Source organism: Amblyomma maculatum, chromosome 1, assembly GCF_055883805.1.
Source record: "Amblyomma maculatum isolate TAMU_Amacu chromosome 1, ASM5588380v1, whole genome shotgun sequence".
NCBI lineage: Eukaryota > Metazoa > Arthropoda > Arachnida > Ixodida > Ixodidae > Amblyomma > Amblyomma maculatum.
This window is the reverse complement of record NC_139344.1, coordinates 159,411,849-159,483,937: the sequence shown is the minus strand read 5'-3', so window position 1 is coordinate 159,483,937 and position 72,089 is coordinate 159,411,849. Positions and strand designations below refer to the sequence as shown.

General features: G+C 45.9%; 1 protein-coding gene and 1 pseudogene across 1 annotated transcript in view; one reads left to right on the top strand and one right to left on the bottom strand.

Annotated features, from left to right (window-relative positions):
• Positions 1-1,709, top strand: part of LOC146204739 (uncharacterized) — an 11,847-nt gene extending 10,138 nt beyond the window's left edge. The window contains exon 3 of the mRNA XM_084605037.1: positions 1,672-1,709. Within this exon, the coding sequence (XP_084461163.1) occupies positions 1,672-1,709 (38 nt within the window). The remainder of the gene's footprint in view (positions 1-1,671) is intronic.
• A 13,228-nt stretch (positions 1,710-14,937) lies between these two features.
• On the bottom strand, positions 14,938-29,707 carry LOC146204738 (tubulin beta-4B chain-like; annotated as a pseudogene).
• Positions 29,708-72,089: the final 42,382 nt, after the last annotated feature.

Sequence of the window (72,089 nt, the reverse complement as noted above, 5' to 3'; positions counted from 1 at the left end):
GTGGAATTATACCGCAAGTGGAAAAAGCAGATCAGGAAGGAAGATTTCTTTGATAACTCAAGAGGCAGTGCCTTACTTTTTGAAGCTAGATCAGGGTGCCTTAGGACACTCAGCTACAAAAAGAAATTTAACAATGGAGATGAAACAATTGACCATATTATACTCGAATGTGATGGTATCCATCCGGAAGTTGATGCAGGCGCAATCACTGTTCCTGAAGCTCTGCGGTTTAAGGATACCAGTGGCTGGGTGAATAAACCGGCGGTGGAAACTAGCAAAAAACGACTGGAAGATTGGTGGCTTAAAAGCAGAGAAGTGACATAATGTTAGCAATGTAGGAACAAAAATTTAATAAATAGAATGATGGTTTAGTTAACCATTCTAAATCAATAATTAGGATATATGGAGAAAAATGAGCATGATAGCTACTGCTACCACTCCGTTTCAAAAGGGACGCTCCTATATTCCATCATGTAATGCCATTATGGCTATGCGCAAAAAAGACAACACAAAAAACTGTGGCAATGACAGGACGAGCGCAAACTAACAACTAGTTTATTCAGAAGTTTAACCTCTAAATATAAAACATGTAAGTGCATGCGCAGCGGAAAAAACCACAACATGCCTGATAAACGCGAACCACCGTCATACCCTACAAAACAGAATTCAACAAGGCAGACTCGCTTTTGTATAAGGCGATAGACGTATCACTGACACAATTGTGCGCTTTGTTTATCAAAAACGACTCAAATATTTCGCGCGCCACTGCGTTTCTGCCACGGCCAAGTATGTTAATCTCATTTAGTCGCGGCCAGCACTTGCAATTTAAAAGTTAAGTTAAATTGGTTCACAGGAAGGGAAAGGCGCAGTAACTGTCACACTTGCTCTGTGGACACCCGAACCGCGCCGTAAGGGAAGGGAGGAAGGTGGGAATGAAAGTGGAAAGAGAGAAAGAGGAGCCGTAGTGGAGGGCTGCGGAGTAATTTCGACCACCTGGGGATCTTTAACGTGCGCTGACATCGCACAGCACACGGACGCCACTTCGTTTCGCCTCCATCGAAACGCAGCCGCCGCGGTCGGGTTCGAACCCGGGAACTCCGGCACAGTAGTCGGGCGTCTTACCACTATGTTCGGTTAAATTTGTAGTACATTCCTTATCCCCTAACGTGTGCACATGCTCCCCTGCTCGATCATTAACGCATCTCCCTGTTTGGCCAATGTAGGCCTTTCCACATGTTAGTGGAATTTCATAAACAATGCCTTTAGCGCATTTTACATAGGGCTTACCATGCTTCCTTGTGCAAATGCCCGGCCTACTTCTCTCTTTCGCCGTGAGCGAGCAGAGTCGGCCTAGCTTAACAGGTGCAGAAAACACCACAGGCACACCAAACCTGTTGGCCACCTTCTTCAAGTTGTGTGCCACTTTATGCACGTAAGGTACAACTACTGGTTTTCTACCCTCCTTTGGGGCCCTTTTGCGCACTTTTCCTTTCATTTTCTGCAGGAAAGTTTCACTCACTGCCGTCAAGGTCGTGCAGGGGTAGCCCGCATTGTCCAAACGGGACACTTGTGCCAAGAAACTATCGCCCATTTTGTGCGGACATGACCTCATGAGGGCAGACTCAAGACACATAGCAGCAACATCTCTTTTGACCGTCTTCGACTGTGCAGACCCGTACGGCATAAGATCTTTTGCAACTCTGAGATGATACATCCAACACAAATGCTTATCTGAAAAAATAATTTTCATGTCCAAAAACTGCAGACTGTTATGATCTGGTACCTCATGCGTAAAAGTTAGACCTCTACCGTGTAGTTTAAAAGCTTCTAAAATCTCATTCGTCACATCAAGGTAGTCAATGTTATCTTGTTATTTTAGAAGAATTAAAAAGTCATCCACATATCTAAAAACATTTAAAACCATAGTGCTGTCAAGGACATTTGTCAGGGTACGGTCAATAAAAGACAGAAAAATGTTACACAGTACCGGGGCAACACACGAACCTATACATATACCGCGAGTACCGGGGCAACACACGAACCTATACATATACCGCGACGTTGCAGGTAGAACCCATTGTCAAATGTAATGAACGTGCTATTAAGATAAAATTCAAGTAGAGTTATAAAATTATCTACCGTCATCCCTGTTGCGTTTTGAAAGGGAACATCCCCGTTCTCTTCCACACAAAATCTAACAGCTTCAAGTAGTTCAGCATGAGGTATGGAATAAAAGAGGTCCTGGACATCTACAGAAAACATGAATCCAACATTCTGGCTTTTCTCTAAATAGCCACTAACATCCTGTGAATTTCTAGTAGTAAATGGGTCAAACACATCTAGCTGCTGTAAATGTTTCTGCAGAAACAAACTGACCTGGTTCTGCCATAAGCCTTTCTCGCTCACAACTGTCCTAAAGGGCACATCCACTTTATGTGTCTTTGCCAAGAAAAATACCTGCAACGAGTTGCCGACACATTTGTTTATACCTTTCGCTATCTGCACCAGACCTAAATCATTGCACAACTTCACAGCCTTACTTTTAACTCTAGTTACACTCCTTTTAACTGACCTAAAGTTTTTGCTGATTGCCTGGTCTGCCTTTTCTTTAAACACACCTTCAGGTATAATGACAAATCCACCATCTTTATCAGCCTGCAATAAACGCAAGTCGTTATCTCTAAAAAATTTCTCATTATCTCTAAATCGCGTTTATCAGGCATGTTGTGGCTTTTTCCGCTGCGCATGCGCTTATATGTTTTATATTTAGAGGTTAAACTTCTGAATAAACTAGTTGTTAGTTTGCGGTCGTCCTGTCGTTGCCACTGTTTTTTGTGTTGTCTTTTTTGCGCATAGCCATAATGGCATTACATGATTCAAGCCAACTAGCCCGACAACAACTCTTGTTGAGGTTCATTACTATATTCCATCCTTCCATCCATCCGGCACGCAGACCTGCCGCATTGAAACCAATCAGCTTGTACGCCCCCCACGAGCAGTAGAGGGTCACAGTGGCGGATCGCGGATCACGGTATGCTAAATTTCTCTATTTACATGCGTTCGTTTGTGAAACAAATACCGCATCAATTTGCAATCTTCTCAGTGAGCTTGCATGGCGTGCAGCTTTCGTGGTCATCTAATGGCGCTGTTTTTCTTTTCGCATCATCAATTGCAGCCAGCAGCTCAGGCATAGAAAAGGGACTCGCAATTCCATCTGCGCCGGCAGCAGATCGTCCCTTACAAAAATGAGCATTGACAAAGAGTTGACAGACTGTGGAAAACTTGTGGAGTCAACAGCTTCCACACAGGTTGTTGACTGTGGTCAACAAGTGTAAACGAAATGGATATTTACCTTTAGTCAACAGCGTAGTTGCTGACTAACATTCGTGTAAGGTATGTTAACCATGTTTTGACCTAAGAAAGTAAATATAGTTGTTGACTGACATGTATGTAAATTTTGTTAACTATGGGTTGACTGGCTGAAGCATATACGGATGATCTTCAAAAATTCTCAGGGAGACCTTAGTTCATAGCTTGACTCCGTTAGCATTTTTTCTTGCTAGTGATTTTTCTCTTTCTTCCTTTAGTGCTTTCTGTCTGCTGATTAGTCTGCTTCCATTTATATTTCATTTTACCCTCCTGGCACGAAAAATAAAAAACGCGTGGCAAATGATAACAGATGTTTGGGTTTTCTCTCATTTTACTTACGCAAAAAAATAATAGAATCAGTTTCAATTCGATAGCCTGTTAACAAGTAAATTATCATTTATTCTGCTGAGAAAAAAATTGAGGTCCTGAGAAGACAGCTCTATATACTCATGCATACGCCGTCTAGCGCCGCGTAGCGGAGAAATTGTGATCACGTGATTGACATATACGATGCATGGTTTCCGATAGTTCTCATCACGACAAATCGTTTGGTACCACTCCCTTTTGTTTACGGCTGCCCGTTACAGAGTTATGTCCCGCTTAGTGAACGTCCCAAATCAAAATCGGATTCGTTTGAGGGGTTTCAGCGGTCGAGGATTCGGTCACTGATTTGATATGTTTACGTTTTAATTAGTAATTCGAAGTATTCAATGAGTAGGTTTTATTTAAATGTAATTTAATTTGTATACCACGAACCATAGGGTTATGCTTTCAAACCAAATTCGTTATACAATTGTTCCGCGTAATGTGGTTCGTGTGGTAGGAGTCAAGCTCCTGATCGAGGGAACGTGTCCACTGACGGTTGATACCTGTCGCCTAACGCCTAACGCGTCACGCGACACTTCCGGGTGTAAATCCCCCTTCCCATTTGACAACGGCAGTAATCCAGTAGTTGCTGGTATATTGGTGTGGCGGTGCAGTGCGTGGTTGTCTGACTCTGCAAAGAGACCTTTGTGGCTATGTTCAAGTAATGTCACACTATTCCAATAAATGATCTGGTCAGACATTTTTTAAAAATAACTGGTCAGACCTGCCTCACATAAATTCAATCATTTACATATGCGTCACTTGTTTAGTACTGTACAATAGCTGACGTAGGATGCTTTTACAGCAAGGTTACATTTTGTGTGCAGTCAACAACTATGATACAACTCACAACATCAACACACTCAGTCAACAACTTGAATGTTAATCGCAGAATTAGCGCTGTGTTGACAACCTGTGCTAAGTCAACAACTTCAATATAATAGAGGGTTTACAAATGTAAGTCTGGCAACCGTGAGCGGCACGCTGATCCCGCGCTGGCAGCCATATTTTGTTCGCTCCATCCGCTCGTTTTAAATCGCTTCGTGTCCGTCCGTAAGCGCCCGCCGTTCTGTCCACGCTTTGCACGTTGTAACCTAGTTTGCTGTGCTTGGACCTCTTTTCTGTCCCTGGTGGTGTCTGTTAGCGACGCATATTTTGACAGCCGAGGCGTAGCAGGGCCCACCGGCCGCGCTGCCGAGCGGTTACAAACTGCTCTACGAGTCGTGCATGGGCCCCTCGTCGATCCGCGCAGCGTCGTCCCTATCCAGGTACAGTATCCAGAGTTTTGTAATGTGCCGGATTTTTTTTTGTCTGTGTTCCTTTGCTATTTCCTTGAACGACTATGCGAGATGATCGCGAGTTTGTTTGTTTGGTTTGCGCTCATCCCACTGGTAGATACTTGTTGGTGAAAAGAGCGAGAATGCAATTTATTTTGAAGTGAAAGAATCGTACGTAATTTGACGTAAGTTGGAATGGCGCTAGCATTTTCCTGCCTATGCCGTCGACGCAGTAGTTGGCTGACCCTAAGCATTGGTGTATAAAAATATAAAACATTAAATAAAATAAAGAAGCAAATGGTAGAAATATAAAATAAATAAAAGCTAAAAATTTAAAACGTGAACAAAGAAAACATCGTGTGTGTGTGTGTGAAAGAGACGCTATCGCGTCATACCCTTAACGGCGGAGCTCAAGTGTCCCCCTAATTTTTATAACAGTATTATATAATATAAATCTGACTTTATGAACACAGCCAGTTGCACCATGCACAGACACTTCGCAGTAATGTGAGTTGACTTTTCAAATTTATTTTTGTTTCAGCCGAGTTCTTCCTCCAAGTTCCTCGAAGCTTCCCATGACAGCGCTTTCATATGAGGTTAAGGCTTCAAATGTCTACTATCTAACAGAGGGAATAAACAAGATATCGGCATATTTACAAAATCAACTGAATTTCAGATGGCTGTGAATTAGCGAACCATCGCGTGGCTCGACAAAACACACAAAAGTGAAGTGCACGCTTCGTTATTTTATCGGCCACGCTGGCAGGTATGAAGGCACAGAATGCAAACCTGAGCTGCGCGCTCTGGACGCGGACCGAACTTCGCATGCATTATCACGTGATAACATCTTTCGAAACGGGCTGGACATGAGCATATTACAACGCACTAGTGGGATGTCATCTTTTCCTGCTTTACTAGACGCCGCGGGTTTGGCAGCGGCTTTTGCAGCATGAAACACGCACCTCGGGCACACTAGACAGCCGTATTGCTCTCTACACCAAGCACTAATATTTCGTACAACTGTGAAAAGTAGTTTCGGTAATCATCCCCTTGTATTAAATCAAATACACAATGGTAAATGACCCCTACGTACAAAAGGTTTCAAAGAACGTATTTGAAATATAGCGTTCATTATGCATTTATTTCTCCTTCTCCCGTGTCCTCCATCGAATCATAAGCTTATTCTTCAAGTTAATAAGGCTCCATAGCACGCAAAACAACCTTGCTGTTTTAGGTGATAGCACGTTTTGTGAGCTAGCTCCCAGCCAGAGGGACGTGAATTGTATAATGCTTTACATGATGCAAGTGACACTTGTAAAGCCAATAAGGATTGCAAACGAGCGGTCGCATGCACGCGTATACATTGTTTCGTGCCCGTCTACGACGGTGCACTTGCCGCAGAAAGGTAAGCAGCAACATGCTGGCATCATTCCGAATAGAGCTTGGGGCAAGCAACGACTGCTGTGATGTTAAAAAATGAAACAATCGCTTGTGATCATTCCAATGCACCTTGCGGTGCAAGCATGGGTTCCACAAAGGCGCATGTTGACAGCGTACTCGATGGGAGGAGCGGGCGGACTGAACAAAATATGGCCGCCGCGCCCAGTTTGCCTCTTTCACTGGACGGCGCTAACTTTTGTAAAGCCTCTATTTGTCAGTCAACAACATCAGTACACCCAGTCAACAACTCGGAGTGCCACAATTTTATAGGTGTGGACTGGATATCAACAACATTTGTGTGTCCTTTTTGTGAGACATTTATTGATTGACTTTACGTAAGTAAACAAACAACCCCCTTTCCTGGATCACTGCCTTGTTGTGGCGGAGGGGCTTGCGAAACTCGATGAAGTCGTGAGCTCTGCTGTGTAGGGCCACCCAAGATAGACAGGTCACGGCAGAGTTCTGACACAATGTGATTCACTGGAGAAGGTAAGGGCAAAACACTCCAGTATTTCCTGCCAAGAAAACCCATTGGCCAGTCACATTAGCATTAATTATATGGCGCCGGAAGATGAGCCCCCCAGGTTGGAAGGCGTCCCACATGTTACTGGGGATGAACAAAGGGCGATTCCTAGTAGCTCCAGGACGAATGAAGCGGCTGGACTAAAGCCAAAAAGACGCTCAGTTGCGGATGTATCGGGAAGCGACCGGAAAGTACGATGTTGCAAGGAGATATATCGCAAAGCAACATGGAATGTAAGATCTATCACGCAAGGTAAACTGGATGTCGTCAAGCGAGAAATAGACAGATTGAACATTGATATCCTGGGTATCAGCGAGCTCAAGTGGACCGGAATGGGAGAATTTAACAGCCGCGACCATTATGTCTTTTATTGTGGGCCCGAATCCAAGAGAAGGAATGGGGTCGCTCTCATAGTAAACAGAAGAATGGGCAAAGCAGTGCTAGGGTAACACCCCGAAAACGACCGAATGATTTCACTTCGGATCCAAGGTCACCATTTCAACATAACAGTTATCCAAGTCTATGCACCGACCACTGCTGCTGAAGAAGCTGACGTTGAGAGATTTTATGCGGACCTACAATGCCTTTTAGACTGCACCCCATCATCAGACGTCGTTTTTCTCATAGGAGACTGGAATGCTAAGGTCGGGAGTGAAGAAATATCCGGAATTATAGGCAAGTTCGGTCTTGGCGAGTCAAATGAAGCTGGGCAGAGGCTAGTAGAGTTTTGTCAAGAAAACAACCTGACCATAGCGAATACTCATTTTCAACAGCACAAGAGGCGCCTGTACACATGGACTTCACCGGACGGTCTGTACAGGAATCATATCGATTATATTCTTTGCCGGCAGAGATGGAGAAGCGCTATACAAGCAGTAAAAACATGGCCTGGGGCCGATTGTGGCACCGATCATCAGCTTCTTGTTGCCAAAATTAAGCTTCGATTGAGGAAAACGCAGAAAACTAGAAGGCCTTTCAGGTATGATCTGGATCAGATTCCATTAGAATATGCTGTGGAAGTGAGGAATCGATTTCAAGAATTAGATCTAGAAGACAAAGAGCCTGAAGAGCTGTGGACGGATGTTCGTGATATAATACAAGAAGTTGCTACTAAGGTAGTTCCAAAGCAAAAGAAATGCAAGAAAGCAAACTGGTTATCTGAAGAGGCTTTGCAAATGGCTTTGGAAAGGAGGATGGCAAAAGTTATGGGGGAAAGAGAAAGATACAAGGTTCTCAATGCAGATTTTCGAAAATAGCAAGGAGAGATAAGAATGCCTTCCTGAACATACAGTGCCAAGCAGTTGAGGACAACAGCCAATTAAGGAACACAAGAGCTCTGTATAAGACAATCAAAGATATCAAAGGAAGCTTCTGTGCTAAGCTGGGCGTGATAAAGGACAAACGAGGCAAGAACCTCACTGAAGCCTCAGAGATAAAGAAGAGGTGGCAGGAATACACAGCAGAACTGTACATGAAGGACCCGGATGTGCAAACCCAACATAAGACGGTTGTGATTACTGATCTCGAGCCGGGCATCCTGAAGAGTGAAGTTGAATGGGCCTTAGCCAGCCTTGCTAAGAACAAAGCTAGCGGAATTGATGGTATTGCAGCTGAGTTGCTTCAAAACCTCAACCACGACGCTGTTAACACTCTGCATACATTATGTCAGAAGATTTGGACAACCCTGCAGTGGCCACAGGATTGGAGGAGGTCAGTTTACATCCCCATTCCAAAGGAAGGTAGTGCCAAAGAGTGTTCCAACTACCACACGATCGCGCTTATTTCGCAAGCTAGCAAGGTGATGTTGAAAATCCTCCAAGGTAGGCTGCAGCAGTATGTGGATCGGGAGCTTCCGGACGTGCAAGCTGGGTTTCGCAAGGGCAAAGAAACTAGAGACCAGATTGTCAACCTTCGGTGGATCATGGAAAAAACAAGAGAGTTCCAGAAACCCATCTACTTTTGCTTTATTGATTATGCGAAAGCGTTTGACTGCGTAGATCACAGCAGATTGTGGCAAGATCTCCAAGAGATGGGAGTTCCAATACACCTCATTTGTCTCCTCAAGAACCTGTATGAAGGGCAAAAGGCCACAGTCAGAACTGGGCATGGTCTTACTGATTGGTTTCCGATTGAGAAAGGAGTGAGACAAGGCTGCATACTGTCGCCCTGGCTATTTAACCTATATGCAGAGTGCATCATGGGGAAGGCCGGTCTGGACGAGTCTTCAGCTGGAGTAAAGATTGCTAGAAAATGTATCAACAACCTTAGATATGCGGATGATAGCACTTTAATGACAGAAAGTGAAGTGGAACTCAGGAGGCTTATGATGCGCATACTAGAAGAGAGTGAGAAGTTTGGGCTTAAACTGAACATTAAAAAGACAAAGATCATGGCGTCTTGCCCTATCAAGTCCTGGAGCATCAAGGGGCAAGAAGTGGAAGCTGTGACAGATTTTCTCTTCTTGGGCTCCAAGATTACCCCGGAAGGACTGCTTCTGGGAAAGAGATCCATGGTTAGCTTTGACCGCCTAGTAAAGTGCAGAGACATTAGTCTGCCAACCAAGATCCGTATAACTCGTGCTATGGTCTTTCCAGTTGTGATGTATGGATGCGAGAGTTGGACTGTGAAGAAGGCTGACCGCCGAAGAATTGGCGCGTTTAGATTGTGGTGCTGGCGGAGACTCTTGAGAGTTCCTTGGACTGCCAGAAGATCAAATCAGCCGATATTGCTGACCATAAACCCTGAGTGCTCATTGAAGGGTCAAATTCTAAAGTTAAAGCTCAGCTACTTTGGTCATGTGATGAGAACAGAGGAGTCGCTGGAGAAAGATTTGATGTTGGGAAAGGTTGAGGGTCGCCGGAGAAGGGGTAGGCAGCGAACGCGATGGTTAAATGACATCCTCGAGGCGCTGCAGATGAAGTTATGTGATGTTAGGAAGATAGTGAGAGACCGGAAAGCGTGGCGTGACATGGTCCATAGGGTCACGAAGAGTCGTACATGACTGAACGACTGAACTGAACTGAAGTAAACAACTGGAACACACACTGTACACACTCATTTTTGTAAGGGGTATATGCATATGCAGGTATACCTGCCAAGGTAAAATTAGCAGCTGAAGGAGTCAATGCATCGTACTTTGGGAAAACTTTTTGTGCTGCTCCATTGGTGAAATCGCCCGGCGACAAATTAGCTGCAAAGCGTGCTGTTGCTGCTGCGTCAGTAGATCGGCGACCATGTTCCATTGCACGAAACATTCGTCAGAGTGAGGCATCCGAAGATTTAGCGGAAAATTGTTCACACCATGCATGTCACTGGCGTTGCGAGAGATCGCGTTCATATCTCCAAGCTTTCGCAGTAAAATAATGCAGTCGTGTACGTGTCTGCACCGAAGTAGGGTCGCGCGTAGCAGCCAGCTCAGGTTGACGGCGGGCAGCCCACACGTTAAGCATGCCGATATCTGGTGCCGGTCGACTAACACCAATCCAGGTAGTAGTCGTAGCGCTATTTAGTGTTCTTTGTATGCGCTCAACAAGGAATGACGACGAATCTGAAGATATACTATCGAGACATGAGCGAAAGCTGTCCCAGTTGGTCCCAGAACATTTGGGGCGCAAAGAGCAAAGACGTGAGGTATGGAGACCGATTATAATAGGGTGGTGATCACTTCCCCAGCAGTCTGGCCCCATGTGCCAAGAAGGAGTATCCGCGCCCGACCAACACATCAAGTCTGGAGCATAGGCAGCGCTACGTATGTGACGCACAAACCATGTTGATGTCCCACATTGATTAAGCAGAACAAACAGGGCATCAGTGAGGGCGTCCCGCACACGCCTACCACGAGGGCTTGCTGTGGGATGCCCCCAATCCGGGTGAGGGGCGTTGAAGTCGCCTCCGACTAAAATTGGACACCTGGAGTATTGCCAACAGACATTTATAACCAGCCAAGATTAATACGGAAAGGGGCGTCTGCAGCTGGTCTAACGTAATATGAAACAATCACAACGGTTCGTTTCAGAAATTTCACAGCTACTGCTACTACCTCTTGATATGATGTGCAGCAGGTTTATAGAGAAAGGCGCATATGAGGAAAACGCGTATGTATACATATACCGCCGCCTTTCCCGGGGGAGCAGCAGTCTGCACGCGACGGTCGATCATTGAAAGAGACACGTAGCCACTGAAGCCCGGTATTGATGGCAATGCGTTTGTTTCCTATAGTAACATTGCCCACACCCGGAGCTTAAATCGTAGTCGGGTCTTGAGCTTGCCCACCTTCGTGGAAATGTTTCTACAATTCCACTGTAGCACCCAGACGACAGCTATTCGCCATTTTCGGGTACTAGTCCAAGCGCTGCAGTATCACGGACGTCAGGTTGGACAAATGGTTGACCATATAGCGGAGCAGCGATGTTGCAGGGTTATACGTGGGCGTTGGGGTACAATGGTAAGAGGCAGCAATTGGCGCTCTTGCGCGAGAGGAAGACGGCAGTGCTGCGCCATATAGATTTGGTGGTGAATTCCGCAGCTCGGCGACGTCGAACAAGCACTTCGCGGTGTTGTCGGAGCTTGTATACTTCTGCTAAGAGACGATTGATTTGCTCATCCACTAAAGCCATATCGCCCTCCGGTAGTTCAGTACTCTGCTGTATTGGCTGTTGTCGACGGCGTTCTTTGAAGACCGTATCGCTAGACTTTGTCTTAGCTGGAGGTGCATCGAAGCGGGCTCAGCAAGCTCTGGCAACTCGTCGTCATCCCGCTGGAGAGCTGCGAAGTGATTGGATGTCTGCACTGGGGTCATGTCTTCTATTGGCCAATGCTTTTTTGTTTCGAAGACGAGCCTTCTGTGTTGCCTTTTGCTTTGTCGGACAACTTGGAGATGTTATCTCGTGGTTGTCCGATTTACAGAGACCGCATCGGTACATAACTTTTCCATCAGACTCACCTTCATCGGCAGTATCAAAAGGGCAAGATTTGCACATGTGCCCATGCCCGAAACAGTTGCAGCAATAAACCACATTCGGTTTATACGGCCGAGGCCTTAAAATGCAACCGCGTAGTAGTACAGACCGGCTGGTAGTGTCGGAGGGCCTTGCAAGGTGACCATGCAAGAACGCCCCTTTCCTATGTGTCGGGCCTGGATGACCCGATGCGTGGGGCAGTGTCTATAAGAACGAAGCGTCTACGAAACGTATATTATTGTAGCGCAATTAAACCACGATAGTGAGGTGAATGTATTTAGAGACTCAAAAATATTCATCCTTGGACAGCCTTATGCATTGGCAACGAAAAGCTTCCGCAGTAATGCCACAGGTTTTAACCGCTTCCCCTCTGAAACTTCAGCTCGGATTCGTAAAGGTAAAAACGACAGTATACATTAAAACGGATTCCTGTTACATGCCATGTTTACAGAGTAAAATAAGAACTACAGAAGGAACGAGAATCAAGTGCTTGGGGGGAAATCAAGTGATTGATAAATTATGAAAATATTATTCCGTACCTATTCTCTAAATACGGCAAACTAAGGGATGCAGTCACATGAGAGCGCTAAAGAAAATCTGCACTAGCAGTGTTTTCAGCGAACGTAAGTGCATTTAGATCTCTTATTTTTATTTTGTTTTCTTAGCCTAACGAAAGCTCGCCTGTAGCGCACGATCTGCGCAATCATTGTCAGAACTAAAGCTCCTTACGTTTGAACTTGTTAACTGCGTGCAATGCGCTTTATTTCAGGAATTCATTTATCTTTTTATGATCAGCCTGCTGCACGTCGTAAGAAAATTGAGACAGGTCTCATCTAGTGCCGCTACCTGCCTTTTATGGCGCTTCCAGGAGGAGAAGTTACTTTTCAGACATAACGATACAGATAACGGACTAGGCCTCTAATACGGACACCACTTGCCTTCTTTGGAACTTTACGAAGAGTGCGAAGCCGAGATACTGGACCCTGCCAAATGCGTGACACACATTTCTTAAAAGGCTAGATTCGGCAACGACATTTTTTATTTCCCGTAGAAATATTCGCCCCCATGCAGACTTGTTGCTTAGACTGCGCTTAGACTTCGCTTTCACACGCAAGCGCTTGCACAGGCGGGCTCCGACTAGTAGTGTAATTATACTGTGTAAGATATGCTACCGGTGTGCCCACCGTATTCGGGCGAAAAATTAACGTCACCCGCATCCTTGTAGCGTTTTAAAAGTGGGCCACTTTTGGACGACCTAATGCTAGGTACTTGAGCTGAAATTTCGGTCTTTTATCTTTCCTTGAGTCCCACGGGACTCGACTCGCGATTGTCATGCGAACTAATGAATATGTTTTTCTAGCTCTTGTCATCGCATCGTCACCCGTCACGGCCCTTTTGTAAGCTTATCTATATTATTAATGTCGTTAAGTAAAAATCATTAAAAAGTTAAGCAATGGGCGTCTACGTAATGAACGAAAATACGGAGCATCTTTAGAAGGCCACAACAAGACTGTTAAGCTTACATATTTGCACTTTCTTTTCAGCAGCAACAAATACAACGCGGATCTGGCTTCTCATGCTTCAACGGCATGTTTATCGCGTCAAGCATGAAACTAGGCAACTGAAATTTCACAAAACGGTTACTTCGCCTCCTTCCAGCTGGCTGTGAGGCAGCGTCTGCTTGCCCGCTCACGTCGAGCCGTAGTCGACTGGAGAATTGCCAGCAGGTATGTGTATAGATCATCAATGTTTTCCCACATTTTGTTAGAGAACACTATTTAACATTTGTGAACAAAATTTATTCTGAGCAGTGAATCAAGGTAAAGTTAATGAATTCGCTGTGAACTGCAGTTTTCTGAAAATGTAGCAATCACGGCGCATTAAGGAGAAGCCTGAAAGCAGAAAAATCGAGGAGGACACAAGGAACGTTCCATGTGTCCTCGGCTTCTACGCTCCTCAATTTTTCTGCTTTCAGGCTTCTCCTTAATGCGCCGTGATTGCTACATTTTGAGAAAACTGCAGTTCATAGCACATTCATTAACTGTATCTTGATTCACTGGTCAGACTAAATTCTGTGGTACCGCAGAACACAATTAAAACCATAACTTAATATGTTACCCTCACTGCTAAAAAAGAGCTGTATAATGTGCATTATGACATATCCCTGGCGGCTTTATCATTCGCAAAGCCTCGCGCAAAAAAGCTTAAGTGGGCGCCCAACTCGAACGCAGTTTGATTTCTGTGCTCCAAGCAACCGCACTGCTGGCTCTCCTACCCTGAGTGTTCGTGTTTCTGCGCTAAGTATTTTCAACACACCCCATAGAGAGTAATCCGCACCGATGTGCCCTTTATGTCGGGGTTCCAAAAGTCTCGTAATGAGCCTTTTTGTTACCAGCTGCTCCTGCAAATTGCTTAAAATTGTGGCCGCGATCGTTCGAACACCTGCTACAGCAGTGCAGATTTGGAGCTAAATGTGCGATGTTTCTTAACATTGCATTAGCGTTGGTGTAGAGTAACTGGGGTAAATTCAAGCCTAGATACAGCAGTCGCCTAAGACCTACTAAGGTGTACTGGCACCTGGCTGAAGACATTGGATGCACAACTGAGATTTGCAGCGAGAGGCAAAAAATGTCCAAACTTGCACGGCATATCCGATAGTTCCCATAACCTGTGCGAACCACCACCAACCCTAAGGCAGCAATTTAATTTGTTTATCTGGAGCCTACCTCACGAGAATCACTGCAGGCACCCACTAACCGCCCCAAGTAAAGTCCAGTAGATAGTTCAGTACGTTTGGTAAGGTATAAAGGCGTAAAACAAAGTACTTTTGATAAACGGGGCGCTGTGGACAGAAAAACAACACTTAATTGAAGAGCAAAAAAGAAAAAGACAGGAACACAAATAAAGAGCGATAAATAAGACATTAAGCTCATTCGAAGAGCAGATAGCTAGACACTAATCCTTTCACAAGTAAAACAAGAATAAAAAACTGACTCTTTTTCGTTTAGGTCGCCTCGTTCACAATTGAAGTCTCCTGGTGCTGATAGTATTCGGATACCAGGTCGTTCACGTTTAGCTCTGCTTCTGAGAAGTCGATCTCCTCCATGCCCCCTCCAGTGTACCAGTCCAGAAAAGCTTTGCGGCAGAACATTGCTGCGCTAAAGAATTTAACGGCAAGCAGGCATGGTCACTTGTGTTAATACGACGTTCCAGAAAAAGGGCAAAATTAACTAACCAAACCATTGTTCTAGAGAGCATTCCTCAAATCTAAATATGCAAGTTACCGCTAAACTGTTCAGAGATTAGCTTAAGAAGCTCCTGAATGGTTGTACTGTTCCCAATGGACGTGGCCGACAGCTTCAGTCCGCGAGGCGGGATGTCACACACAGTAGTCTTGACGTCGTTGGGGATCCACTCGAGGAAATGACTCGACTGCTTGTTATGGATGTTGAATATCTGCTCATCGACCTCCCGCATACTCACTCGGCCTCTGAACACAGCGGCCACTGTCAGTTACCGGCCGTGGCGGGGGTCGCAAGCAGCCATCGTGTTTGTGGCGTCGAACATCTGCTGCGTCAACTCCCGCACAGTCAGCGACTTGTACTCCTCGCTGTCTCGGGAGGTGAGTGGAGCAGAGCCAGTCATAAAGAAGTGCAGTCGTCGGAAGAGCACCGTGTTCACGGCCAGTGTGTGGAGGTCAGCATTCAGCTGTCCAGGAAACCTGAGAGGGAAGACCAAATTCGTGCAGGTATGTTGAGCTGTTATCTTGTTGGACAGTTGCCATGACATGGCCAAAGGATATGCAGCAGCTAAAACGGCCATTGGAGATGTCTTGTACAACGCGTGAGGGACTTCTACAATTTCTTAATCTTAAAAAACAACAATCAGTGCCATTTCACGCAAGTGCAGGCAGCCGGGCTCAATAAAAAAAAGAAAAAGAAAATGAACTCACCAGATTTCAGAAGTGAAATAGTTTACACGTTTCGCACTAGATTTTTTTTTCTATATTATTACATTGGGCCAAGCTGCAGTGGAAGAGATACCAAAATATGAATACCTATTCTTTAAGTGCAACTGCTGCTATTGCTGCTCCTGTCGATCCATTTGTAAAAGCATGAAAAAATAGTGGATTATTCGTGTTGCCACACTGTTATATCTACCTTCGACGGTTACGCAATTTTTGTACATTTCGGAAGCATAGGGAAGTTGATTTTCCAAGACCTGCCGCTGGTCGTAGAAACTTTGCGAACTCCTGAGTATACCCTTGGCTAGAATAACGCGACAGTACTGACACTCACCTCCCGCCTCAACCCATTCGCCGGCAGCCTTCCATGGTGCACAACTCGACCACAAGGGCTCTTTTTTTTTTTTTTTCCATTTCCCTCAACTTGTATACACAAGCCGAGCGAACGCACTCCGATGGTCTAGCTAGCAGTAGCGTATCTGACTCGCGACCAAGGCCCGATTCGAATCTCATTCCCAACCCAGTATTATTTTCCTTAGGAAGCACTCGCAATGGTGGTTAAGCAAACTCATGACGTGTGACGCCATCACTGTTGTAACAATCCAGAAACTTCCTAATCTTTCAGAGTTTTTGTCTAGCGCACTGTAATCACTCCATCTTCTCCCCATCTGTACACCATACACTGATTGCCCAGCAAACAAATGTACTTTTTGCAAACCTTTCAGAAGCCAACTGTTTCCGCACGAAAACCTTTGAAGCGATATTGTTGGCAATTGCTCCCCTAACACTACAAGCCCCCCTCCCCCCCCCCCCCCCCCCACACACACACACAGAAATAGGGGATATAGTAGCTCTATCAATGCCCATCAGGCATACAATGGAGGCACTAAACGCGAAAAATATGCTTTTGATACAGGGGATACATTGTGAATATTTTATAACATTAATCAATAATTCTTCTCGATCTAATTCACACACATACTCTACCCCAATAGGCACAATTCTGCTTGAAAGCACATAAATCTCGGTACATAAAGATATATGTGTGTGGTTCCACATCTGCATTTACACTTTTTGCATTTCAAATGAAGCTATATTTCTATACAGTGAACTGTAAGAAAAATATAGAAACATTGAAAGAGAATAAAAAACACGACAAGTGAACTTAATTGAACACAGTAAGGTCTAATTGTTACAACTTAAAAAAAAAGCACTTTTGCGTTTCCCCTCCCTCTTTCAAGGAGTTTATTCTAAGCGCATCCTCCGGGGAGTTTTGTAATTTTTCCTTCCTAGACATCAGTCCCAGCCCGCGCCTTAACTTCTCAGTGCACCTCATAAAGTTAGTTTCCTCAAGAATGACTGTTAAACGTTTCTATTTTGCTTCAGTACATGCGCGATAGCGTGAGAGATTAGGCGCCGCTTGGCCCAACGTTTTCAAAATATGTCTAAAAACGTTGGCTTCGGCTCTAGGCCTATTGTTCGATTTTCGACGACTGTCATATGCTCGTAAATACTGCCGCTACTGATCTCCCAGTTCGAGTGCTGCTCAGGGTTTTTTCACACCTGCTTGGTTGTTTGTATACAGTTGCTGTGACAAATGCGATTGTTTTAGTCTTTCCTTTAACCTCCTCCCCCGAAAATTCGGCCTTGATGCTCTCGGCACCGCGAGTGGAAAATCACAGGCATGCATCTGACAAGTGGTATATAGATGACAGGTGGCATGGCCGGCCATTGATTAGCCGTCGGGTTTCGTGGCTTCGCTAAAGCAGAGGACATGGCAGAGTTTCCAGGGAGTACTAACTCGGACAGCTCCCTTAAATGGAACGGTGAGATAGGAATAGAACCCACTGGTACGCATCCATAGTGAGGCAACCACGCTTCTCCTATGCCAAGCAGGCACTTTCGTATGGCTTATTGTGCTAATGTTCACATGTGAAGTACATATAAAAATTAGAGTTTAAGGGAGTAGCAGACTGCATATATGCAAAACGAGGGTCTGCAAGTGCAGGCGCCGGGTGAACCATCAACTTAGTCGCGTCAGACCTTTGAAGGTGCATATTTACAGTCCCCCAAGTTTGGTGGGGAAGCCCAGGGTGCTTTCTATTTAGCCTTTGCTTTTAAGCATATTCGTGCCAGTATAGTGCTACCACGCGCTCTTCATCCATGCATATTATGCGGTTGTAAATAGGTGAAAATGTACGTCCTGCAGATAACCATCAAGACCACTGTTTGTAGTATTGAAGCATTTGAAGAAGTCGCTGAGAGCTGGACAGCGGAAGGGGTTCATTGAGTCGCTTCACTGTCCCAATCCACAGAACGCAGTAATGTGCGCCGCTTTAAAACATTCACCGAAGGTATGCGGTGACTCCTGACATCGTTGAAGAGACCATGTGGTTGTGATCTCCATACATGGGAGTCATGATCTTCAGGGTCCGGTAGCAGATGTAGAGTGCTTCGTTGTTGGTGCAGTAAGTCTCGTCGGTGTTTTCCAGCAGTTGGTCCACGGACAGAGGGGCAATGTAGGGCTCGACGACAGGGTCCGAAGCCTGGAGGTATATAGCAAAAGAAAGCCCATTGAGAACTGGGGGCGCTCACACCAGCGAAGAAAATTTTAAGGAAAAAAAAAAAAGAGACTAATTCCCTCACTCTATCAGTTTCAAAGAGGCGGAAATCGGGTATAACAGATAATGGTGGCACGTGAGCTATAGGCAAAGGCATGGAACTATTAATGTGCGCGTTTTTCCGAATAAAGTAAGTCGCGAGTTTGCGGCCGTCCTTGTGCTCTTTTTGTCCCTGTTTATTTTGCGCATTTCCATTCCTTAAAACAAAATCTCACACCACACCTTAGGAAAATGGACCACGCTTACGGTGCTCATGATGCGGTCGGGGTTCTCTTCGCGGATCTACAAGATGATCAAAGTGCCCATGTCAGATCTAACGCCACCACCCAGGGAGTGGGTGAGCTAGAAACCCTGCAGGCAGTCGCAGTTCTCGGCTTCCTTGCGAACGACGTCGAGCACCGAGTCTACCAATTCGGCACCCTCCGTATAGTGACCCTTGATCCAGTTGTTTCTCGCACCACTCTGCCCTGAAGGGGAAGTTTTGAGAGCCGAGCGCATACGTTAAAACATTCACAGTGAAATGCCTACAGAAGAATTTACCATTCGATGTAATGCTGCCAGGTTTAATAAAGGTGCCGATACTGCCTGAAGACCCTAGGAAATACAACCATTCAGAGAATGCACTTATAGTAATCGCAACATTTTTGTTCATCGTAATCTCATCAAGGTATTTTGAGCGGCGCCAACTGTGAACAGAGTCGAGCGCCCAAGAGCGAAATGAAGAATTTATAATTGAAGGAAAAGGAACTAAAGAAAAAAATACATCAGTCTATCTCGGCATTGGAGGAAAAGTGTACCCCGCTCAATGAAGCGTAATTTCTGTTTCAGCACATGTCGCCTCCGGTGACGCCTTTAAGGTGGTCAGAGTATGATAGCTCTTGCATAATGTTCTGTTATTAGATGCCACTGCACAGTTCACCCACATATCGTGTATTCGGGTCAGAGCAGGCTGGGGGCACAGTCAGCGTTCATTAGCGCCTTCGCTCTTGTTCCTAAGGAAGGAAAGTGCAGGTTATTAGGAGCACAAGTGTTTATTGCACAGAAAGCTGCATTATACAACAGTATACACTAATCCTTCTCAGTGAGGCCCATTAGCCTGCCTAAACACCCAAAAAACGGGGCCGCGGTGCCGGGCAAGGCGAAAACGACAAATTCGCTGCGGAGCTAAGAAAGCTGCCAGGCCGTGCACGGCCTCCAAAGCGTTAAAGTGCTCGGTACACAGTGCAAGGAGGATGAAGGATGCACGGAGCCCATCTTGATGACGACACAGGTCGTACGATGATGGTTCATCGCGCGTCGTCCCTCGCACTAGCCGGCACTGGCGGACACCCATGCTAACTTAGCTAGTCCCGACTAAGGGATGTAGGCGTTCTTTTTGGCCTGTACTTGAGTGAGTATACAAGGTGCACTCGTTTACAACCTGTGTTAGTGGTTTTTCGCGGTCCCCGGCAAAAAAACGTTGAACCCGCATTGGAATTTCGGCTAGAATGCTAATACCGTGCGAAAGTCGGCTTGCCTTAAGTTTCTGTGGATATGAGCCTGGTGCGCTGCAGTGCTGGCTGTACATGTGGCACCATCTAGGGGCCCCCTTGTCAAAAGTGAAGGCTTAATCGTGGCCTCTGCAATCAGATTAAGTGCATCGGCGCGTTTGATCGCAAAGGTCACAGGTTCAAACTTACTTGTGGCGCCGTCTGGGAGCCGCCGCATCAAATGGCAGACGTTTAACCCTACTTAAACCTAGTTGTAACGAGTGAAAGCATTTGCCGCGGTGGCTCATAGGTCGAGACGCTCGGCTCCTGAACCCGAGTATCCGGGGCTCTGTTGACCGGCGAACTTGGAAGATCCGCCGAGAAGACTAGCGTGTTGGAACCGCTGTACTGGACTTTCAGTTACACACGCGAGGCCTCGTGGTTGTGACTTTAAGAAGAAGCTCAACCAATCAGAGCGACGGCACAAGCGCTAAAGGCCCGACCACATGACAGCGTTTTTTCGGCGTCGCGTCAGCGTCGCGTCTATGAGCGTCGTCGCTCGGCGCGCGCCCGAGATGGTGACCAAACACATGATGGCGTACGAACTGGCGTCTGCAAGCCAAGGCATGGAGGTGTCCTCGAAGTTGGAACAATTGTCCCCGTCCGTAGCTAAAATTGTCCTGTTCAGAAATGACGGGAACTTACTGGGTAGGGTGAGGGAGGAAAGGGGAACAAAGGCACAGGCATGCTCACGGACAAAAGAGGAGCTGTTGCTTCTGAGGAAGCGAGTTGCGCCTGTGGCGGTGGGTGCTGCGGCTGCCCATGTATGACTTGTCATTGGTCCCCACTTGCGGATCATTTCCGGCGTCGACGCTTAGATCTGGCACTACCAGATACCTGCGTCTGTGGTTCCATCGCCTCCACCCCCCTCCTTATAAGTGCTTTGTCACTAAAATCTACGCACCTGCTGCAGCTATTATCGGTGGTCGGTCCCCACGTTCACTTCCCGCGCGTGGAGTTTCGCATAGAAAACCGCCAAGTACATCACGCGGTAGGTGGAAAAACCGGCACGCGAAGCTAACGCGGGAAGAACAGAAGGGAATTGACTGACAGCAGTTCTTGGAAAGGCGTCCCTCCACAGGGAGCCTGCAGCACGACTGCCGTCTTCTCCCTCTCTCAGTGACCCTACAGGATGTCTAACGGTCTAACGGCAAGAGGCCGCATGCTCGCGCCGCCAAGAAGCACATTCCCAACACAGTTTTGTGCTACGGAACTGTCTTCTTTCACTGCAGGCTGGTTTTTTGACGCAAAGTTGAAAGGCTCAAAACTATAACAGTTCGTTTATGTTCGCCTTCATGTTCTCCGATTCGCAAAAAGCATTTGGTGCTTACAACATAATCTATTTTCCTTTGTTTTAGTGACTGTTGGCTTCTACCTAGTGAAAGAAATGGCACGCCATTCTATGCAGTGAAACCGTTTTAGCGCACTCATGATTCTTTCCAGGGGTAATTAATACTGCCCGTCGAGTGAATTAACCGGATAATCTTACGGGCGCACGGACGTTAAAAGTATACGGCTATAAACTTTTAGAACGAGCTCTAGTGCAGGGCCCCTCTCTGAAGTGCCAGTACGTCCAATACGACCACGTATCTAAGAAAAGTTTCGCGGACGGAGACGGTGCTTCCATCGTTCTTTCTTTTGATTTGTAGTGAGATCAGGTCGGACACACTAGTGCTTCGAAAAAAGCCCCTATAGAAACGGGCGGGTCTGTAGCTGCTGTCGAAATCTGCATTCGTAACCGGGAATGCCCGTTACTTATGTGCGTTTATAAATGAAAGTTTAGCTGTGGTTTAGCTTGTGATTAAGCCTGGAGTTACGCGAGAACAATCTGCATGGCTACGCATTACGCTCGACTTGAAAGTAAATACATGGCTTTTGCACATTGTGGTTTACTCTATGGTTTCAGCTTTATTCATGCCATAGGCGAATCACTTCACGTATGAGCACCCGTTGCCTCTCGTCGTCACCATTCTCATTCGGGTTTAGAAGACTTCTAATTGTATGACATCGTCTCTACGTCGAACTCCGGGGCACACCGTCGTCACAACGTTCGAACGAACCTTCTGTCCTAGCAACTCGCTGTTGTCGTTCGTCTCTACCAACTACCGAATTATCTGTCTTCTTCTTCTTTCTCTTTTTTTTTCCTTCCTTTTTTTCTCTTTCTTGTTCTTCTTTTTATCTTCTTCTTTTTCTACTACTTCTTTTCCTTCTTCTTATCCTTCGCTCAAGATCAGTGCGACCACAGCCAAGTTGCGACCACCACGAAAGTACGATCACGACGAAGCGGCGAAGTATCTGGCGTAATGTAGCTCTCGCTACAAATTTAGCTGGTGGTTTAACTTTGGTTAACCCTGGAGGGGAGCGAAATCTTCTTGTACGTGGCTACGCTCATTGCCATGCTTGGAGAAAACACATTGGGTGTTTCTCCAAACGTAAAGCCCCTTCTTCATCGGTCTCTTCGGCACTCCGCCTTTTCAAGGCCTCATTCCAACGTGCCTTCTTAGCGTTTCGACGCGATACTTCAGCAGGGTGTTCGTCCTCCTACATCTCGCCCTGTGTTGTAACCTAGGCAGGAGCCCGGGGGCTCCTATTTATACACGTATCGCCCTTCTAGCGCCCTCTACTTCCACGTCACACTGACGTCGCCTCACGTGACTTTGAAGTTTACAGTGGTCACGGGCCACTCGGTGGTCTAAGTGACTATGTCCCCAAGTCACATGGCAACCACCAGGCTTAACACAGAAGTTTTACCTCTAAATTTCCCTCAATATGAAAACTCTGCATACCCGACGTCACATCACGTGACCTTGACCTCGACAGTGATCAAAGGCCACTTGATGGCCTACGTGACTGCGCCCCAAAGTCACACAGCGACCACCAAGTCACGTAACCTTAACCTTGACCTTGATAGTGGTCTCGGGCCACATGGTCGCCACGTGACTGACCAAAAGTCACATGGCGACCACCAGGCTTAACACAAAACTTTGACCTCTAAATCTCTATCAAGAAACAGTGCATACCTGACAGCTCGAACAACCTGGCGTACCGAGTCTTCCTCTTCAAAACCGTGTATGTTGCGCTTTTCATGGCAGCGAAAAGCTAGGTGCCTATGTGCTGTGCGATGTGAGTGCGCGTTAAAGAACCCCAAGTGGTCCAAACTTCCAGATCGCTCCACTACAGCGTCTCTCATAGTCCGAGTCGGTTTGGGACGTTAAACCCCATGAACCACATCAAACCATATATATTGTAAAATGAAACCGCTGAAACGACAGGATGGACGCAAGAAGAAAACTGTGTTGTCTTCTTGCCTCCGTCCTGTCGTTTCCGCGGTTTCATTTTACAATGTCCCACCAACTGGCCTACAGCCAAGCCCTTATAAGTTCCAGGTATGTTGGTATGTTGCTTGGAACAATTAGGAGCAACCGCTTACCGAACACGAAGTTGTCCGGACGGAAGAGCTGTCCAAAGGGTCCCACGGCGTCCATCATTTCCCGGCTCCAAAACAACCAGGATCGACCGAGGAACATATCATCCTTCAAAAGTAGGAGACAAATCTTACTGAATGACACAGCGGGATTAATGTGTTCATAGATGCCTGTTTTTAACTTACGGATACCGCGAACATCCTCATACTGGCACGAAATAAATTTATAGGCGCCATCATTGTGGCAAGTGCAAAGGACTCGAACTCTATACATAGATACATGTCAAGCCTGCACCGACAGGTGCCCCTTGATGTAGGCCCTCCAGCCAGTGGCTTCAATTTCAGGGACAGCCGCCTTAGTTCATATGTCTGGCTATGCTGCGCAGTTTTCTTTATTTTGGACGCCGAACAGCGGACACCAACAGAACGCCATTTGTGACCTGTCGTGAGAGGGGAAAAGTTTTTTCGTGCATCACTTGCTTGGAGTTCCCCCTCGGTCGATGCCATTGATTGAAGAAGCCCTTAAGAAAATTTACCGCTCCCCTCTTAGCTTGTAACTGAGTATAAAAGTTACCCGGGGTTCAAACCCCAGACCTTAACTTCAGGCTAGAACACTTGACCACGCTTTGGGATTCGAACCATCTACCTTCTCTTTCTATCTCTCTTAACCACTGACAATATTACGTCGCACTGACATCACACAACTTCGGGTACAACTTCATGCGGATAACTTCCGTTGAAGGTTCTTAGAGAATTAGTCTCATGAGCCATATAAGAATTTCGCCTTAAGAAATGAACGCAGTGTAAGCTGTCCAGAGGCATGGAAGAGGTATGAGTGCAACGCGGAGTGGCATTGTGTACTCATGAGTTACGAACTGGCCAGATATGATTTGAACTCAAATGGCGCGGGTGGGTACACCGAGGCCCTCACAAATTATTGCAGTCGTGCAGCCCACGAACGCCTTTATGCAAATACAAAAGGCGTCCGTATACGGTGCGTTGTCAGTGTACGTTAAATATCCCCAAGTGGTCTAAATTTCCGTCACCCTCAACTACGGCTCCTCTCATAGTCTGAGTCTCTTTGGGCAGTCTCAACCAAACCGCTCCCGAAGATATTTCCATTCTTTCTAAATCGCCGAAAATGTGACTCATCTATATTTTGTTACTGCAGATAAGAACCTGAAAAGACTCCCTGAGCGTGGCTCGGCTATTACGTATAATGCAGTCGACAAATGGAGCAAACGCATAGCTGTACCCTCACATGGTGAAAATTGTCATAAGGTACAGATCATGTATGGCATCATGCATGGCCATATTCTTACACTTTAAACAACGACTGCAAACATCCGACAAAGTAAAGGAATGATTTACCTTCATACTAAGATGATTTGGGGAGGCGCCCCCCCCCCCCCCCCCCCTGCGCCCCCTCCCCCGTGCGCACACCTATGGCTGCACGCAAGCGTGGATGACTACAGTCAGTACCTTTGTTGACTACATCTCCCGTCGGCAAACTTCGCAATTTTTGGTACGCTGTCAAACTCCGCACTTCTGCCGCTCCTAGAGCAGTAAAAGTGGATACATGTTCTGCTGCAGTTTGACCTGTGGTTAGCCGGATCGGCGTCGCTCAAACGGCAATCAGCCATGAAGCCACTTTTCTTTTTTCTTTTCGCAGGCTACTGTCGGCACAGCGGCACCCACTCCGGTTGTCGCCATTTTTGCCTTTCTTTGCGACAAGCAGCATGCGTACGCACTTTTAGATCATACTGAGAACAATAAGCGCAGTGACTAAAGAACTGTTAGAATGGACAAGAAGAGCAGAAACGAACTGCGCCCGTGTCTATGAACCCTGTTGTTATCTATTCGCGCAGCAATGCACCTCATCAAAACGAATCAACTAACCCGCAAAACCTTCCGCAGTGAGAAGGCTATCACCGGTACGTTATTTCTTAATGAGTTCACGCGATCGGTGAAGCTGGTTGTACAGTACTTACTCGTCGGTTTAGTCGTCCATGTCTGGCTCCCTCACGCCAGGTCCAACACAGCCGGGTCAAACAGACTCTGGAACTGTCATTACACAGCCCGGACCCGGCTGCCTCACTGCTTTGAAGCATTTCCAGCAGCAAATAGACTCCATGGTGGTAGGCATCATGACGCAGCAGCCGTACCGGCACCTACGCAAAAAACGAATATCGGCGATGTACTCTAGTCACTCTAGCGCTCAAGACACTCATCACTAACCAGTCTACGTTGTCCCCATCGATGCCGGCCGTCTAGTGTGCCTTCGTCATTCTCCGACATGTCAATATCTTCGCGGCCGGACGGGCTCACGTTACAGCAATTCTCACGACGCCTGCTTTCCGCGTCGCCTCATGTGATATGGAGCCGAGAGGAGTTGTAGATGTCCATTTCGCCAAGCACGGAGGAAGATTCGCTAGGAAGCCGCAAGTTTCCTAATATCACTCCGCGTATTACTTCACCGACAGCAGAGCGGCGATCCGCCACGCGAATGCTTGAAACGCACTCTGCGCACTCTTCGCATTGGTTGACTCCTACTTTCGGCGGTATGCGTGTTAAAAAAAAAATAATAAAAGGGGGTGGGGGGGGGGGGGGGGCGAAGACGAAACGTTGGATTCGATTTTAATGGGCAAATCGGCACACATTACAATAATTAAAAAGTTATAAGAAACCTCCGAACGTTGAGGTCCAGTTTCCAAGATGAAAAGCACGAGATCAGAACTCACTTTAGTCCACCTTCTACTCCGAATGTCTCTGTCGCCTCACCTCCCCCCCCCCCCCCTCCATCTCCCCCCAAACTTCCGTCCCGCCTCTGCCTGGGAGAGAGTAAGAGGCAGAGACAAAAAGGTGCCGACGCCGAAATATGCCGACACACTACCGGCATTATCAAAAAATGCCGTTTTGGATGTCGGTTTTCCTACCGTTCGGTTAGTCAAAGGCGTCGTCAGCGTAAAATTAACGGTCAAGATAGAGGCGCACTGTGGCTCGCAATGTTTTTACGCACACACAGGAGCCATGACTAAGCAGCTGAGAACTCCAACAACAATTAGCCGCGGCTAGTCCAAAAATCAGTACTTAGCCCATACCCTGAAACAGATTCTCGAAAAGAACGTTAAAGACACAATGCCGTCACAACGTAGACCGCGCAGAAACATGCTGCAGGACGCGAAGAAAACGACCTTTTGAGCCGCGAAAAACCCCACAAGTCGGAACTGGTTCCTTACCTTGCCGCCAGCGTGACTGCCGCACAAGGCCGTCTGAACATAGACAATGTATCGCATTCTGGAAGCAGAGCCCTTCGCGAACAGAGTTGTCAAGATGGCGTCTGCACGGGGAACCTTCTTCTTCTTCTTCTTCTGCCTTGATATTTGGCACATACCCAGGAAGGGGGATTGGTCAGGGTTCAGTGTGGACTGCCAAATGTTCTACACAAACAGAATTAGTGCATTAAAGTAATTGACAACTAAACAAAAACATAAGATTTAAGATCACAAAAGTGATTGAAAGAAAAAATATGAAGCAAAAATTTTTATGACCCTGAACGGCACCATCAGGGACTTCTTCCTCGACTACTTCTTTTGGTTATCACCGCGAGTGCACTTATATGTGATGATTCCTAATAGCCAGAGAAAGCGCTAAATGAGGGGAAATGCGCTTGTGAGAATGGGTATATTTTCCATTGGCATAGCGGATGTAGTGCGAAGGATATGCGCCAGTGAAACAGGAACTATTCCTTGTGTCGGAAGGCATCCTGGGGGACGAGGCTCACAGTTAAGCCCCGGGGACTAACGCAGTCACCTGCTCTATTTTTTCTCTGCGTGCTTAATGTTGCTCGCGCCAAGAAAGTCCTGCGGCACGAATTTCGCCGCTTTTTTAAGAGCGTAAGGTCTTACTTCTCACGTTTAGCGATTTCTGTCGGTTTGTCGGGTGCTCCAAATATCTCTACCCCGCCGGGGTGGCGCAGTGGTTACGGCGCTCGACTACTGTTCCCAAGGACGCGGGATCGAATCCCGGCCTCGGCGGCAGCTTTTCGATGGAGGCGAAAAGCAAGGCGCCCGTGTGCTGTGCGATGTCAGTGCACGTTAAAGAACCCCAGGTGGTCGAAATTTCCGGAGTCCTCCACTACGGCGTCTCTCATAGCCTGAGTCGCTTTGGGACGTTAAACCCCACAAACCAACCAACCAAATATCTCTGAAGTCTGAAGCAGTGTTCATTATGGTGGTGTGCCACTTTAGCAATTCAAGACAGCGTCCACCCTAAGGTTCGAGGTTCGGACTTTTGCTAAACGGTTCTTTGGGTTAATGCACACAAAATTGCCAGTCGAGCTTTACAAAGTGTGACCTAGTCTTACTGATGACCCCTGTTATTGCAACCGTAAAAAGGGAGTAACTTGCGGGGGCCGTGGAGATAAATTGTTAAATTGGTTTAGAGGAAATGAAGGGGGCATGTATGCATCACACTTGCACCTGAACCGCCCCGTAAGAGAAAGGAAGGAGTTGGGAGTCAAAGAGTTTCCTTAGTGGAGGGCTCCGGAATAATTTCAACCACCTAGGGTTCTTTAACTTGCACTGACATGGTACAGCATACGAACGCCTTTGCGTTTCGCCTCTATCGAAACGCCACTGCAACCACCGGGATCAAACCAGGGTAATCCAGTTCAGTAGCCGAACGCCTTAACAATAACCACTGAGCCACCGTATCGGGTATGGCCGGCGAACCAGTAGCATCAGTAGACGCGAGTGGTACAAAACGAATCGTCGTTACGTGATCATCATGTTGATGCGCTAATTGGAACCTAGAAGTGAAATTCAAACGTGCCTACCACTCAGTGGGGAACCGCTTTTGACAGCTAATGCTCTTCAATCGAACGCCTATCAGTGGTGCGCTCAAATTTGTGGATTAGCATACGCTAAAAATGGGACCCTATGGATGGTGGTAGAGATACCAGATTGATGTCTAACGATGAACTGGGCTCGTACGCGTAAAATTGCAATTCTAAACTGCTCTCCTCTTGATGGGCGAGTGGTCAAAATTCAATTTTTCAGGGGGTACGTATAGCGTACCACTGGTCGTAGACACATACGGGTGGTATCAAACGATTCGTCTCGACGAGGTCGATGAGAAATAAGATTGCGATAGATAACAGCTTAAGCTCTTGCATTTCAACACCTATCGGCGTTAGCTGAATTTTCTTTTCATTCATTCTCATGAATGCCCTTGCAGTCATTGGCATTTCGGTTTGCATGCTTTTTTTCTCACTTGCATACAAGTTTGCTTGATTTGTGGCGTTTAACGTCTCAAAGCAACTCAGGCTATGAGAGTTGTCGTAGTAGAGGGCTCCGGAAATTTCGGCCACCTGGGGTTCATTAATGTGCACTGCCATCGCACAGCACACGGGAGCCTTGCTTTTCGCCTCCATCGAAGAGCGGCCGCCGAGGTCGGGATTCCATCCCGCGTCCTTGGGCACAGTAGTCGAGCGTCCTAACCAGTGCACCACCGCGACGGACACATACACGTTTCGTATCTTTTCTATAGCTGCCTATGTCTTGTACCAACTACTATAGTGCCTACAACATACGCGGCTTTCCGGTTGGCAGCGCAAACGATGAATGCCGACTGCCGGTGCCAGGAGCGCTGCTAACAGGGTTGGTGTAGGGTGCCTCGATACCAGCGCCGGTGTAGGGAGCCTACATGTTTCGCCGCGGGCGCCGCGGCGAAACGTGTAGGCTCCCTAGGTTGGTGCGGGCCACTCCACCCTTAGCCTACCGAGCTCGCGCAGTATCGGCAACAGGATGCCACCAGTTAATACTATATTAAAGCAAAAGCATTAGGAACTTTGTCGAGCCGAGTTTCGTTGTAGCTAGCAATTTGACTTGCATTTGACCGCAACTGCGCCGCAGCCTCAGCAACACGTCACGTGACTAGCCACGCCGAGATCCGCCGCCGCCACCAGCTTGGCGAATGCGCACTTCGCCGCTGAGTCGCCGCCAGGATACGTGACTCGCTGCACGCCTGGCCACCTCTCTGGCCTGACTAGAGGAGAGCCGAGCTCGCCTCGTCAATGCGAACTTGGTCATGCATGAGAGCGAGGCCAGACCGTCCTCTCTGGGCGTTGCGTGGGAGCGGGAGGCTTTGAGCCGTCGTCGGAAAGCGGCGTCTGACCACACCGCGGATGTCGCCCGGCAAGCAGGTTTACTGGAGTACTGAAGTGCCCGAGCCATGCTCGTCGGAGACATGAAATGGGAGCCGCTCGGCTCGCAAAACGCCGACAGAGGGACCACTGCCGTAGACAAAGGTAGGCTTTGGCTGAAACTGCGACAGCCCCAACTAATCAGCTAAATATTCAATGTTTGACTTCAGGAAAAACGTGTCAATACAGAACTTTCAGATCTTCCTGAAAAGCAGCTTATGAAATGTTTCCACTGCGCTACAGTTTGCATTAAGTAGCTTCTTTTACCGGTTTTATATCATAACTCGCATGACAAAAAAAAAGACAAAAAAAAAACCAACCCTTACCCGCGAGAGCAGTGTCGTTTCAGCGTAATGAAACGTGTTTTAGAAAATGTGGTCTTGTTTTCCTTGGAGAGCTCACCCTGATGGGACTGGCCAAAGACATAAACCAGCAGCTGGTCGCGTAGTAGCTTCCATTGAGGGCCAGTGAAAACAGCTACGTAAACCATGCGCCGATGGAAACATCGCTGCTAGCTGCTTTGCAAGTCGATCTACAACTGTTCAGTTGACATTTTGTGCCCGACGAAAATAATTATAAAATTAGCTCATTAGTCTTTAGTCATGCATAAACGTTCGGAAACGAAAAATGCTGCTCAGGCAACTCTCGAAAGCACTCACCTTGTTTCAGCGGGCGAGCACACTGCGTGTGTGTTTTTGTTGTTTTTTAATGTTGGCTGTATTTGTTGGGACACCTGGTATATTTGATTCTATAGGTGTCTTTCCTCAGTATCAAAATACGTAGGCTTTATAGTTATACTCTGTTACACGAGCAGTTCGCAGTACAAAGAAAAGTAAGGGAGACCGGGGTCAATATGGATGGCACGCTTCTTCCTAGGTGCCTGTCGACCAGGGTGTAAAAATGCGATAGGCTTAGCCATGTTGAGCGCGTCATCTTGACCGGCCCATGTCGCCCTTACCGTTCGTAGTACAACAAACATTTTGTGAAACGGAGTATAGTTTCTCTGCATTATTCTCGGACGCTGTACATAGCCCACGAGGCTTGCGCCTGCCTTAGTTTCGCATTTAGTGTCAGTCCCAGAAGCAGCTACGACAAAGGTGTGGCTGGCAGGTCGCCACATTGCAGACGCCCGTACTATGGGCTATGCCGAGGCGTGCGCTAATAGCTCAAACCGACACTAAAAAGTCAGATTTAAAAAGTGAGAAATTTTTTCTCCCGATTAAATTTGCGCCACGAAACCAAAGCAGAGTGAATGAAGACACTCAATGTTGACGCATGCGCTGCTTCAGCAGCAACACAGCATGCAAGCCCCAGGGGAGAACCATGAAAGGTTTTCTAGGTTCGCCTTCATGTTCTCCCTTGGTTCACCTCCGTGTTCTCCTCAGGTTCGGCACGTATTCTCTCCGGCGGCGCACCAACAAGGAGAGCTAAAAGCACGTTATACTTAAAACAGCTTTGTCGTGCGTGTAATATACCGACTGAGCATTTTCGGAACATAGTACAACGTCACTAATGTGAACGGAAAATAAAATATACAGTAGAATGCTCCCTTGTGAAAATTTAACGCCGAAAATACGTTATACGTAACGATGTTCAAAGTGTTACAGTGGACTTTACGCGTGGATTTTTTTAATAAGTGTGTACGGGTAACATATGGGGACCGATATTATGTTTGAAAAGAAAAACTGTAAATTGCTTATGCTATTTGTTTCCAAAAGCGCACACATCCGCGTATGGTACCAAATTCGTGATACTGAATCCCTCAATAGCATTTTCTTTATTTAAGAACGAAGTTCTAAACAACCAACTAAAGCTGCTCATGATCTTAGCGGTGATATCTATAACGTCTGTTCATATATATACACATAAACACAATCACGTAACGGCCCAGAGGTTCTCGACACCCAAATCTCGGTGCCGTGATTTCTTCACCTAGATTCGCAGATTTTATTTCGATACGATTCCGTTGCCTTACAGGTAAAGCGTGTTTCGCTGCTGTGACTTTTACGTACAGCCCCGCGACAAGCGTGTTGCCTACCCTAGGTCTCGATCCTTTCTGTTCGCGGTTCTCCCTTTTTCCATTTCGGGGTGTGCCTCCACCGTCACTGCTCTCCCCAGCATCTGCGATGAAATTCTAGAGCTTGCTCTCAAAGGGTGCCTTTCTCTCAACGTCACTGATTCCAGATCATTTGCTTCAATTACCACTCCTACCAGCGATTGCTTAGTGACGGCCGCAGTTGCTTAATGCTTCCTTTGCATGTGGTAAATACTGCTCTAGCGGCAATTTTGTAGTTGTTTGTTAATCTCGCAGATAGACGCCCGCGATTCAGCCTCCGCTTGTTTTATGTGGTTGCCCATAAGAATTTGGCAAATGTTAAGTAAAAAGGAAAAATTTTGTCCTCTCCTCTTACTTGTGTTCTGTGCAGAACAAGACCAGCGAAACAACGCTGGGAGAAGGAACCTGAACGTGAGACGTGCAGGCCTCTCGAATTGCAGCACGGGTAAACGTGACCAGCCGAGCATTTTGCCAGAGCGCAGTCACCAGGCGCGGGACGCGAAAGTTTAACGCATTATCTCCGAGAAAGCAAGGAGTTTAGAAAAGCAATCCAAAGCATGCTTGATTAAATCAAGGTCTTCTTCACGGCTCTGCATTTGGCGCAAAGGTTTGTCCCTGCTCAAGGCTTTTGAATTATTTAGAAAAAAAGGTTTCTGCTTTATTGTTCGCTCGAACACCACCAGTACCTGTTCATTTCCTCGGCAAATTGACCGGGGAAACGAATTAGGACCGAGAAAGTTTAATCAGGCGTTTCCAGGAGGGGAGCTCCTCACTCGTTTGTAACGAACACACGCGAAACAGGACTCTATACAGCAAGATGTGTACGTACAGCTTTGATCCGGTAACGACTGTCTTAAACCGTTCGTGCTCCGTGAACAAAACAGCCTGTGCAAATAAGGTTACCATTACTTCGGCGCGTGCCCCGTTAGAGAGCATTAACTGCTCATTTCGTTGACTGATGCTTCTACGAACTTGTTTTGTAGTGAAAAGTGAGCGCCAAGCAGTTGCAGAGTTTTCTTTTTTTCCCTCACTTGACGTTACACACGCCAATCTTGTCTTCGTGCTTCTGTGTTAAATAAAAAAAGAATGCTGAAAACGCTGCACAGGATGAAAAGAGGCTTCATTTCTGCAAAATCAGAAGTGTTCCGGCTCAAGCTCACTCACAGGATCATGATACACATGGGCTCAGTAAACTTACCTGTCTTTAGCCCAAACAGTTAATTAGTGGGTTTTAAGTAATAGTTATATAATTAAAAAGGTTTTCAAAGAGCACTGAACAAGGGTATAGGGGGAGCCTCAGTTCGCAAGCCAAGCCAACGTTTCAACAAGTAGACTTTTGTCTGTGTGGCCAGTTAGAAGATTGTGCTCGCTGCGGCTGAAAGTTTGTTCCGGCAAACAATATTTTTCAATTATGAACTCACTATTTTTAAGCATTTTCCAAAGTGGGCGCTGATCTCACGTATACAATTATTTCATGTGCATATTAAAGTCTATTATGGTATTATTGTAAATAGATTTGAGGCATTGTAATGTGTGTGGTTTCTATTATTTATGTGCATTTATTTTGTTGTGTACGCTATTAGCGTTATACTGCCGTTGTCCTTTTTCTTTCTTTATTTTTGATGGAAACATTATATTTCGCTTAAGCCTTATTTTTGCGAACACACTGCTGTCAATGTGTACTTTGGGCACCGAGTGGTAATTCAAGCGGTTTTACGCAGCCTTTAACATGAGAAGGCAGTGAAAGACATTTGAGAAGCTTGAAGGGCGAGAATTTCAATAGGCTGCTACAGGGGAAAGTATGCACCATGTATGGCCACGCCAGTTCCACGGGGGCAAGCTTTGGCCCCAGCTGTGGTAGTTAGGTGCACCTTAGCAGCCTCCGCTCTTCAAAAGCGCTAACGACCCCGGCACTTCAATGCCTGGGCTTGGGATTGGGGACGTCTCTGCTGAAGACTCACAATGCGCGAACTGCAGCCTAAGTACAGAAGCTGGGAATGTGCTTTCCTCGATCCTCTCCATATCGCGGCGTCGCTGCCCTTCTCCTCCTTCCCACCTCCATTGTGCCTGTCTGCACGCCGCCAGCCCCCGTCTTTGGATCCTTATAGTTTCCTTGGGTCGGCGAATGCCTTGTTTTAAGTCAATGGCGGACATACCAAAGATGACATTGTTATTGGCAGACGCTCCTTATATTTTATTTTCCGAGGCTATAGTTGAAGTAAAGATATTTTGAAATTCGATGCGTCGAAAGATCGGCTTACTCGCACCCGTAACATGTGGCCTACCTCCGGGCCTCATTTTTTATTGCTTGAACTTTCATTGTTCCGCCAAAAGGAAAAGTTGATGAAGGATGTTTATCGCCTGATAAATGCATGCACTGCTTATAGGACATCGCTTCTCTACCCTGCTGGATCAGGAAAGCGGCCCCCGACGACTTTGTTACAGGGAGAGAAGGTAGGCAGATGACGATGGGCAACCTTTAGAAGTAGCAAACTTATTTACCTATTTATTTATTTTCTTCTTTTACATACTTAAAAAGGATTAGAAAATATGTGCGAGCACGTAATAGAGCAAGGAAACCAAAAGTAGAAATATAAAGCGCGCTCTAAACCGCCAGTTTGCGATGGCTCCCAAGTGCATATAGCTACGTAAGTAAACTGCATGACTAGCCAACACCCCCCACCACTTTCTCCAGGTGACTACCGACCCATTTGGGCACACGTGAGAAGGAATATTGGCGCTTTGTAGTCGCGAGCTGTTTTATTTTGTTTTGTAACAGCGCCGTACGTCCAGGCTGAAATGATTCTCTTCTTCCATGTGGAGAATTCTGTCGTGGGAAGGAAGGGGTCTGACGGGTACATCTGTAATTTTTCAGATCTGAAAGAATTGTTTTTTTTCTTCTGTTTTTGTTTTTGTTTTTTTGTTTTTTTTTTTTTTTTTTTCTTTTTATATCGCCGCTTTCTTCAGCCGATCAAGGGCAAGCGGCCGGTGTCTTCTGCGCCATATCGCTGCCGCCGCTCGGGTGACTTATGAACTGACTCTCTCGGGAGCATAGTATTACTGGTATTACCATTGCCGTTCTTATAACAGGCGTTGAGTTCGCAAGACGTAAGACCATAACAGCACAAGGTGACCCGCGCACAAGTACCTATGTTTGTTAAGTTTAACTATGCATGTGCCATTTATACCTTTTTTTTTTCTTTTTGCAATGAGGAAACGACGTAATGTAGGTATACATCACATCCAGTAGCTACCAAAGTCGGCATATATGATTTCCCAGGAAGAAATTTACCGCGAATTTAAACAGAAACTACAGTTCACTTAAATAACATGTTGGTAACGCAAAGATCGATTAAACACAAATTATTAAAAATACGAGCGCTATTTGCCTTCTCGTTCGTTGTTACTGATGTTTTCACCTTTTTCTTTTTTTTTTTTTAGTCGATATTTATTGCCTCAGGGCATCAGTAGGGTATGAGATGAAGGATGGATGAATGAATGATTAAATGAATGGAAAAAGGCTGGCTGATTTTATGAAGTCCAGAAGTGAGCGATGATGAGGTCCCTTGTCCAAGTGACGTATGAGGCAGGATTGGTTGCTGATAGGCCAGCTATGCTCAGGTGCCGGATTCGTGTTGGCTTGTTTCATTGAACTTCTTAAAGGCCCACTGTCCACCCTCCGGTAGAAAATATTTTCTTTCCCGGTGACTGTTAGACTTCGCACCCAGAACGCAAGGCCGCAAAATGTTTTTGAAAATAGTAATTAATAACGCAGTTACAGCCACCACAACCACCCGATTCTGTCGTGCTTCTCTCCTTCCGTTCCCTCGCAAAGATTTTTCACTCTCCTGCCCGAGGCCGTCTAGAAGCGTTTCGGGGTAGTTCGGCTGGAAACGCTGATTGGTGGACACGCCGCGGCCTGGCGTGACGTCTTTCGCGTCGCGCTCGATGCTTAACCGGACGTGACGTAGTCAAAAACTGGGTTTGCTTGTTTCTTTTCGTCCCTAGACACTCTAGGGATTCGCTAGGTGCCCCCCGCTCTGGCAGCGCGCGCGATTCCGGCATTCGGTTCGTGGATCTCGCTGCTGTATTGCTGCAGCGCGTTCGGTCACCGAGGTGCTCGACGATGGCGGGCCTGCGCGTGTACGTGAATGCGCTTTCGGCACGCCGATCCGTGCTTTACGTTGGGCGGAATGACGTTGATAATGGCGACGACCTGCGGGAGATCGCAAGCACCGTCAAGGTAAGTATAAATTGCGCAAAATTGTCTCGCATTTTGCTCATTTATGAGTGCCGTGTCGTTTGCCTCTTCCCGCGTGCTTCCAGGACCTCGTGCAGCAGCAGCTCGTGGCATGGACGCTCCTCGTGTTCAAAAAAAAAAAAAAAAAAAAATACGGCCACGGCTATGAAAGACCTCCACGAAAACATCCGCCGTCGGCAACTAACCGCCGCCTGTCTGCCATGCGCATTCTCAACCCTGATCGAGGTACAAGAACGCAGATTTCCTTGTCGAAAGCTTTGTCATATGTTGCGCATTAATCCAATCGCTATATTCATAATGCAACTTTTTTCTGCTCTTTTACAGCACCGTTTCTTGTATGCTGCGAAGAGGCCGAGGATTTTCTTTGTGCGCAGCAGACCATCAGGGATCGCGACATCGATCAGCTCTCCAAGATCATCGCCGCAACACTCGTAAATGTCTACAGTGGACGCATCGCTACAGCATCCAGTGCAGCAGAACCAGGCGCTGTGTACGACGTAGTGACGTAGTGCACCACTGTTGACGGTGCACGGCAAGGGGCCACGGACGAGTGCAGGGTGTTCTGTTCGCCACGCCGTCACGTCGTTGCGCATTCAAACGGCCCTTTTCAGGGCCGCCCCAATATGTTTCCTGGCAGACCGCAGACCTGCACATTCCGTACTCCTCTTCCCTCTCTATTTATGTTGCACGTGGCTTCGTATCAATCGCCGCGGCCACCAAAATAACTTGAGTGCTAGGCCTCTTTACACGCATGCATAATCGTGACAAATTCATTTAATGAAGTGCTGCAGTGCTTATTACCTACTTCCCTCACGCATTCTTCTGAGGCTTCGTGCAGCAGCTGCAGAACATGTCGCAAGCGTCACTCTGCTGCCGCGGCGAACGCTAACTAAGCCTATACAACAGGGTTAACAGCTAGAGTATTCTCAGTGTGGTGCGGCTTTGTTCAGTGATGTTAATGGAAGTATCGACATTTCATATAACAATTGCATAATCGTCTCGAATATTGCTTCATAAAGTGCTGTACTGCTTAATTCCCACTTGCCTCGTGCATTCCACAGCTGCTGCAGCTAGCACGTGGCCAGCGTCATTCTCTACATTGCTGCAGTGACGACAAACTATAGGCCTCGCGATAGGCTGCAATATACAGCGCGACTTTGTTCCACTGTGTATTTTTTTATAAATGCATCACATTTTGAAGGTTATAGTCGCCATCCAAGGATCGCATAACTCGAGAGCACGGAAAAGGCAGAAGTGTACGCACCTGGATTCGATGCCATGTACACCGCCGTATTTTTTTTTTTTTTTTTTACGAAAGCATCCGACGCGCTAGGCGTCCTAGACAAGGTTCAAGTGCAATGTGCCTTTGTATACAGTAACTATGCATGGGGTGAGCGGTTGCCATGTTTTCAGTTCACTTTTGTTGGCTGTTTCTTAAATAAAAATTGTCATTGGTCTCTGTGTCTGTCACTGTGTCTAAAGAGCTGCTCTGGCCGAACCACGTACGTAGCGATGGATCGCACCACGGCAGTATGGCTTTGTTCCAAGTTTAACAAAACATTTGAGGTCAAATCAAAATCAGAAATGACCATTTCCAACTTGAATATTGGCCCCCAGTCATCAATTTGGAGTCCAATTCAATGGCAACAGTTTGAGTTCTGTTCAGCTCTGTGCCAACATTTCGTACAATTAAGGGAGTGGGAATTATGGGAATGGCATGCATTTGTGAAAATTGAACAACCATGCTTCACATCCAATTAACACGTCATACAATGCTAATAACAAAAGCTCAATATTATATCAGAAAACACTCTGGAATCTCCTGCTAGAGCATGGAGCACATGTTCGTAGAGATGTTTTCTTGAATTACGCGCACTCACAAAGGTATTGGAAATGATTGAAACAACTGAGCAGATGCTGATATCTTCAGAAGAATCTGAAGTTCACTGTCTTGTGTTTGATGAAATATATTCAAGTCCCATTCACTGAATGAGATGAACAGTAACAAAAACAAATCCTTTATATATTTTGTTTAGTACCTCAAGGAAGAGTATTAGGCACACTTTTGCTGAATTTATACATAAATGGCATAATTAATATTGACAACACTGTTCAGCTCATCATGTATGCTGATAATAGTGTGTTTATTACTGACTTTGATCTCAATGAGACTTTTACATTGAAATTATTTACTTGAAAAATTGTTTGTCTGGTCCAATTTCATGACGAAATAAACACAGAAATACTAATTTGTTTTGAGCCTGATAGAAGAAAATGATGTAAGAGATGGCTACTGATCTATAATAAAGATATTGACCATGTAGAAACTCGCATAAGTCTTAATGTGATTTTTTTTAATTCGAGATAAATTCATGTAAACTACACTGCAAAAAAAAAAGATTTCTTCAATGAGTGAGCTTTATCTTGATGTGGTACTGTCCTTGTTTTACAAGTCCCCACACATAAGGTAATGCAGTTTTGTGTGGGCAAACACCACAAGAGCAAATATCAATAAAATGATAATTCTCGGTAAATGTGTGCTTCTTGTATAACCGATATTGACCGCCGGTTGACGACATGACACCTCCTTGCAGAATACAGTATAGTTATCTTTAACTATGAGTACCACTTGTTGGATGTTTACTATTTTTCTTAGCAGGACAGTCAAAGCTTTCTTTACTCAATGGCACTGCTGCAATTTAAAGCCACTCCGTTTTTAACTCAAATTTCTAACCTCTGGTTTCTTCCGCACTTTCACACTCGGTGCAACCTGCAATCAATAAAACAGAATCTAATGGTCTCACCGAATGAACTTAAACAGGTATTCTTAAAATTGCGAAAACAGCAGTGAATACACTTTATAGGGTTGTAAAATCAGAAATGTTGCAAACGTTAAAGAGCACTGCAGAATCTGCATTGGAGCAATGCAAAAGAATGGATGCTGCTGCAACATTACATCACCCTCCATCGATTGACACCACTTATTAACCACCACCACTTCTCAATTACTCACAACTCCTGCGAACATGATTTTGCATACACGTTCTGCGGATGCGGTGTGCGAACAGAAATCTGTGAACATAGCGAAGTAATACTTTCACATTAATAGATCTTCCAGCTGCAGGGTTCCTGATTCTCGCACTTTTTTTAACATAATGTGAAATTTCTTTTACCCCACTCTGCAGTTAACGTCTGCTGCTCCTTTGTAAATGGGTCCAGGACCTAAGTGCATGAGTTGCTCTCTGAAACATTTAATTTAGCTCTCGAGACTATCCAATATGCTCGAATTGAAATCATTGACTCCAGATTGGACTTTGAAATTAGTTGCAAACTTTTTCTCTGCAAAGCCTATTGAAATCTAATATGTTTGTGTGCATTTTTACTAGGGAGCGAAATGCACCACCTTCCTTTAATATCTTAGCCAGCACACACACAATGCATCATTGAAATGTAGTCTAAATTTCAGTTTCACTATGCATAACAATTGTCCATTTAGGTTGGATGTTCATTAGGAATAACAATTCTAACCTGTAAGATGACCAGAACTTGACCCATAATAAAAATAAATTTTTTGTTTACAGAGAGTTAAAACTATGCATTTGGGACTAAGTACTTATTCCAGCTGGGAGGCCATCTGGAAACTAGAAAACATTTGATTATGGAACTTCAATTAGGACTGAAAATTCTAATTGGAAAGAATGAAAAGATGTCTAAATGAAATGAGGGCTTCAAGCGAAAGTGCAAATTCTGGAAACTCATTTGGATAATGCAACACTCTGCAGCAGGATCTAGAACACACCTTTTACAAACAAATACATGAAACTTAAAAGAGCACTGGCTAATACTCACCGCCACAGCTCTGAGAATAACTGACAGCATGGGCAAAGCTACAGTAGGTGTTAGTGCAATACACCAGTGTTGTCACTGCAAAGTGAAGTGCCACAAAGCAGAGGGCTGCCATCCTTACTACTGCCAACATAAAAGTCCTTCTCAGAGCCACCCCATTGTTTCCTGGCAGATCATGGGCCTTCAGCTTCATCATGTTTTTGTTATTTATTATTTATTTATTCAATACTGCAGGCCTTTACGGCCCAAGCAGGTCTTGGTCTTTTGTAGGATGTATCGGTCCTTCAGTGGTCTGTCATGCAACACTGCATGACTAATCCACTGATTGCAAAGCCGTTAACCAACAGAGATATCCTTTCACTTCATGTGTGGCACAAAAACATTATGCATAAAAGAGGCCACATGCTACTCTTCCATCTTTCTTTACACTTTCTTTCTTTAGCACACTCTAAAACCATTCCTGCAAAAAAGCTATAGCTTCTTTTATGCAAAGCAACATGGCAATTATTGTAGCTTGAAACATTTTCAAAACGAAAAAATAAATGCATGAGGCGGCGCACAACCATTGTTTTTTTGTAAAATTGTGTTGCTTCATAGGCAGTAACTTGATCAACACTGAGAAAATTTCTACATTACTTTGAAACAACCCAGGCGAAAATCCTAACTGGTGTAAGTGGTTTAAGGAAAAAACTTCCAGTTCATACCAGTTGGATAACAATGGATCCCCAACTGGAATTTAACTGGGATCAACGCTCATGCGTAGAAGGTACCTTTTGCGTGCTAGCCTCGCTACCTGTTGATGGTTAACAACTCAGAAAGGACACAAAAACAAGGGCACAAGTGCAGATAAGGCACATGTTTGCAGTCTTCATGACCGGTTATATTCGTTCCTCTGTATCCCATGAAAACATTCCATTTCTAACCCCCAATGGCGTAGGTCTGCGACATCCGGTGCAGTCGCGGGGCACCCCCTCCCCCCCCGCCCCCTTCCTCATACACACACCTGAGCGCAATACCACCACCTACTTTGTCCTCAAGGCTTTCTTCGATGGGGGAAGTTCGTTTTTCGTATCGCACAACATGGTGCGAGCCGAGGCGTTTTTTTCCTTCATTTCTTTTTAAGACTTCAACGTAACAGTTAAGCATACCCCACAACTGATAATAAGCTATATTACGAGGGGCATGTCATATTTTTTTTTTCTTAAGAAAGGTGCATTTGCGAGGAACTAAATAGAGGTGGTTGACAGATGAATTTCTGGATTGGGACCACACAAATAAAAGGGCATATAAAAACCACAATTATTGCAAACTTTGAGCATGTAGAAATACTTGGTAACACGCACAGTAATTAAAAAGTGTCAAAGTGGCAGATGCGACCAGGGTTATAACATGGTGCCATTGTGAACTATTTCATTTACATCAGGCATAGCGCAGTGCCAGCAAAAACCTCGAGAACTAGTCAATGTGCTGTATTGCAGTTCATATTTCTTATGCTTCCACAAACTCTTCATAAGAACTGTTGAAAGCTTTGAACAGGCACAAGACAACTGCGCTTACATCGGCCACAGTGACAAAGAATAAAGTAAATACAAACCAGCTAGAATGTTAAACTGAGTATTCACGTGCACATATGGGCATAGAAATGCCATTTGAGAAGTAAGCATGCTAATAGGGAAAGGACAACTCGAACACACAGAAAAGAACTGAAGTACTAGCAAGCAGTCATAATTGAGGCCTTCAGTGACTACGCTGTAAAAGACAAAGTTTGTAGAGGGACAAGCCCATAATTAAGTCTGCCGCGCAAACGAAATAAGCATGCGCCTCGATCCATTCAATAAACAATAAAGAAATCACTTGTGTACAAAAAGTGGGAAACACTGAAGTCATCTTGCTTTGAGCAACTAATTTCAGATACTATAAACCTTGTTTTGAAAGCGGGTATTGATCTAAAGAGCATAAAGCAAAAAAAAAAAAAAAGAAAACCCAAAATGCCAAAATTTTCATTTTCTGGTCTAAGGCTTCAAAGCTGCTACTTGGTTTGTCAAAATCAATGTTTTTTGCCAGCTCACCTTCGAGAGATGATAATGCAAGATCTGAAAGCGTGCACTGACCCATCATAGGTCCTCACGAGATACAACCTCCTCCTCTCACAGGATACAAGAGACACTCATATATTAGTAATAGCTGCAGGCTGGGGAGAAGTTCTATAATCCGGGGAACTCCAATGCTGCCCAACTGTTGGCCTCTTCGAGTCCAATGCTTGCCACTTTAATTTGAGGTGTCTCCTCAGCCAAGGAATTTCGATGAAATGTGCTCTATCAGACAGCTTGTCGTAGAAGGATCTAAGCTTCGGAATACATACTTTAAGGCTTGAGAGATTCCTCAGTAGAATAAAGAAATCTCTTCACTTCAAGAAGACCAGATATGTTCTGCGGCTTCTAATACCGCTTTTGATTTAATGCAGAGCTCGGCATAAAATCTACCAGTGCAGTCCAGCCTCACCCCTTTTATTTTCTTCCTGCAATGAAAACCCTGAACCTCAGGCACGTTCCTCAACCATAATCTTTTTTAACTTCTGGGGCCTGTCTACTGATATTCTGAGCTCATTTGATTTTATGAGTTTCTGTTTATTAGTGTTACACACTGGGGCCACACTCATCTTTGAGAAAGAGCTTTAAATCCTCCAACTTTGCTACCACTTTATCAAGGTATAGGTGCTTTGTCTGCAAATGAAGTTGTGCAGCATTTACTACTTCAGGTACTGCATGCTATAGGTGCAAGCAACATAGAAAAGCAAAGTCACAGACTACTGTAGCCTCCATGCAAATAAAAATGTTACCAATGAGCAGTGATGCCTTGCTAACAGAATACATTTAGTCTCAAAGTGGTCTTCAGCAGCGGAGTGACAGTGGGGGTCGTCAGGTTTGATTTCATGATGAACTGACCTGTATCGCTCATTTTAACAATAACCTTCTTAGAGGGTCAAATTCTAAAGTTAAAGCTCAGCTAATTTGGTCATCTGATGAGAAGAGAGGAGTCGCTGGAGAAATATTTGATGTTGAGAAAGGTTGGGGGCCGCCGGAGAAGGGGTAGGCAGCGAACGCGGTGTTAGATGGCATCCTCGAGGCGCTGCAGATGAAGTTATGTGATGTTAGGAAGATAGTGAGAGACCGGAAAGTGTGGAGTGACATGGTCCATAGGGTCACGAAGTCGGACACGACTGAACGACTGAACTGAACTGACAGCAACAAAAGAGAGAAAGCATTCTCTTGAGGAAAAGAACTTAAGGCCCATAGTATTGCAGCATGTGAATTGTCTTGCATATGTTTCTCTAACTGCACTTCCTAAAAAAGCATCCGTGCCTACTCATTTCTCTTTGCATTCTCACCCTCCCCCCCCCCCCCCCTCCATTCCCAGCCACACTTCCCTGAGCAATGCACCCAGTGCAGTCCACACACCCCTATAGGGACAGCAAGGTTTCTAACTCCTCCTTTATACTAAAGAAATGCCTTTTTATATCCTGAAAAGCAATCCCACAACATCTGGACAGCCCGAAATTCAGCAAATATTTGTTTTACTCATCTCTACACCTTAGTAATGTGTAAGAAAGTTTTTTTTTTTTTTTGCTGTTGACATATTAGTTGCATAAAAGGTGGCATGTGCCCAGAAAATTATATTAAAAATTGGCTATAGTACATGCTACCTTTCTGTTTCATAGGTCTTTTGCAAACTGAAGTAGTGGAGCACATTAACCTATTCTTCATTGCATTTTGCCATCATTGTGCAATTAAAAAAGTGTCCACTTGGATATATTCACAAGTGCTGTTTGATAAATAATTGTCTTTAAACTCTGAGGTTGTGTGACAGAGATACAAAATGGAAGGAAAAATAGTGTCGCCCATATATAACTTTATATGTGTTTGTAAGTCTAAGGTATAGCCAAATAAGAATGTGAAGAATTTCTGGACTGCAAGCAATCAATGTAACGAATGACAAACATTTACTCAAGGCAATGAAAGTTATTAAAGCATTTCAACGCTTTTATGAAAAAAAAATAAATGCAGTGTTTGAATATATAACAAACAAACTTGTGATGGCAATCAGCAGTCTGTTTCAGGCTACAGGTCCAGTTAAAAATCACAATTGACACATATGATGGATGCAAAACTTGTTGCCGTGAAGAAATGCAGAGGACGTAAGGCGCTGTTTATTACATATTAGACATGCGAAGACATGACAAGCTGAAATGGTCCATGCATTACATTAGAACAAGCACTAAGTCATGAAAAGATGCGTGCATCACATGGATCTCAATTTGACAGCAAACATATGCTGACACTTACAAAACATACAATGCCATTACTCTTTATGTGATATACACTACAATATTTTCATGTTTTCTAAAGGCTACGCACAGTTCTGTACTACTTAGAAAGTACATATCTTTTAATTCCCCTAGTTACCCAAATATAAAATGACCGCCTTAGTAACAATGTACAACATTTCTTCTTGTTAGCCTGAAATCCTGAGGCTGAATGTCCTGAAATCTGGTTGTATTAATTGCAACTGTATGATATGCTCCATCAACTTCTTTTAAGGTATGAAGGCATTATTCTCTAAATGCAAGATGAGGATTTGCTTTATTAAACTTGATCTAAAACAAGCCCTGATCAATGTGAAATGACTTACATGGTATTATAATAATCATACCCCAAATGAGAATAGGATATATCCATTAGGCGCTTAATTGTTTTTGGCAACAGGGTAACCAAAACAGTGAGAGGTCATCCTTTAATACTACAGCTTACTTAGTGTTCTTTTTTTGCTCCTAATCAACATGTATCACTCCCAGCATCACATTTCTGACCTAAAACATTTGTAGAGTTGAATGATGTAGTATCGTATTTTCATTCCCTTTGTCCTCAAGGCTTTTCGTTTTTTTTTTTTTGCCCCCTACAGTCATCGACTAGCGAGCTATTGCAGCTAGGATGTTGTGCTTATAATAGCGCCGGCGCCGCGGTGTTGCCGGCTGGCATCATATGCATTCGCCGACGCATTAGTTTGGAGTGAGGAAATTAGGCCCTTTTTAGCCAATAAGAGCGGTCACCGAGCGCATTTCTGGTTAAAACAATTCACAATGAACTATTTCCCTTAGAAAAACACCTAATTATATCGGGACGCGTGGCAACGGGACGGCCGACCGTTACCGAGAGCCCGCGCGCCTGAAAGACGTCGCACCGAGAAAGCTATTTTGCAAGGAAATGTTTTGCAAAAATACGAAATGTGCAGAAGAGCGGAATCACCGCAAACATGGTGTACAGTTGTTACTGGAAAATTCGCCCGGCCGGCCTACGAACAGGTCAAACCGCGTTGGCGAACCTCGATTGTTTTTTGTCGCCGAAAGGTCTCACACAGATCTAGATAAAGGAAAAGCAATTAAACTGTAATTTCCCCTGCAATTCGTGCGGTGTGACAAGCTGGTTCGGAAACCTCTTCGCGGCTCGAAGCGTGCATATGTTATTTGACGTCGCTGCCGTTTCCGCGGTGTGCGCACCGCACGCGAGCTAGGCCTCGGGGCTCTCCGCCGACGGCCATCGGCTGGGCAGCTGCTGTTTGCTTGCGGCGTGCCGCCGACACCGCTGGCCATGCCGCCGGGTCACGTCCGGGCGCTCTCAAAAGCATGGAGAATTCAGGGACAGTCTAGGGAAAACACGTGCACCCTACATCCGGACATGACGTCATAAAATATCACGTGACCCTTAACGTTGTTTGTGACGTCATATATGACGTCACAAAATTTTGGGCCAATCAGCGTTTCCAGCCGAGCTACCCCGAAACGCTTGTGGCCGTCTAGCCTCCGCAAGACAAATTCCCCTTCCTCCTCCGCGTTTGGAGGTAGGTGGGGCGTGGCACTCCGCGTGCGCGAAAAGAAAAAAGAAAAAAAAAAAGACGGGCGAAGGAGCGCGCGCCGCTGGATTCAGTCTGGCCGTGGCGAGGGAAAAGCGCGCAGCGAGACAGACCAATGGACGTCGTTCTCGAAAAATACGTCATAGCTGCGGCTCGAGGGGCCAGCGCAGGGAACGGGAAAGCTGGCATCCCGAAGGAAAGCATGAGAGAGCTTTGATTTGTATTTTCGTTGCTTTGCGGCGCGCGTGTCACTGTAGCATTTTGCACAGACTATCTTCGGTACCTGATCGAAACACTGGGCTCCTTCGCTTAAAAGGTCCTTCCCTGGACAGTGGCCCTTTAAGATGCGCATCCATAAAGGAGGCTATGGCATTACTGTTAATGGGGCAGCTTCATATCTTTGTCTACAATAAAACGACAACGATTACTAAGAGGTGCTTCTGGCCCCGCCGGGGTGGCGTTGTGGTTAGGGCGCTCGCTTACTGTATCCAAGGGTGCGAGATCTTATACCGGCGGCGGCGGCGTCCGCTTTTTGATACGAGGCGAAAAGGAAGGCTCCCTCGTGGATGTCAGGGCACGTTAAAGGGGTAAGGACACCAGATGTTTACACTGTACTTTTTTGATGTCAATAATGCGTGGTGATTCTGTAAGCATTGAGCATGGTGTTAAAAGCCCAAAATCGCAATACATAATTTATTATCGTATTATTAGTACGCGGCAGTTTCGGTTCGAAGTTGCTAGGTTTTTACTTGACGCCAAAAAGCCCACGTGACATTGAAATGTCACGTGGGCTAAAAACTCGTGACGTCAACAAGAAGGCGTGTCGTGTCGTCTTCTGTGTTTGCAGTGTGACTCCGTCATATGCTCTCATGGAGGAGTCACACTACGGAAACAGTCGGTCAACTGATCCGTAAATATCATGCTTGCGTCGTTTTGGCGATCCTGTGATGCCACGCCAACACGAACTATTCGGAAACATGCCGCTGCCGCCTGCGAACAGTTGTTGTCAACTCGCTCTCCGACAACAATTGTTGCTCGTAGGAGTGCCGATGTCGGCCGCTCGCTTCGCTACAATTTTGCCCAAATTCCTACGTTATGCGAGCGGCTGTGAAAAATTAAAAAGGGGGAGAGCGTGCGTAAATGCTCGCAAGTATATAGTTTGAATCGCACTGATCGAGGCACCGCTTTCGTGCGCCGTTTTGAGCGCCGCTTAATGTATGCGAATCTGGTGGTTGCTGAGAGAAAATTCACAAATTTTTATCGGATGAAAACAGTCATTGAGAATAGTTTTGGCAACAGTGAACTAAAATTGACAATTGCTTACATCGCAGAACGTGCGTACAATCACCACGAAGCGTCGGTGTGACTCCGGTGCGCCGAGCAATGGTGCAAGCTGCCTGGAAACTTGCGGAGAGCAAATTAGGCCGATTAAGGACAGTCGCCATGCACACGTTTTACCGAGCTTATTTTGTTATGTGATAGGCTGCCTGTAGTAAAGCGGTGATGGAAGACGAATACAACGTTGAGTCGCTGACCGTGCCGTCTGGCGAAACTGTCTAGGCCCATAGGGCAGGCAGAGAGCAGCGCAGTTCGTCGCCTGGCGCACCCGCGGGAGGCACCGTTGCCGAAGGCTCCGCACTTGTGCAGACATGCTACTGTTGCACGAGTATATCAGCAGTCCTGATAACATTCTTTTGTGGTACAATTAGGCCAAGGAGCGCTACAATGTCTCTCTGCTGCGCCGCCGGCCACTCCGGTCTCGGCTGCGGCGACCGACAAACGCCGTCCGCCGACCATTGCCGGGCCGTCGGCGGCACCCTTCGCAAATTTTAGTGCATGAATATTGCCCTGAAGCATAATTTTGGCTACACTGAGCCGTGGTGCTGTCGGTGTGCTAGAACTAGAACGCTGCCATGCGGAGTGCAATAGCACAGCCGAAACGAGCTGACCAGTAGCATCGTCTCTTACGTCAGAAAACTGTGCGATGACGTTACAAATACTTGATCATGGTTTTTTCAGTGAACCTATGTCACAGCCAATGCGCTAGCGATGGGTCCAGAATGCGGGGGCGAGCATTTCCACAAACTAAGAAAAAAAAAAGAATTGAAATATTTTCTACTCCTCTCTTGAGTCTAATACTTGATTGTAATGGTCTTCAAACACAAAGGAAGCGCGTGTCAAGCTTTGCACAACCTTGTAATTTCGTGTCTCTACCCCTCTAAATAACCCAGGTGGTCAAAATTTGCGGAACGCTCCTCTACGGCGTCTCTCTCATATCTTCAGTACCTTCGCGGCGTTACACCGCATAAACCAAAGAAAACCCACCTTTAATAAACTATGTTTGCAACTTTAGCTGAGTAACAATATGGTGATGCAAGGATACCACTGAATTACCCTAACGCACACGCAAATGCTTGCCTGGCGCAAAGAACCACATAAAAGGAATTTAAAATCCTAGTGACTGGAGAGTTCCTGTCCCGGATGTTTTACAGCCTGACACACCAGTTTTGTTTATTTGAATCGGACCTATATAACGATCACCAGTGAAATTGTCGCGAATATCTCGATGAGAAATTTCTGTCACATTTGAGCCGTAGCGCTTTGTGCTGCTTGTCTTTCACCGACTGTAGGTCCTTTCAGTCGTGTAATGAGTGCCAGAATGCTTTCTACCATTCTCTTCTGCTTCGCTTGAAGTTTCGCGTTGACGATAACAGAAATGGACACAGCATGTGCGTACAAAAAGTTTAACTCTGTCCCGTTGTCGATTTAATGCGCTCATTTAGCCATGGCTCAATCTTAGCGCATTACTATGACCGTTGATTATCAAATGTACCAACATTCTGGTAAAAATATATGCGCGATTATTTTACTCTACGTGCACGTGTGTTGGCTGGAGTGACTATGTATTATATTGTTAGTGCACGAAGAAGAGGAAGTGCGGGGCAAGCGCGTGGATATGGGATGAGGGAGAAGAGAAGGACAATGAGGTTGGTGGTGTGCCTGCGTGACTCTTGTAATTTCTGTTCCTTTCATTCAATTCTGGAATCTTAAATTTTAAGTTTTTGTTTAGATGATTATTGAGTTATTACACTAATTGAGTACCTGTAATACATTTTGCAGTCCACACTGAACCGTGGTGTCAAATACCAAGAAGAAGAAGACTCTGTGTGTCTCCTTAGTGCCATCATCCTATACCGTTACATTTTGGTGGCAGCGGTCATACATGGCAGTAATTTAATTACTGTAATGAAATTATTGCAATTTAAATACTTTTTCTCGTAACTGGCAGTGTAATGAATTACATTTCTGGTCTGGTAATTTCGTGATGTAAAGAAATAATTTAGGGCAGTACTTTTGCCTTAAAAGTAATTAATTCCTTTCGAAATTACTCTTACTAAAATGCACCTTTGCCCTTTGTGTAGGCGCAAGAACGTAAGCCCGGTGAGGCCCCTCGAAAGGAAGAACAAAGCGCGGCAGGATTGGGCCAGCGTAAAGGATCAGCAAGAAGGGACGGAAATGTGTAGAACTGCGCGTCTGAGACTGCCGAGGGGGCGCAGGACGAAGTTCAAAGCTAGTCAGGAGCGCTCAGTGGCACTCCATAGGTTGCGTTGGCTGAGGGCGGTCTGGCGCCTGGTTACACTCATCCCCACGGGGCGAACGGAGGAGAGAGCAGACAGTAGTTCATGACCCGAACATTACCGGACGGAAGCTGCCGAGGTCGAGGAGCTGGAATGAACAAGTTTATTTTCGATATATATCTGCCGAGGTCGATTCTTGGTACCACCGAAACAATACAGAACCGATCGGCGGCTTCAAACAGTGGAGACAGCTCTGGGAAGTAAAGGCGCTGATAGAGTTCGCCGCTCGTTTCTGTCATGAGCACAAGGAAAGTGACAAGAATTTAACCATGCTTCTGTTCTCAATGTATTTTTTTTTTGTTGCCCCTGTCTTATTTTTCTCGTGGTGCGTGGTGGGAAACTAGAGGAGGGAATAGTTGTCTGGGACGGAATTTGGCGGAACCACGAAAGGAAGTGTGCGTCGAGGCTACTGGAGAGTGCATGGTTGCAGTTTCGCTCACGCAGTTTTATTTTGATGCATGAAAATTAGAAAGTAATTTGAGAGTAATTGTATTACTCTTCGCAAGTAATGTGATTACTTTTTGGGATCAGTAATTGGTCATGTAATTTAATAACTTTCGAGCGATATGTTTGGAGAATAATTGGTAATGTAATTTATTCCCCTTGAAAAGTAATTTTGCCATGTATGGCAGCGGTGGGATGTTGCCAGGCACAAGCTCCTAGAGCCAAGCTCCCGACGTGGCGGACGAGCAGCGTACACTACTAGCCGATAACGCCGAAGACGCGGTGATTGACGTCACTAGGACCAGGCACTCGGAGGGGCTTGGTGCTTCTCACCATCTGGACACTAGAGTCACTTTCCAGTGACTCTACTGGACGCTGGTGCTCAACGCCCCTTGGCGCTACTCTTCCAGCAGCTCACGCTTCGGAGGCCCGACTGGCTGCCCAAAATGGGGCGATAGCAGCCCTCCGGCGCGACGTTCGATGCCTAGTGCCGACTAACCTGAACATAGCAGGTCGGCGCCTTTGGGCATCTCTGCGGCTGTCCCCGACCAAGTGGCCCACTTACGGACGCAGCTGGCCGAGCGGGGGCGCGACCTGGAGGCTGAGCGCCAGCGCACCCTCTCTTACGCCGCCAAGGTGAAGGAGTTAAGGCGGGAGCTGGATCAGCAGCTGAGCAAGGTCCAGCAACCGGAGAAAAGTTTAATGGTCCAGGAGGCGCAACTGCAGCCGGTACACCAGCAGGAGGTGATGCTGCAGCAGGCATGGGACGTGGTGCATGAACGGGAGCGTTCTCAAGAGGAGGAGTTGGAGCACTCCCATCCTGCTGCGCGAGCGGTAGGAGGCGGAGGCTCGCCTGGCTCAGGCCCAGGGACAGGCTGAGACCCCGGAGGCTGTGGCGCACAACTGCGGCAGCAGCTAGACCAGGAGGCTCAGAAAGTGACTGCTCAACGCTATGCATCCAAGGCCAAAGTTAATGAACTGAGAAAGGTGCACCAGATGGAGCTTGAGGCGGAGCGCACGGAGTACCGGCGACACCTGGACGTTCTGGAGCAGCGCTGCGAGGCGAAGGCGAAGTTGCATACCTGCCTGTCCGAGGCCGTCGAGACTGACAGCCCGGAAGTAAGCAAGCTATCACGGAAGAAGGCGGAGGCCGAGGGGGCCAAACAGCGGCTTGCTATCGAGCAGCTGTATCGCGAGTTGTACAAATAACGGACCGGGAATGACGAACTGTACAGCAAAAACAGGGAGGTCGAAGGGGCCGTGCAGGCATACAAAAGAAAAGCCGAAGCCCAAGCCAAGAAGTTGAGCGTGGAGCTGGTGACACTCAAGACCAGGAAGGTGAAGGAAATCCAGAGCCTGGAAGAGAGGTTGTTGGCCGAGTGTCAGCGGAAGGAGCGGGAGCAGCTGGAGCGTTGGTTACCTGCGGTCAAGGTTGGTGGTGGTCTGGCCCACTAAGAGTGGCTGGTGTGCTTTGAGAGCGAGATGCGAGAAAGGCTCAAGAAGCAACAGCTGCAGCACGGTATAGGCGACCACATAGCACAGGAGAGCGACGGTTCCTCCACCGTAGATGTGGAGCGCCCGCCGCAGCTCACCGTGACCAACACTCTACTGGACAAAGATGTGTTTGCAGAGCGAAGCGTCGAAAAAAGCGAGGTGCTCAAGCTGAAGGCTGAAATAGCTGTTTTCGTTTCCGCCCTCGTGGTTGCAGGGTAGGCCTCATGCGAAAACACAGACCAGGCGCCTGCTGGAGATACCGGGCAGACAGAACCAATTCTGAACGTACAAAAATCCAAGCTTTCGCCTGAGCAAAAAGAGCCCTCGGAAATGGAAGGAGTCGGCGGAGAAACCAAGGGCGAGATCAAGAATGATGAGGGCAGCAGCGGTGAGGCCAAGCAAGGAGATGAGTCCGCGAATGTGGAAACCAAGGCTGATGACTGCTCGTCGAGCAAGGAGGAGGAAAAGGAGGAGAGGACCAGCTGAAGGGGCAGACATAGCGTCCACGCTGACCGAGGAGGAAATTGCGGGCATGGGGATCATCGTCCAGCGGAACTTCTTCAATGTCAAATCGTCCAACTTCGACCAGGTGATCAACCAGGTCATCAACCTCGCGCACTGGTGTGTGCACTGCGTGAAGTTCGAACTTGAATACGCACGCGCCTGAAGTGAGGGGCCAATGCCGTGGGACTGCATTACTTAATACTGGTGTGTGCACCGGCCGGTCTCCACGGGCTTCGTCTGGACACTGTACTTTCCCTTCCCCCCAATGGGAATCACTCGAAGGTCAGCCATCATCGAAGCGGCAGCTTCTGACACCGGCTGCACCTTCCAAGAGTTAAAAAATAGGCACATTCCCGAACGGTAAGCTTGGTCAAGGCCTAGATTTGAACAAGTACTACTGGGAGAACGTAGTTACCCAGGTAGCACCGAAATATTCGAGCAATGTTACATTTCTGTTTCAGTCGAGCATTATTTTGATGTTGTCCTTTTCTTATGTTCTAGCAATGTTACATATAAAGGTTGTTATAATGTTTCGAAAAACATTGAAACATTATGAATCTAACAAATATGCATCATAAATGTAACGTTCGTGAAAATGTGGAGCAACCTTGCACGAGTATGTAGGCCCGTCACTCGTGATGGTACACAGCTTGCACAGTTTGCCAATGCCACAATACAGCCCAACACCTACACTCACCACTGAACAAATATTATAGAGTCAAGTTTTTATATCCATTGTCGATGGGTGTTCCATGAGTTATAGTGGCAAATGAATAATACTAAAAAATTTGTAATAAAATATTAAAGCAGCGCTTGCATTGTACGGTGGGCTTTAGCTCAAAGCTTTAGTTGCTAAGAAGTTTTATTGAAAAAAAAACATGGTTACTGGAAGAAAAAGAGCAAAAGTGCTGGGATTTAGTGCTGGAAATATATATGCTATGTTGCTTTATAGTTGTTATTGAAATATTACTTTAACGTTAAGAACACAATATATATTGAAACAACATTTGTTATAACATTAAAATAATGTTTATGATGCGACATAAAACATTATTATAACATTCAAAAGACCACATTAGTATAATGTCTCTACTGAATGTTCTACTAATGTTGTTTTTGGCAACTTAGATAACAATTTTATAAAATTATTCTAATGTTCAGTGTCACCTCCACTCCACAGACACTGCTGGACCACAGATACGGAACAGAACCAGAGTAAGCAAGGACCTTCAAGTAGCAGCAACGAACGAGACGATCGAAGGGCCACTCGCGAGCAACTGATCTGCTACCGGTGTCGGCACAGTCGTGCACCACAGAGTTGGATGTCGAGATGCCGTCGCCTAGCTTTGCCAGCTTGGGATTGGGATTCCACCTTAAAGCTACTGAATGCGCAGAACGAGCGCTATCACCAAGCGCTCAAAGCGCTTTGCCGGCTGGAATGCAACGTTAACACTTTTGAAGCACTGCTAAGAAACTTAAAGTTGCTGCAGTCGTCCACGCTTTCTGATCACGTAAACCAGCAGGCTGGTATCGAAAATCGGAATCATCGGATAGCTCTTCTGCGGGAAAGCGTTGGTGAAGCACTACTATAAGTGAAGTTAGAGGACTCGGAAAAGCACCGAAAAGAGGAGCTGGAAACGTCCCAGCAGGAACTAGATCGGCAAGTCATGGTAGTTCACAAGCGCATCAGGGATGTGAATTCGTAGCACGATAGAGTTAACGAAGAATTGGCTCTGGCTGAACGTCTGCGGCACACCGTCCAGGACGAACGCGACGGGTCTCGAGAAGACACAGCCAACGTGTGCGACAAGTACCGCGGAGCTACGAAGTCGATGGAAGAGAGTCTGCTTGGATTGAAGAAGGAACTCGACGTTAAGAGAAACAAAGCCGAACACTGGGCAACACGATGCACGCCGGACACTGATCACGAACACATGCAACTTTTGCGAAAGCGCGAATACGGCTATAGTGCGATGAGCAGAATGTACAGCACTTTCTCTCCTCCCTCCCACGCGAGAGGTACCGAGTCCTTTCTCGGCGTGGACCCGCCTTTCCTCCCCGCTTGACGAGAATGTATCTTTGGTAGCAGTCAGTGACCGAGCAGAGGGGCCAGGAGCGGCGCAAATGACTCAGTTAAAATCATAATTTGTTTTGCAAATAAGTTAATTCTATGTATGTGCCGTCTCATATATTTAGCACAATTGTTATTTCAAACGTGAGAACGAAACATATCAAGATCTTGGATAAAATTATCATCCTGAAATTATTTATGTCTGTATCATCGCACTGCAAATATGGCATGACGGGCTGGGCCGGGCTGGGCTCAGGCCGTGTTACAGTCGGGCGGGCCGGGCTCAGGTCTCTTGCGTCGGGCTCAGGCTGGGCTCGGGCTTAAAATTTCGGCCCATGCACACCACTATCACGCGCAGCACTGGAACGTTAAAATCCACGTTATGTGGATACAGTCGGTACAGTGGAACGCATGAAACAGACGCAGATTTACTCTCCCAAGGTCTGCTTGCACAGCACGCCACTCAACGGCGTTCTCGGCAGGCTTTCTGCCCGCTGCGGTCACCGAGGTTCAGGTGGCGACACGTGTTCGCATGCGTGTGCCCGGCTCCTCGGTTGGCTTCACGGAATATCACGAACATTTTCGTGGGCTGGTTCTAACTTGCATCGAATCAAATCATCAAATCTTCTTAATCAAAGCAACATGGTAAGTTTAGGGCTAATTCTTTTTTCACACTTCGGAAAAAGAAAAATTATACCGAGGCGTTACCGCGCTTTCACCTCTGCAGCGCAACTCTCGTGCCAATTCTGTAAGCGCCGCAGAAGGATTTGAGGTACCTGTGATACTGTAGCGCACCTGTCCTGCCTTGAGTGCAATACTGCACAGCACGACATATAAAACAAAGCGGAAAGTGACAGTCTTAATATGAACAGTAGCGCATTAATGGACTATCTTATGCCTGATACATGCAGCTCCTCAATAACCAATCTCTGGTGTTTCAACAATCTTTGTGCACGAGCACAGCTGTCTGTTAGCAACTTTTTTTCCCGGTCCCTTCGGGGCAGCAGTTGTAATAACCGCCGATAAACGCCGCGCACCTGAATGCACGAAATCAGAAGTTTGAGTAGAAAAATCACCCTTCTTGGCAGTGAATCATGAAGTTGCGGCCAATTTTGGAGGTGGCACTAGCTACACTCTAAGCGCGGTAACATTGGGGGTAACCTTTGTAAAGGCGCACATTTTCACATCGAAGTATACCTATAATTTAAAGGTTACACAATGTAACCTTCCCACTTTAACCCGTTGTAAGAGTTACAAACGGTAAAGGCTACTTCTTTTTATGCATAGGTTACGCAGCTTTTTTAGCGCTGTAACCTTTACAAAGGTATACACCATCGAGTTAGGCATAGGTTACATGCCTCAAAATGTGTAACATTTGTACGCCACAATGGCTGGCCTAAATATGGCAAAACATTTATTGCAACTTGCGGAAGGTGATAAAAATACAGAGGTCTGCTGGATTTCGATTTAAATAGAAATAAATTGGCCAAATAAGAGAACGGTTTAGAATGGTGAAAAATGACAAACATCGGTTTGATAGTCAAATTGTTCATGGACTCCAACATGTTCACGACTAGAGGAAATACATAACAACAATCATCCAAAATATTGTGTACATTAAAGAAAAACGAAGGAGTGTAACATATGCAGGTATGTTCAAGGCAATACTTTTGCAAACGTTTTGCAATCAATCAATTTAAACATCTTGACTAAACAGCCCGCTGACATACGTGTACCTAAGAGCTTTTTCAGAGGTACTTAACATCAACAAATTCAGCACAACTTCCCTAGATTACGTAAACAAAAGCCATTCGTGACTCCTCCAGTCACTTTATTAACAAAGATGCACAATGACATGAGCAATAACTTGTAACATTAACAGTGCAATAACCTCGACAACACTCCCATAAGTACATCAACTTGTGTTCATATACTTCAACATATTAGAAAGTGAACAATTGAAAAACATTTCTTTCTAGAAAATTAGAACACATTATTCTTTTTCAAGAGCATAAACAGGCTCTTAAGTCGGTTAGTCAGTAGTCCACGTGGCAGTACTGTGCCGAGCAGGGCAATCTTCAGCAGCAGGAGAAGTATGGCGGAAAATTCCGGCAGATAGTCGAGGGTTTTCATGTAATACATCACCAAGCAGAAGGTGAGGGTACGAGGTTGCCGTTGCTGATCGAGATCACTTCTTTACTACTTCCAGCGTAAACGCAAGTGTGTTCAGCACAGGTATATACATGAGGTGCAATCACCTGCAACTCTTCAGGCAGTGGGATCTGTGTAATGTTAAATTAGATTCAGTGAGCAACAATTCATACTTAAAGCATGGCTGATATTCTCACCAGAGTGAAACGTATATGGTACAAAGAGAACACGAGACGGCCTGGCGGGCACTCCCGAGGTCTAAGCTTTCGTTGCTTTTTTTTTTTTCCTTCCAACCTGTAAACTAGCGAGAATGCGACAGTTAAGCTAGCAAAGGTTGGAAAGTTGCTATAGTCACACAACTTGAGGAAGCTCGCCGAGCTCGTGTATAAGGCTATTCGTGCAACTGAGGCGTCAGATGTGAAATAAGAGCCTAGTAAAACAGTCTGCCTCGAAGCGATCAGATGCAGCCACATCTCCCGTGGCTTTCACGAGGCTTCAAATTTAACACTCAAGTAGAGCTATAACGGTTTTCATTAAACAGTATCGTGCTCGCTAAAACAATTTTCTGCGTCTTCAAGTGCTTGTTTTGCGTTTGTTTCAGGCATTTGTGTATTCAACCCACTCAACCATTCAAGCAAATGCTGTTAAGTATGCTGTTGCACTTCATAAATTCCACTCTCTTACTGTAAACCCCCTAGGCAGGATGCGAAGTAAAACGCACGAAGGAATCAATTCGCAAGAAGCGTGAAATTTCGTCACGGTATAAAGTGTCACTGCATGCCGTCCGTTCTACACTGAAACATCAGTAGGCTGTCTGACATATCGCATATTCCACAGACAACCACACATTCATTATTTTTTAGATGTGCATGGCTGCAGCGCAGTACGCTTACGGCGAAAAGGTCTGTTGACAAAGAGTGAAAAGACGTGCAAAGTCGCCGAAATTTAATCGAAACAGAGGTACAGCCGCGCATTTTAAGCGTGCTCATCTCAAAGTATAAGAAAACGTACATGTAACCAACGCGCCCACACGCATGCGAACGGGCAAAACTATAGCGCTGAATTACCAATCTTTACTGTTCATAGATTGTACCCAACGACCCGAGCCACCAACCGAACCAATATCACAGATAACTAGACTCATCAACACAAACTCTCGCGTGATAAGTCAATCATGTACTAGTAGAAAGCTATTGAACCTGATTTAGGTACGAAATGCAGTTACAGAACGAACTTTACAAATGAGCAAAGAAAATACACGTTTTGATAAGCAACGAATAAACGAAGACTACGTCAGTCATTACTGTGTTTTAGATGAAAAAGGAGCCACTTACCTAAATCCATAATTCTGCCCTGAGCGATTGAACAGTTGCTGCAGCAGTCAAAATTAATCATGCTAGCTGCGAAGCCGTACGACGAGCAATGACGTAGCACTGACAGCCACATAACCTTTGTAACCCATATTCTCGAAGCAACTGGAAAAAATTTTGCTTAAGCGTCTAGAACGCTTCTCTAACAGACACTCCCTTATCGATGACGCTCAGTTTGGTTTCCGCCCGGGCTTATCAACTGAGTCTGCTTTGCTTACACAAAAAGAACTAATTTTAAAAAAATATAGAAGACAAGCTACTAACTTTAGGTATATTTATTGATTTTAGTAAAGCTTTTGACTGCATTAATCACAATATTCTAGAAGATAAGCTGCGTAGATATGGAGTCAGAGCAAATGCTTTGCAGCTAATTGCATCATACCTCAACAAACGCGAACAATGTGTTAGCATTAATGGCTTGTGCTCCTCCTTTGAACATATAAAATGTGGTGTTCCGCAAGGTAGTATATCAGGCCCTTTTCTATTTAATGTATATAATAATGACCTTGCGAAAATTACAGACGTGACGAAATTTATAATTTACGCCGATGACGCCAGCCTGTTTTTTTTCAGCAGATCTTCATATTAATTACTGGCTACTGGAAATGCAATTTTAGAAAAATTGCTACATTGGTCTAATCTTAACTCCTTACACGTGAACACCAAAAAATCTAAAGCAATAATATTTCGTCCTGTAAACCGCATAACACTCACATCTCTGTCGCTAACCCTCGGAGTCTATAACGTTGAAATCGTAAAGAAGCATAAAATTCTAGGAATAATTTTTGACGAGCATCTTTAGTGGTCCGACCATATTCAACACATCACTCGTAATTTAGCAAAAACTGTAGATGTGCTGTGTCGATGTCGTGATATGCTGCCAATGGAAATGAAGAAAATGATATACCATGCATTATTTCACTCACAAATCAACTATTGCCATTTCGCCTGGGGAACCGCTGCCCGTACACGTATAAACCAACTTCTTCGTATGCAAAAAAAAGAAAGCGATTCGTATTATTTCATCTGCAGATTACCTAGCACATGCACCACCATTATTTGTTCAACATAATATTCCACCAGTGAACAAAATACTGCAATATAACGTTTTGCTTCTAATGAAATCTAAGGCTTCGCACCGGAGTAACTTCCTTCGCAAATTAGCATCCTTAAACAAACAGACCAACCTAGAGATACACGCCAAAAACTCAAAGGACACTTCCTCAGCTACGTACTAATTATGGGAAACAAATGATGAAGTTGTTAATACCGGCTACATTGAATGCAAATGAATGGTGGCATGAAAATACCGGTCTCAAGAAGAACATATTGTTGAGGAATTTCCTGAAATATATCATAAATAATAATAGTTTTTTCTCTTGTGTATCTAGTGATTTGTTTTCCTGCCGTGCTTCCGTTTGCTGTCTGTGTTATCTCAGAAATAATGTATGCTTACAAGCGTAGTTTGTTTTCGTCCTCATGTATTCTGCGAGAGCTGAGTGGTAGTGTGTTCTGGATTTTTATATTTGATATTTGCCTGTCTGTATCTGTTTCTTCTTTTTTTATTACTTGTTCCATTGTTCCCACTTTCAAATTCTATCTGTTGGTGAAAATTGTTCACATGTTTATATTTTTGTATTTATTGACCATGGAAGTTTCTTATTTATTTATGTTCCGTCAACACCTATGAATGCTGTATGCTGTATGTTGCCCTGAAGAAGGCTCCGGGCCCAGTCAAGGTACTTTGTAAGTAGCTTTTTGCCAGGGGGCCTTTTTCTCTCTGAGAGAAATAAAGTACGCTTTGAAATTGAAAATTGAAATTGAAATAATGGTTCGTTGCAGCTGCCGAGACGTACACCTCACATGTCTCTTTCAGTTTAGCGACATTGGCGATATTGTAGTACGTACACAGGCCCAAAGACTTCTATATCACCCCAGACAATGCACACAAGAAACGCCACCAGCAAAAGGCGTGGTTCATGAGAACATTGAAGCACTCCAACTGACGGCGCAAATGGCGAAGCAGCCACCACGTCGTAACATTCGGGCTTCCCCGCCGTCTAGACCCACGCGTGCAACGTAGCCAACCGTTCGGCAAATGACGCCGCTTTTAAAAAAAGTAGGTCACGCGCCGTGCGTGTGCGCATGCGTGTCTCTATGGGCATATATCCCGTCTTGTTGGCACAGAGGTTACCAAGCTGCTCATAGGTTACTGTGCAAAGGTTACTTGGCACTAATTTCACGGTAACCTTTGAAATGCTTGAAAGTAGGCCGTTAGTTGTAACCTTTAGTCTGTACAAAAATAAAAAAACATGACCAAAACATGAAAACTGGCGACTTGTAACCTTTGCTACATAGGTTACTGACGTCTAAACGTTACATTATAGGTTACTGTATACCCCCTGGCGCCGCCACCGTACGCCGGCGACTTCCTCAGCACTCTTAGGAATATGTTTCTTCAACCCGATTCAAAATCCTGGAGAGGAATCCTCTTTAATCCGTAGCAAACAATGAACCCGAGTTCCCATAGCCGGTGCGTCCCATTATAACGAGCCTGTTGCACATGCGTATTGTTGTGAACAATTTACACGTCCTATGGAGTGGAATTCTCTTTAATCCGGAGCGAACCCTGGACCCGAGTTGCCATAGTCGGTGCGTCCCATTATAACGAGCTTGTGGCACATGCGTATTGTTGTGAACAATTTACACATCGTTCTAAAGTAGTTTCGCCTGTGATAATGCCCTGAGGGCGAGGTAGGTATATTTTAATTATGCAACTGTAAAGTTCGGCACTTAAGAATTATTTCTGCTTCCACCATGGAACCTCGTTTAGAATTGTTTCACCGAACAAGTTTCACTAAAGAGCAGCACAGCCGTATTTACTTATTTTTTATATTTGTTCCTACGAGAAATCAAGCGAAATTCTTTGCTGTTCGACACCTTGCCATTCATGCTGTACGTCAGTACGCCTAATGCTAAACTAATTTTACGCGGATAGCATGAAATAGATAGTTGGCATTAAAACTTCACGAACCTGAATATCCCTAACGCGTTGCCCTCTTATTTACACAAAAAAGTGTTAACGAGAGGGCACATCCTAAATCGTCCTCAAGGAGTGCACCCTCGACAAAGTCAAACTGCTCACAGACGTTTTTCGTATGAAACCCGGCGTGCAGATAATATCTGTTAAATTGGGTACTTCTCAGGCCGCGTTGTGCAGGTACAGACAAAGGTAAGGAAACGCGCTACGGCCTTCCAAGAATCTTCGCGCGTTGCCTCAAGTGAAATTGCTAGCTATAATAAGCGTTCTGGTACACACTATAGTGTGCTTTCTAATAAATTATTTTAAATAAACAATCTACCTTGATTTACAATAGGGAAGGCGTGGAAGGACTTAAAATGGGAAAGGATGAATGCTGCGTTTACTTGTGTAAGCACCTGTAACAGCGACTGTCGGACCCTCACTAAAGGCTCACCTGAAATGCCGATCATCGCTCCTGCGCTCTACAACATAGTGATACATGAACTTCGCAGACGATAGCTATTTGATGCAATTCCGAGTACCAGCAGCGAGCAGAGCATCCTACAAGGCGGCATGAAATTACTTACCCCAACACTTTCAGTAACAGGGATCATCTTGCATCTCGCGATAGACTGAGCCCTTACAGCGATGAACGAACGCGGTGAAACGAAAGCAAACGACCTACGATAATTCATGTAGACTTGTACTCCAACTACATTTTTTTTTCCAAAAATAGGTGCCTCATAAATGCTTGATTTCAACCACGAAGATGACGGCTCCTCTGATGCCCAGATGAGCAGAATAATGCCCTAAATATCACATCTCCGCGGGCTGACAACAAATCATCCGGAAAAATAGGGAATTTTAAGGAGAACTGAATGAGACCTGGCCTGCGGCTTACTCCATAATCTTCTACAGTACCCATTCAAGCACTGCAACACCATCCCCACCAGACAATTCACACACCCTATATGAAGATATTCAGCTTCAACCGAGGATGATGACCTTAGTGTCGAAACAATGAACACCAACTTCAGAAATATTGTTACTGAGTGCGCGGTGGAAGTAAGGAGACGAAAGATTTGATTGAGGAACACCAAAGTCTGAATGCTTTCAATCCAACCGATAGGATAGAACTGGCAGAGATATCAAAGGTAATCAGTAAGCGTTAAGTGGCCGACATAAGGAAGTATAACATGAGGAAAGTTTAGCACGCTCTAAAGAACGAGGACAGCCTTAAAGCGGTGAAGAGAAAATTAGGCATAGGCAAAAATCAGATGTATGCGCTAAGGGACCGGGCAATGCCATCCCGAATATTGACAGGATAGTCAAAGTAGCCGAGAAGTTCTATACTGACCTATAAGTAGCCGAAGTAGTCAGGACATTAATGAGATAGGCAGTAGTGAAAAACAGTCAGACGTTGCGCCAGTGACGAAGGACGAGGTTAAGAAAGCTTTAGAAACTATGAAAGGGAGAAAGTAGCTGGGTAGGATCAGGTAACTACCGAGTTATTGAAGGACGGGGAATATTGTGCTAGAAAAACTGGCCACACTGTACATCGACGGTACCAGATTCATGGAAGAACGCTAACATTATCTTAATTCATAAGAAAGGGGACGCTAAGGACCTAAAACATTGCAGGCCAATCAGCTTACTATCTGTTATTAATAAGGTGCTGACTAAGGTAATTGCTAATAGAATCAGGACAATCCTAGACTTAATTCAGGCGAAAGATCAAGCAGGTTTTCGGAAAGGGTGCTCTTCTATCAGATGTCCACATAATATATCCACAGATATCCACACCATCAACCAGGTGATAGAAAAATGCTCATAATGCAATCAGCCTTTATACGTAACATTTATTGATTAGGAAAAAGCATTTGACTCGGTAGAAACCTCGACAGTCATAGAGGCATTGAGAAATCATTGTGTAGACGAGCCGTATGTGAAAGTATTGGAAGATATCTATAGTTGCTACAGTTCTACATAAAGAAAGTAACAAAATATTCTCATAAAAAAAGGTGTTAGGCAAGGAGACATGATCTCCGCAGTACTATTCACAGCTTGCATAGAGGAAGTATTCAGAGACTTGGAATGGAAGCAGCGGACTCTGTCACCACACGGCTTAAACATGAGCGGAGGGGTATGTTGCGGGACCTTGTCCCGACATTACTCCTCCGAATCCTTCCGGCCTTTCTCGCTCTGCCCAAGTTCTCACTCCCAAGGCGCGAGCCGGTGCAGCGTACACACCGGACATCCTGAGTTCATGACGCCGAACCAGGATTGGCTGTCCCAACTGCTCTGCTGACTCCGTTGACCTGCAGCACTTGATCTGGACCTGTCCTGCCAAGACGAGCCTCCACGCCCGCTACACATTTGATCACCACATTCGGACATACGAAGACTGGACAGCCCCAAGTACCGACGCCAAGCGCAAGCTTAGTGCCCTGCTAGACTTCATGTCGGAGTCTGGCGCCTTCAACCTCACCTTACCCATCCCCTTTCGCTATAGGTCTCAGGTCATACTTACGAATGAAGATTTATGAATGAATGAATGAATGCCGCACTCGCTCAAATGATGTATGTGATGGCGTATTCACCGAGGTTCATGAAGGAGCGGCGCAGATGAAACCATGAAGACTACGACGTTTGTTGCACCGCTCGAGAGAGTGTTGCTGTTTTACACGAGGCGTGATGAGTTGTGGCAATAGCATAGTGCTCTCGTGCATCGGCCAGGGAACGCAGCCACGGCAATGCTTATTTTCACAAATATTTTTTTCCCAGAATTTTGTTGCAACGGAAGTTTCGTGGTACGCTCTGTTGCTATGCGATGGATTCGTGCCGTTGCCATGGCGACCGCCATCGTTTTCATGTTGCGGAATAACCAGACCTCGACACCCATGAGCAGTAGAACCAGCTTGCTAAAAGTAAAATATTGTTAAGGCGCTGCTATTAGCGTTGGATAACACTTCCCAAGCGCGCAAATGCTTTCTTTTATTTTAGTTTGCCCTGCGCTTGCATCGAGTAGTTAAGGTTTTCATGGAACACCAATGGGGCTCTTATTTTTCAGTAAATTGCAAAAAACTGCTGAGCATATACTGATAACGCATTTTGTGATGTGTCAGAAAAAAAATCATTCATTTACTAACGTCCCAGTGCAAAATGCGCCTGTAGATAATTTGTGCGTATTTAAATTTAAAAAAAAAAAACTCTGTCAGCAGCACTACTTTCAACGGAATCCTTGCTTTCGCGCCTTATTGAGCTATGTACGCGCCTTCATGTCCTTTGTATGGAAGCTGCTGAGTGAGTGTAGCGGGAGCTAAGTTACGGCGCTATTAGATAGGGCAGATGGTCCCATATACCGGATGCGCGTATTTCTCTGGATGAGATCTGCCGAATGATCCTGCCGTAGCCGAAACATGATCGCGCGCAATGCTTTTCTGCAGCCCGTTCGTTGTCGCTGTATTAGACATCCGCGCTAGAACTTGTGTTCGTGCCACCAAATTGACGCGCCCTAAACTGTACCGTTGGTTACAGCTTATTTTTGTAAAAGAAAGAGCAAGTGAGAACTAGTAACGGTTAAAAAAAATATTTGAATTTCTGGCACGTTATTGCTAAAAAAAGTTGCCGATTGCTTAATAAATTGGAGAAAAATGTAATCCATTACAATTAATCAATTACCTGTAAAGCATCACGTACGCACATAAGCTCTGCAAATGAATAAAGGCACTCAAGCAAGAAACACGTTCTGTCCTCCAGTCCGGAAAGAATGCAGTGACTAAGTGCTAAGATAAGTCTACGTCATATGGACACACATTATTCACGTGCTGCAGTCTGGAGGATGGACAGTGTATGTTGCATGATGTGGATATCTGAGAAACGGTAGATGTCCTGAGGGTTTTAGACGGCCTTCAAAGGCAGATTTCAGCAAACAAGTCTGGACAAGATAGATAGCGGCGCAAAAGTTTAAACAAAGCGACGAAGGCGGCTTTTCCGTGGATTGAGCCCAGGGATGAGGAAGATGAGAAGTGGACGGAGGAGTTGGAGGCGTATCGACGTTAATGATGATAGTAATAACATAAGTAGAAGTGTTTACTGCACAACTTTCATGCGACTCCACATAATGCAGGCCTACCAAAGCCAGCGTGAGGCTTGCTGAACTGTGATAAAAAATAAAACCAATTCAATACAGTCAAACATAGCCATTGAGAGTCTTACGTAGATAAAACATAAAAGGAAACGATGCAAGGTGCTCTTCAAGAGATAATATCACAACACAGCTTTATAGAACTAATAATAATAATAATAATAATAATAATAATAATAATAATAATAATAATAATAATAATAATAATAATAATAATAATAATAATAATAATAATAATAATAATAATAATAATAATAATAATAATAATGATAATAATAATCATAATACAATCTGTTCTTATTCAAAGCGATGGGAGAATGGTGGGAAAACTGGAAGAGAAGCTCGAAAAATATGCATAGGCAGCGCAAAGCCACGTGTACGACAGAAATGTAAGTGAACTTAAACAGGTTCAGGAAATAAACCAGAAACCAATCAATGAAAGTATACGGCATCAAATTTCCGGCATGCATTTTTAATCAAAAAAAGGTTAGTGTTTTTGGCATGCTGGGCACAGCTGTCTGTTGATCGAGTAAAATTTACGTCTACTCTGGAGGCGTAGCAGTGAGATGGTGCACCGTTGAATGAAGTAGTCTATTTATTTTGAGATATCGTTCCATGTCCTACGTGCATCTGAGGGCTGTGAGGTTGTTCGTCGCCGCCATACGTCGTTTGCTAGCCGAGCGCATCTCACCGTATTCCACGCTTAGGGCAGCTACTTAGTTAGCAAGGACATCGGAAACGATGCATGAGTGCAAAGAAAAGCAGTCATGTTACCAATGCAGCGACGGTTAAGCGGCAGTTCCATCACTGTCATACCAGATAGATCACGCGATGCGCTGCCCTCTCGCCCATACAGGTTATACCTTCCAGTAACACTGCAACTTACCTTTTGCGAATTAGCAGCAGCTTGCATTTATATTCAACGGGTTTTCGTTTACCCGCTGTGCTCTTTTCATCGGAGGTAGCATTTCTCACTGCCAGCTATAAGCTCTTTACCAGTAACTAACGACCATTTGTACATCATTAACTGGTAAAATGAATGTTGAAGGTTAAAGAAAGGCCGAAAAGACCTACTTTTCACTACACGTGAATAACAGATTGTGTAAAACCATCTAATTTACCCGCAGGAAATAATGGTAAAAAAGAAAAGTCGAAACCAGTGCTCCTAAAAGAAAACCGGAAAAGTTCGCCGGGTTTGCAAAAAAAGTCTGGGTGAATCAGTAGTTTCACCAAACCCTGACCAATTCCCCACTACGGGCATGTGCCATGCATGCCCTCTGGGGGAAGAAAAAGAATTGTAAAAACAAAAGTCCGACACGTAAAAGTAACCCGACGTGCACGCACTTTCCAAGAGACGCTGAATTGAAGAAAAATTGGCAGGCGGCCTACACAATGGCTGCGGCAATCCTGCGTCGGCAGTACGATTTTAATTTTTGTCCGTTGAAATTCAGTTTTAATGTTTCACTTTTAACTGTGTTCTTTGCATCTGTGCATCTGGGTTCCTCGTGCCGCTGGAACTCGCCGTTGCCTTCGCTGTACTTAAGAATCTTGTTGCTGCCTCCTCCGTTTTGCAGCCCCTTCTTCAACCTGCTCGAAATGTTTGATCCTTGGCGCCTTTTAATGCAAAAGCACCCATCCGCTCACCAGCACCGACAAATAATCTTGTCCGAACTTGTTCGTGCCGCCGTTCTGATTGGTTAAGCCGATTTGTAAGATCACAACCACGTGGCATCCCGAGAATAATTCAAGCCAAGTCCGGAATAACGGCTCAAACGCGCATCTCCCGGAAGGGTGTTTCAAATTCGGCAGCCGAATGAGAAAATGATGGAGTCTACGACTGAACGTTGACTGATCATGACCTCTTTTAGTGCTTTCATTCCAAAAAGGAGAAAAAAAGAAAGCATCGAGGAGGAATGTAGTTGGTCGGGTTCGAACTGAGTACTCGGGTTCAGTAGCTGAGCATCTCAATCAACGAGCCAGTTGTTTTTTAAACAAGGTATTTATTACACTGAAACAATGCCCTAGGTACATGGGCTATGTACAAATGATTTAGAAAAGAGCATCAAATCAACACGATACTCAATAGGGTACATCAAGTCAACAAAACTCTAAACAAGAGGCAATCTAGAGCACATCACTAATAGTGAGCGCCACTCCGCATCAAAGCCAGCCTGTGCATAGTCCCTTTAAATTGACAATCATCCTACAGGAGTGGTTTTTTGTAGAAACAGCTCATTCACAACTTCTGCCCATCATGCGTGTTTTCCAGAAGCTGTGTAACCCATTTAGAAAGAACATGTCTAAATGCTTATCAACAAATGTCAATGCAGTGTGATATCGAAGAGAATGAAGTGTCAAATCGTCTTTTTTTCAATGTCCGTTGCAAAATATCCCAGAACAATATTGCATATTTACAATGGGTGAAACAGTGCTCAATGATTTCCGGAGAATCGCTAAGGCGGCAATTTACTGTAGACACAAAAATGCCCTTTTTCCCTAATCATGTTTTACCAGGCAGGGTCTAAGTGTGTTACTTAGAAAGTCTTCGTACATGGCGAGAGCGGCATTTTCCGTACTCTTTTGAGTACATCATGTCCCGGTAAACCAAAATACACATAAAGGTACGTGGGTGGAGAAAAGAGCACGGAATAAAATCTTTGTACAAACGCTTCCGCGATACAGAAAACAGGAACTCTGGGGAAGAAACAAACAAGTAGGAATCGATGAAATAAATACACCTCATTCATTACACCCTATAAGCATGGATGACCAGAAGCGTTAGAAGATACAAGAGTATTTGGTAAAACATCAACTAGATTAAACCGGTGGCATCCGATAGTACGTGCATTTTTGCAACTGAGTCACCGGTTTACTTTTTTTTTTCCTTTTTTTCTATATGTACAGTCGTGAGCAAAAGTGGTATACAACAGTCGGCCAGTAACAGAGCTCGGGAAAACTTAGGGAAAACTGCATCGAAATGCCATCTAGCGACAGCGTAAGGAACAGCGACATCGACACATGCATCTGGCTAAAATGGGGCACCGCCACTATAGAGGGTTCACAAAAATACGCCTGGCAACCATGAGCGGCACGCTGATTCGGCTCTGGCAGCCATGTTTTGTTCGCTCCATCCGTTCGCTTTGGTTCGCTTCGTGTCCGTCCGTCAGCGCCCGCCGTTCTGTCCACGCTTTTCATGTTGTAACCTACAGTGTGCTGTGCTTGGACCTCTCTCTGTCCCTGGCGGTGTTATTTATCGAAGCCAAGAAGCGTATTTTGACAGCCGAGGCGTAGCGGTTACAAACTGCTCTACGAGTCGTGCAAGGGCCCCTCGTCGATCCGTATCCAGGTACAGTATCTAGAGTTTTGTAATGTGCAGATTTTTTTTTTGTCTGTGTGACTTTGCTATTTACTTTAACGACTATAAGAGACGATCGCGAGTTTGCTTGGTCTGCGCATCAGCGTCGTTCATCCCACTGCTACCAGTGGGATACTTGTTGGTGAAATGAGCGAGGATGCAATTTGTTTTAAGGTGAAAGAATCGTGCGTAATTTGACGTAAGTCAGAATGGCGCTGTAAGGCCGCAGTGAAAAGCGACTCGCACGTGGAGTCGCGCTGGCGGTCGATCCCCCCACACGCCGAGGCAAAGGAGCGAGCGCTGTTTTTTTTTTTTTTTTCCTCCTTGTCACCCCTTTTCTTGGGCGCGGGCTCGCGGGAGGCCTGGTTTGTTTCATCCTTTCGCCCCGAGGCGTCGCCAAGACGCGAACGCAGCCGGGATCAACAGCGGCACGCTTCTGCGAACCAGCTTACGGTCAAGGGCGACAATAGGCGCGACACTTGCCCCCCCCCCTGAAATAGGCAATCAGCCCAGCGTTCTCCCGCTGTGCCCGGGACATTCCGAGCGACGGCGACTGTACACTGCTCTGAGACAGTGCCCCCCACCCCCTTTTCCTCGAACGGGACGGCTGAGTGACCTCGTCTCGTGATCCCCCGCGGCGTTTCTTTCACAAAGGCGCAGCTGCAAGGTCGCGTCGCAAACACGCTGAGGAGTGGAGGCAAAGACAGGCGCCGTGTGAGAGGGTTTGGGGACCGGCGAGTGGAAAGAGTGTGTGTTTTGAATGTTGTATTTTTATTTGAAGTAATTAAGGACCTGGGTCCGAGATTATTCCCAACCCAGGGGGGTTGTGGCATGTTTTTGAATAATTTGATTGGCTGTTTTATTTTCGGGGTGGATCACCGAAGGTGACCGCCCTCGGGCCTTTGTTGATGTTTGTCATCAAAAAGCGGTCCTCGGACCATGTTTGTCAGTCAAGATTGAGGCTCCGTGCTTAGCTCGTATTTACAGTCCCTAGGCTTTAACCGAGATGCTCGGTAGAAAAGTAAGGGCTTGTAGTGACTTCTCTGTGTGAGAGTCTATTTTTGTCTTAAGTTGCAGTTATCTGTGTGACTTGTTACTGTAACTGTTTGCCAATGTAAATAATATTTTTCATCTGTAAATATATATCTCCTCCTGACCATCATCAGATCATCGTCTACTGTTCTCGTCTTCTGCTTCTGTACCTGCCGAACAACGAACATAACATCACTGGCGCAGCACGTTAGGGTTCGGCAACCAGCGACCACGAGCATCACCCAGAGCACCCAGGCCCTGGGAACCCACTAGGCAACAAGCGTCCGCACGTCCAGCCAGAAGCAGCAAGGTGATCCAGGCCCCGAACCAGAGGCAGCGTTCTGGGGAAGGACTCCGACGAGGCTGCGGCACCAAGGGACGGAGGCCCCAACTGGCGACACCAGCACGGGTAAGCGGGATTTCTTGCGCTTTGTTGAAGTGGCTATGGCTCAAGTGTAAAGTAGCGTATGGTTTTAACACGGAGCATGATGGCGAGCGTAGGCGAGAGAGAGACAGGGGGAAATATAACAGATGGCAGCGAGCAGTCGCAGCAAGCGACAACTCAGCCTGTAGCAGGAGCGCTACGCGAAGTAGCGGAGATGTCGGTATCCGATGCGGTTGCAATTCGCCGCATGGAACTAGATTTTGAGCTGGAGAAATTGAAAATTCTTTCACAGGAACGCCTAGAGTTATAGAAACTTGGGCTAGATCCAGCGGTTGCAATGGCGATAGCGGGAAGCGGGCAGACGTCTGTAAGGTCAGATATTGACGATCAGCGTCGAATGGGGCCCGATCCAGTCTCCCTATGCGCTAAAGTCCTTAAGGGACTGAAGCTGCCGTGTGACGTGGACGTGCCGTTATGGTTCGAGGAAGTCGAGAGAATTTTCACGACGTACAAGGTGCCAAACGAAAGCCGCGTTCACTTAATCATGCCAGCACTAGCTGAGCGTGTCAGGTACCTTCTCCGTAACCTCGGGGACGATGAGTGTGGCAGCTACGAGTCGGTAAAAACAGCAGCTTAACCCCTCAGAATACCTCGAACGCTTTGAGCGCGCGACGAAACGCCGCGATGAAACTTGGGCGTAGTTCACCTCGCGCACTAAGACGTACTTTCAGTACTACCTTCGGTCACGGGACGTAGAAACCAAAGACGACCTGGTATCATTGATCATCGCAGACCGCATAAAGGGTAGCTTGAGCCCTGAGGGCTTAGAGTATGTGCGTCTTCGTGAGGAGGAGAGGTGGCTAAAACCGGATGAAATATCCGACGTTCTCCAAACGTTCGAACAGGCTAAAGGCAAGGGGCGCGCAGCGAAACAAATTGTTGTGTATGCGGAAAAACCGAAGGGACCCCCGCAAGCGGCGAACAATGATAGCAAACGGCCAATTCAGTGTTATGAGTGCCGCGCACCTGGCCACCGAGCCAAGGAATGCCCTCGCGCTTCACAAAACGTGCAGAAGAAGGAGAAACGCGCTCGAGCTCAGAAAGTAGCTGTAGCCAACGTAGAGGCATGCGAAACACCGGCGTCAGTAACCTTCCAGACAACCCTAGTAACAGAGATGAAAACGCCCCAGTCATTCGACGAGGTACGCAAATCGAAGCTACAGCAGGTGGAGATTGAGTGCGCAGGGATACCGGCGACAGCTATAATTGATACCGGTAGCGAGATAACCGTCGTTAGGGAAGGCCTCGTGCCAAGTATATGTCGGGAGCCATCCGGCTCAATAAAGCTAGTTTCGGCTTTTGGGGAGACGGTTAACGCGAAACTGGTCACTCTTGCGGTAAGCATCAGGCGACCCACCGCACACATTACAGGGCCCGAGGCAGTAGACATTGTATGCGCGCTTTCGGATAAGCTGGCGGAGGGAGTGGATTGTTTGCTCTCCAGGGAGGATTGGGAACTGCTTTCGGAGATAGACAGTCGCTACGAGGCACTTGTTATGAATAAGGCCTGCCCTCTGTCTGAAGCAGTTAACGCGTCTGTCACCATGGTGGAGCGGAGCGCAAAGCTGAGCTCTACATCACACGAGGAGCAAGCGGCGGGGCCTGAGGCAGACAAACTAATGAGTGGTGAGCAGGGTGTGGCGACGGAACAGCCCTCTGAAGTAGATCTGGAAGAAAGCGAGAAGGAAGATGTAATCTCGATCCAGGATGACGCGGACGCAGCCCTAAAACAGCGCCAGGTATTCAGATCCGACCAAGTGTCAGACGAAACCTTAAAGAAAGCGTGGGCTGACGCAAAGGTAGGGAAGGCAGGCATGTTTGTTTCAGACGGTTTGTTGTATCACTGGGACTCGATCTCCGGTAGCAAAGTGAAGCAGCTTGTGCTCCCCCTTAGCAGGCGTGAAGAGGTACTCTGCCTTGCGCATGAGTCCCTTTGGGGAGGCCATTTGGGGCCGCGGAAGACAAAGACCAGAATTAAGTACAGCTTTTTCTGGCCAGGCTTAGAAGGGGACGTAACGCGACACTGCAGGACATGTCACGGCTGTCAAGTCCGCTCAGACAGGCGAATTAAAGATAGGGTTCCAATCACACCTCTCCAGACCCGACCATCCGTTTCAGGTCGTAAATGTCGATATAATCGGGCCGCTCGATGTTCCGTCGAGCAGGGTTCATAGGTACGCTCTCTGCCTCGTTGACTTGTGCACGCAGTGGCCGGAGGTAGTCTGTTTGCGATCCCTAACCGCTAGGGCAACATGCGACGCCTTGCTTACGATTTTCAGCCGCACAGGCATACCTGAGGTAGTCTGTTCAGATCAGGGAACGAACTTCACGGCGCAGCTGACGCGTGAGATGTTCGCAAGACTGGGATGCGCACCGCGTTTTTCGACTCCTGAGCATCCGGAGAGCAACGGGACAGTGGAAAGGTGGAACCGCGTTTTGAAGAACATGTTGTTCCATGTTATTGAGAAAGATCCCAAGAACTGGCATAGACTGGTCCCGTTCGTTCTCTGGGCGTACAGGGAAGTCCCCCATGACACTACAGGCGTGGCGCCGTTCCGGCTCTTATTCGGCAGAAACCCTATCGGACCGCTAGCAATTCGGCAGCGAACATGGACAGGCCAGCAACCCCTCCCGAACACACTCAGGGAAGAACCCGCGAAGTATTTGCGC